Source organism: Bidens hawaiensis, unplaced genomic scaffold (genome assembly GCF_021521415.1).
Source record: "Bidens hawaiensis isolate Kalapana, Puna unplaced genomic scaffold, B.hawaiensis_p1.1 tig00029749_1, whole genome shotgun sequence".
Lineage (NCBI taxonomy): Eukaryota > Viridiplantae > Streptophyta > Magnoliopsida > Asterales > Asteraceae > Bidens > Bidens hawaiensis.
Window position 1 is genome coordinate 128,276 of NW_027494942.1, and position 70,885 is coordinate 199,160.

The 70,885-nt window shown below is 37.2% G+C and overlaps 7 protein-coding genes across 7 annotated transcripts; 2 read left to right on the forward strand and 5 right to left on the reverse strand.

Moving 5' to 3' along the window:
* Nucleotides 1-17,458: 17,458 nt before the first annotated feature.
* LOC143579437 (large ribosomal subunit protein eL34-like) lies at nt 17,459-19,313 on the reverse strand. The gene is made up of 4 exons (XM_077062744.1): nt 19,192-19,313; nt 19,002-19,081; nt 17,716-17,825; nt 17,459-17,611 (listed from the first exon to the last, which is right to left on the reverse strand). Exons 1-4 carry the CDS (start codon nt 19,268-19,270, stop codon nt 17,518-17,520), a joined length of 363 nt encoding a protein of 120 aa, XP_076918859.1. The 5' UTR covers nt 19,271-19,313; the 3' UTR covers nt 17,459-17,517.
* Nucleotides 19,314-20,869: 1,556 nt separating this feature from the next.
* On the reverse strand, nt 20,870-25,796 carry LOC143579425 (uncharacterized). The gene is made up of 8 exons (XM_077062735.1): nt 25,770-25,796; nt 24,530-24,721; nt 23,923-23,994; nt 23,625-23,692; nt 22,743-22,899; nt 22,563-22,643; nt 21,714-21,803; nt 20,870-20,995 (listed from the first exon to the last, which is right to left on the reverse strand). Exons 2-8 carry the CDS (start codon nt 24,689-24,691, stop codon nt 20,870-20,872), a joined length of 756 nt encoding a protein of 251 aa, XP_076918850.1. The 5' UTR covers nt 24,692-24,721; nt 25,770-25,796.
* Nucleotides 25,797-26,955: 1,159 nt separating this feature from the next.
* On the reverse strand, nt 26,956-32,529 carry LOC143579426 (putative apyrase 6). Its single transcript, XM_077062736.1, has 9 exons — nt 32,323-32,529; nt 30,377-30,845; nt 29,337-29,449; nt 29,098-29,205; nt 28,950-29,004; nt 28,489-28,674; nt 27,856-27,953; nt 27,575-27,771; nt 26,956-27,502 (listed from the first exon to the last, which is right to left on the reverse strand). Exons 1-9 carry the CDS (start codon nt 32,527-32,529, stop codon nt 27,229-27,231), a joined length of 1,707 nt encoding a protein of 568 aa, XP_076918851.1. The 3' UTR covers nt 26,956-27,228.
* A 2,532-nt stretch (nt 32,530-35,061) lies between these two features.
* LOC143579432 (protein FAR-RED IMPAIRED RESPONSE 1-like) lies at nt 35,062-39,644 on the reverse strand. The gene is made up of 8 exons (XM_077062742.1): nt 39,565-39,644; nt 36,182-38,262; nt 36,032-36,088; nt 35,874-35,942; nt 35,684-35,746; nt 35,514-35,582; nt 35,342-35,386; nt 35,062-35,234 (listed from the first exon to the last, which is right to left on the reverse strand). The coding sequence occupies exons 2-8, from the start codon at nt 38,252-38,254 to the stop codon at nt 35,178-35,180; spliced, it is 2,433 nt and encodes an 810-aa protein (XP_076918857.1). The 5' UTR covers nt 38,255-38,262; nt 39,565-39,644; the 3' UTR covers nt 35,062-35,177.
* Nucleotides 39,645-42,092: 2,448 nt separating this feature from the next.
* Nucleotides 42,093-48,447, reverse strand: LOC143579427 (putative serine/threonine-protein kinase PBL28). Its single transcript, XM_077062737.1, has 5 exons — nt 47,539-48,447; nt 45,075-45,320; nt 43,222-43,530; nt 42,994-43,122; nt 42,093-42,236 (listed from the first exon to the last, which is right to left on the reverse strand). The coding sequence occupies exons 1-5, from the start codon at nt 48,445-48,447 to the stop codon at nt 42,093-42,095; spliced, it is 1,737 nt and encodes a 578-aa protein (XP_076918852.1).
* A 9,522-nt stretch (nt 48,448-57,969) lies between these two features.
* Nucleotides 57,970-59,725, forward strand: LOC143579438 (intracellular ribonuclease LX-like). Its single transcript, XM_077062745.1, has 4 exons — nt 57,970-58,103; nt 58,220-58,375; nt 58,462-58,660; nt 59,370-59,725. The coding sequence occupies exons 1-4, from the start codon at nt 57,996-57,998 to the stop codon at nt 59,624-59,626; spliced, it is 720 nt and encodes a 239-aa protein (XP_076918860.1). The 5' UTR covers nt 57,970-57,995; the 3' UTR covers nt 59,627-59,725.
* Nucleotides 59,726-67,028: 7,303 nt separating this feature from the next.
* Nucleotides 67,029-67,400, forward strand: LOC143579428 (ethylene-responsive transcription factor ERF122-like). The gene has a single exon (XM_077062738.1). The coding sequence runs from the start codon at nt 67,029-67,031 to the stop codon at nt 67,398-67,400; it is 372 nt and encodes a 123-aa protein (XP_076918853.1).
* The last annotated feature ends 3,485 nt before the right edge of the window (nt 67,401-70,885 follow it).

The following is a 70,885-nucleotide window of genomic DNA, read 5'->3' on the forward strand; positions in this document are numbered from 1 at the left end:
CCGTGGGGATTCTTCCCGCGGTTTTCCTAATGTCACGCAGAAATTCCCGACTTTTCTGCTTGATCTTTGGGTATGAAGCGGGTATGTCTGTAACCTCCTCGCAAGTCAGGAGCGTTGAGTCCCACTTGTGTGGATTCTCCATGAGGTTTTGGTAGTTTTGAACATAGTGATCAATTATGTTAAAACCACCAATTCCATCTTGGAGTTTCAAACAATATAGTTCTCGACGTTCCCGCTATGCGGGGATGTTATTCCCGTTTCCGCAAGCATGGCCCAGAAGATCCTTCTTGGTTTCAATTCCCTGCGGAGCGCTAGGTATGTGAAGGGTTTTGCCTTGACACTGTACCCGCACTCGTCTTACGGTTACTTTACTTCCAAGGTATTCCTGGCGTCAATTCCCTGCGGGTGCTAAGTATGTGAAGGGTTTTGCCTTAACACTGTACTCGCACCTATCTTATAGTTACTTGGTTGCCGAGGTAAGGGGTATTTTCCCGCTTACTTTTGAATCTTTTTGAAATTTTGAAATTCGAAGAGTTGGTGAAAGGATAAGAACAGTCCAAACTGTTGAAACGTCGTCCGACGGTTTCTTCTGACAGTGTCAGGACGTGCAGGAACTTATGGCGACTTGACAGTATATGGTCATTCCAGGCGCTTTTTCAGGCGCGTGGGCGCGATTTCTCGGGCGCGTGGCCGCGAAATTAATGGTACGCGTCCTTTCAACAGCTGTTGCCAGCTTGCTCATTGCCACGTGTCATAGTTTCATTGCACCTGCGATTTCTCTCTCTTCCGCATTAAATTCATCGCATTAATTGCGATGAGTATATAAAGGGGGAGAGGGTCCTTTGCAATCCACACTTTCACTTCTCTTCATCTTCTTAAACGATTTCCGGCGAATACTCACTATTCCGTCGAGCATTCTTCTGAAATCGTTTCTGTACATCCAAACATGTCTTTTGCCGAGGAGTCTGACGTGTTCGTCGAGAATCCGTCGTCCACTTCCGATAAGGACGACAAGAGCACTGCTGGCGAGTGCCAGTGCGCTCTTCCGGCCGACCTCTATCGGTACGTCGTCCGGAAGTTCATGCTCGAGCCGTTCGAGCCTAAGTTTCCAGAGCCACACCAGACGGTGTACGATGCCCCCAAGGGCAAGATAGGGGTGTACGCTGCATTCTTCGTCTATGGGAATCTCAGGTTCCCATTGACGAAGTTTGTATACCGTGTCTTGGAGAGGCACGGTGTGCATCTGACGGAGGTACACCCGATGGCGATCGCCAAGATCCGCCACTTTGAGTGGGTGTGCCTCATTCTGGGCGTGGAGCCCCATGTTGACCGGTTGATGACCTTCTATTCTTGGAGGTGCATCCAGGGGTGGTACACCTTGGTCAATCGGATCAAGGGGTTGAAGATCTGCGCTACCGAGCGCAGTCTTCGGTCGTGGAAGCGTGAGTTTTTTTATATCTCCGCTCGCGTCGTCCCCCTTGCGATGACCTTTAAGAATGGGAGAGCACTCCCCGCCCTTCACGCCCTCAACTATCAGGAGGCGGAGTGGTTCGCCAAGATCTCCCGGGTCCAGACTCCGGTTTACCGCTTTGCGGAGTCTGGGATGGTGATGCTTGGGATGAGCCGGGTGTGGAAGGAGGCGTCACAGGTTCCCATCGTCCTCGAATACGGTTTGAACTCTGTTCCTTACGGTATGCTCTTTCTTCTTTGTTTATATAGGTTTGTCTTCTAACTGTTTGTTTCTTTTATTTCAGAGGGGAACGACTTGCAGTCGCTCCTGCATCCACGGGAGGCTGATAGTCCCGCTCGGATGGGTACTCGTGCTCTATATGAGAACGAGTTGCCCATCCTTGAACAGACGGCGGATCGGTTCGTGGAGGTCTACCCGCCAGGCCACGAGATCCTGAGCGCCAGGCGGCCAGGTAAGGAGTTATTCAACCCTCGACCCCTCAATGCTGAAACCTCTGCTGGAATTCCTCTAATCTTGTGTTCTGATGAGGAATCCGCAGATGGTCCTCCGTTGGTGCGGAAAAAGAAGGCTGCCGGCGGGAAGGGGAAGGCGAAGGTGGCCTCCACTGCCGATCCGGTGCCTCGGTCTGATTCAGAGACCGAGAGCGAGGAGGTGGCGGGGAACCCTGGTGGTGATAAGACCACTGCTCCGGAGGCTGCGACGACTGTCACCTCCGGAGAGCCCTGGATGACGACGGTGAGCGGCGTAAAGAGGCCGGCTCCATCGGGTTCATCCCCGCCTGTTCGCACTTTTAGGCTCAAGAAAACCCGTAAGTACAAACTTCCTTTACTTTTAACTTCATAGCTTTCAATCATTAATACTTATCTTCTTTGTGCAGGCGTGGATGCTACCGCATTCCAGGGTGGAGCGGGGAGGAGCACCTCCGGACCCATGACGGTAGGCTTGGTCAGCCTACCTGAGGCGATGACCCAGGCGGCTGCGCCTGCTTCAGTTGGTTCAGTTGCTCACCCAGTTGAGCCAACTGTTCCAACTGTGATGACATCACCGCCGGCTGTCAGTGCCATATTTACTGAATCTTTCACTGAGCCGGCGGTGACTGTTTCTGCGGACTCCTCCGCAGCGGCGACCACGGTTGTGAGTTCACCTACGGTGAGTTCACCTCTGTTGGTTTCTACTACCGCGGCGGCCTTCACCATGCCTCCTCCGTCATCGGCAACGACGGCCGATCCTTCAGGTATGCTTGGGGCTTCTCGCCAACCTCTGCCTCCTTCCCATCTGCCTGACCTCTTGGATGGATTTCCCTTGGGTTCAGGTGATGGGTTTGGCGGCTATCGGCCTGTTGTCGACCCTACAGGTGCGTAGGGTTCTTTTGGCCTCTTTTTTTTTTATATATCATCTTTTCCTAACTGCTTTTTGTTTTTTGCAGTGTCGGATTCCAATGAAGTGTATGTTCCACGATGGAACATCCGCCGAGGAACAACCCTTCGCACGCCTGTGGAGTGCGTGGAGTGGGCTCGTCACGCAGCTCCCAGTGGTGCGTTGGGGGAAGCCATGGCTAGCTACCAGGAGGGTAGGCTAACCAATGAGCTTCGGATTCTCCTGGCCCGGATGCAGCCGCGCGTCGAGCTGCTTTGTCGTGAAAACGACAAGTTAAAAGCAGCTCGTATCTAAGAAGTAGCTCAGGCGCGGGCTGTCCGAGAGGAGAATAGGAGGCTCTCCGCCGTTGCTGCGAAGAAGGAGAAGGCCTTCAAGGCCCTTGAAGTTGAAGTTCAGGCCCGTCTCGAGGCCCGTTCCAAGGTGACCAAGCTGTTAATGAACAGCTTCGGCTGGCTAAGGAAACTGCTCGGAACGCAACTGAAAGGGCCACCAAGGCTGAAGCTGTTGCTGAGCCTCTACGCCTCGAGAATGAGGAACTTAAAGCCAAACTAGAGGCGTTTCAACAGGCTCATGATGCCTTGGCGATGGAAGACGCCAAGAAGCTCCAAGAGATCTTGGACCAGAGGGGGGTGCTTGACCATACTGAGCGGAAGCTAAAGGGCGTTGAAGAGGCTGCGGCTAAAGAAGTGTTGCTTGCCAACCTCAACAAAAGTGAAGCCGAACGCGCCCGTAACCAAGCTCAAGCTGCCCTCCAGGAAGCTCTGGTTACCAAGGAATGGCTTCTTCGAGAAGCGTTGTCTCAGGTATGCGTAATTTCATATCTTTACACTTTTCTTTGCACATAAAAAGGGTTCTGACACTTGTATTTTTTCTTGTAGGTTGTGCATCGAGTCTTTATGGACACATCATACGACGATGCCATGAGCGCAGCCCTCAACGCTTCTCATGAGGATGGGGAAAAGGCCGGCTTCCTGCTTGGTCTAGGGTTCGTTGAGAAAGGCATCCCGCCTTCCAACTTCCCTTTGTATGATGTGGATACTGAAGCTGTTTATGACCAAGCAGTGAACCAGTATGCCGCCTTCCCGCATCCGGTGGTGGAGAAGGTGAACGAAGTTGCTGCTGCTGATGATGGGCTAGCTATCCTTAAAGCTTTCCTTGAACCGCCACGCTCTACTGATGGTGCGGGTCCAAGTGGAAGTGGTCCTGAAGCTTGATCCTGAAGATCCCTTTCCACCATTAGAGTAGATTTTTATTTTTGTATAGCTTCTTTTGTATGCGGGTATGCACCCAGCAATCTTTGTAATATTTGAATTTTGATGGAATAAAGATTATGTGTTAATTCCTTGCCTTGTTTATTTTACGCATGTTTTGATTTAACTTAGCAATTTCTTTAGTACTTAGATAAGTTAACTTTTTAACGTGGCAAATTATAAGTTTATGTTTCGCTTCCTCTTTCATGATTGTGCGGGTATGACCGTCACTTACACTTAGTAGGATGGCTTAACTTTACTTATATCTGACCTGCGTGGAAGTTTTCCTCATCTTTTCCTTTGAAATTTTCTAAGTGTTTAGAATAAGTTAACCTTTGAACGTGGTAGATAATAGGTTGAAGTTTTGCCTCCTCGTTCGTGATTGTGCGGGTAAGACCGTCACTTGCACTTAGTAGGATGGCTAAACTTTGCCTACATCTGACCTGCGTGGAGGTTTTCCTTATCTTTTCTTTTGATTTTTTTACCGTTTTATGTGTTTATGCGGGTTTTGCCGCCTTCCACACGTAACGACTTACTTCTTCCCATATTTATGCGGTGAATACCGGCATATCAGTGTGGGAAGTTCATAAGTATCAAGGTAAGGCTATCAACACATTGTGAAAGGAGAATCATTTCCATTAGAAGTGGCTCTAGGCCTTTTCTTTACAAGTTTGGAATTGATCTACATGTAACATTTGCGTAATTGAGCTCCATTCCATGTTCTTGGGATGGGAGTGCCATCGAGGCTTTCGAGCCGGTACGCGCCCTTTCCCAGAACTTCTTTGATAATGTATGGCCCTTCCCAGACCGGGGCCAGTTTTCCTGGGCGTTGTTGGTTCGAAGCCTCGTTGTTACGCAGTATGTAGTCTCCTACATTGAAGTTGCAGAGTTTTACCCGCGTGTTGTAGTACTTTTGCATTTGTCGCTTGTAGTTCTCTTCACGCACTGCGGCTAAGTCTCTGCGTTCCTCGGTTAGCATGAGGTCTAACCGTCTTTCCGCATCATTGTCTTCTGGCTGAATCAAGACCCTTGGTGAGGGTAAACCAATTTCGACCGGGACCATGGCTTCAGTGCCATAAATGAGACTGAACGGGGTTTCTCCCGTACTGGCCTTTTTCAGCGTTCTGTTTGCCCAAAGGACGTGCCGAAGCTCGTCCACCCAGCCGGATCTGTGTTCCAAGAGTCTTTTCTTTATGCATTCGACGATGCTCTTATTTGCTCTTTCTACCTCACCATTACCCTGCGGGTGCGCCACTGAGGTAAAAGTGTGGGTGATTTGAAGTTCTTCCAGCCACTTTTGTAGCTTCTTGTCAGCAAAGTTGGTGCCGTTATCGCTCACCAAATTCTGTGGAAGTCCAAAACGACAAATAATAAATTCCCAAATAAATTTTTTGATATGTTTCGCGGTTGTTTGGGCTAAGGGTTTTGCTTCTATCCACTTGGTGAAGTAGTCGATGGCTACCACTAGGAACTGAACATTTCCTGCTGCTGTAGGAAATGGGCCTGTCACATCGATGGCCCACTTCTGAAATGGCCATGAAGAGGTGACTGGAACAAGTTCATTCTTCGGGCGATGCGTGTTGGGTGCGTAGAGCTGACAAGACCTGCACTTTCTGATGTATGCCAGCGCATCCGTATGCATCCCCGGCCAAAAGTATCCCGCGTTGTTTAGCTTAGCTACAACAGCGCGTGGACCTGCGTGTACTCCACAGATGCCTTCGTGTACTTCCCTTATGAGGTAGTCAGCATCTTGGTTGTCCTCACATCTTAAGAGTGGGCCAAGAAAGTTACGTCTGTAAAGGATGTCATCGATGAGTTGATAATTCAGTGCTTTACAGCGTAGTTTTCTTGCCTGTGTTTTTGACTCTGGTAGTGTACCTGCCGCAAGGTAATTTATTATTGGTGTCATCCACGTTTCTGTGCCGGTTTGGATGACACAAATTTCCTTGTGCGGGACTGAAGGTGCCTCGAGGAGTTCAATGCGGATGTCCTTTCCCAAGTGGGTGAAGGCTAATGATGCAAGCTTGCTTAACGCATCCGCAGATTTGTTTTCACTACGCTTGACGTGTATGACTTTGCAATCGTTAAAATCGCGCATAAGGGTTTTTGCTTGTGCGAGGTACAGGGCCATTGTGTCGTTCACGGCCGTGTACGTCCCGTTGATTTGGTTGGCTACTAACATGGAATCCACGTGGGCTTCCAAGTGTTTCACTCCCATCTTACGCGCAATTCTCAGCCCGGCCAAGAATGCTTCATACTCGGCTTCGTTATTCGTACTTGGAAAATCCAGTCGAATAGCGTAAGTGTATTCTTGGCCTGCTGGGTTGGTGAGTTTCAGCCCTGCGCCTGAACCCTCGTTAATGGCTGCTCGATCAGTGTAGAGTCGCCAGACATCATTGATGTCCTGTGCTGGAGAGGGTTGAGCCTCTTCCTGGCACTCTTTTTCCCGCGATGCAGGCACTTCCGCAATAAAGTCGGCCAAAACCTGGCCTTTTATGGTTGGTCTTGGCTTATACTTTATCGCGTATTCCCCCAACTCAATTGCCCATTTGGCTAGGCGTCCCGATAACTCGGGTTTGCGTAGAACGTTTGCAAGTTTGAAGTTGGAGAGAATGGTGATTGGGTGACCCTGGAAATATCGTCTTAACCTGCGTGAAGCGTGTATAAGTGCTAAGACTAATTTTTCGAGGGTAGAGTACCGGGTTTCTACGTCTGTTAGGATACGGCTGACATAATAGATTGGCATCTGGATGCCTTTTCGTTCAACTAGCAGGACCGCCCCGGTTGCTCTATCTGTTGCGGAAAGGTATAGGATTAACTCCTCCCCCGCTTTTGGTGCTGTGAGCGTTGGGAGTTCGATCAAGCGTGACCGAATCTCCTGAAAAGCTGCTTCCGCTTCTGGTGTCCAGCGGAAGTGCGTTTTCTTTAAACAGTTTCTCAACGTTGACACGAAAGGAAACGACTTATCCGCGTGGTTTGCCAAAAAGCGATTAAGTTCGACTAGTCGTCCATTCAGTGTCTGAGCCTGTTTGATGGTAGTAGGTGATTCCATTTTGATAATGGCTTCGACCTTTTCAGGGTTCGCTCTGAAGCCATCTTTAGTGACGATGACCCCCAAGAACTTCCCTTCTTCCATTCCAAAGGCACACTTGCTCGGGTTGAGCTTCATGTTTATCTTCCTGAGCGTGTTGAAAGTTTCTTCGATGTCTTTCAACATCGCTTCTGCGTCAGGGCTTTTGATGACCAAGTCATCCATGTAGACTTCCAAGTTCCTCCCAATTTGGGCATGAAACTGGTTGTCCATCAGGCGTTGGTATGTGGACCCGGCATTCTTAAGTCCAAATGGCATCATTTGATAACAAAATGTGCCATCGGGCGTCCGAAAAGCGGTTTTGTCCTGATCATCAACGGCCATGTGGATTTGATGGTACCCCTTATACGCATCCAGGAAGCATTTAAGGCGAAACGGTGCTAACGAATCCACCTTAAGATCAATTTCGGGTAACGGATAACAATCTTTGGGGCATGCTTTGTTTAAGTCCTTGAAATCTATGCACATGCGCCATTGTTTGTTATTCTTCGGTACCATAACGGGATTTGCAACCCATGTTTGATATCTGCTAACGCGTAAGATGCCTGCGTCAAGGAGTTCCTTGACTTGGGTTCTACACGCGTTAGTTTGTTATGGTTACTCTGCGCTTTTGTACGACTGGCGTAACAGCCGGATTGCACTTGAGCTTATGCTCTGCCTTACTTCGGGGTACACCAGTCATGTCAGCTGGTGTCCACGCGAAGATGTCAGCGTTTTTCTGTAGTAAGCGTTTGAGTAAGGTGCGTGTGGGATCAACAACTGTTGGGCCAATGGTAACGGCCTGGTCAGGGTATTTGCCATTGAAGGCCCATCTTTCCGGTTCGGTGATGGTTGGTTTAGCCATATTTGGTTTGGGTTTAGATGAAACAGATGCGATGCATACCTGGGGAATGCCGGTGATCATCGCTACACCCTCAGCTGTTGGCCATCCCATCATGCCATGGACTGAAGATACCACGGCGTTGAATCTTGCCATCCCGTCTCTTCCGAAGAGAATGTCGTATGTGTGGTGTGGCTTCCTCATCACGACAAAATCCACATCTTCTGTGCGTGAGTGATTCCCGTCCGTAAGAGTGACGGGGAAAGATAGGATACCCAGGGGGTGTTTGTGCTGCCGTCGAACCCTTCCATCGAGGCGTAGACCGTTTCCAGGCGTTCCTTGTCTTCGTCATCTAGCTTGTCGAAGAACTGCCTGTACATCACCGTTTACGAGGCGCCGTTGTCAGCAAGAGTGCGAGAAGTGATGTAGTGCCCCAGCTGGCTTTTGATGACGATAGGGCCTTCTTTGCTGGGTCCTCCTGGCACTCGCGGGAAGCGCACCTCAGCTTCCTTCCACGCGCATGGTTCTGTCGCTCGCCTTTTTCTTCCTCTGATGTTGCCATGAACCATGTTGATGCTGATGTCAACGGGCTTTCGTCCGTTGCCTCTGTACCGGTTATCATTCCTTCCTCCCTTCTTGATTGATGCCACAAGGTGTGCAAGTCTTCCATCCTTGACGAATGTTTCAACAATATCCTTCAAGGATGTACACTCCTCCGTACTATGACTTTTTGTCCCGTGGAAGTCACAGGATTTGCTTTGATCCGCATTAGGTCGCTGCCGGATCATTGGAGCTTTTGGCCATGGTAGTTTTTCGGTGGCAAATATCTCCGTGACGCTTTTGGTGAGTGGCGTCCACCGGTGTTTTCGGCTTGAAGGGTGTGTGTTATCCCTTCCGCCAACAAGAGGGCGAGAGCTGGATGAGGTGTCAAAGTTTACCCTTGACTGCCAAATACCTAGCTTCCTCTTTTTGTTCTGCCGGGCGATCCGAACATTGTTTTCTCTAGTCCTTTGCGTGTAGAGGTGTGTACTCTGGGGAAGATCCCTTCCCAGTTGCTTCTCCGTCTCGGCAAAGCGCTTGGCCGCCGTCATGATGGCATCCCATGTGGAAGGCATGCCGTCCTTACCCGTCAATGTGCGGATAAGCTCTGGGTATTCGGCGCCCTGGATGAAAGCGGCGCGAACAAGATCTTTACTTATGTTGCCCAGACTCAGCTTTTTGGAGTTGAAGCGAGTGATGAAGTCTAGTAAAGATTCATCCTCCTCTCTAACGCAGTTGAGGATCGTCCACTGTTCTTCAGTATATTTCCTCTGTTGGCTGAAGTGTTGGCTGAACTTGTTCTGAAAGTCCGCCCAATCATAGATGTGGTGGACCGGTAAACGATCGAATCATGCCCTGGCCGCTCCAACCAGAGTCATCTAGAACATATAACACCACGTGGGTTCCGTCCAGTTACTGACGGTTGCCCCCGCAATGAATCTGTTCAAGTGTTCGTCTGGGTCGGATAGACCATCATAAGTGCCGATGTTGGATATTTGTTTGGCACTTCTCGGGGCGATTGCTTCCGCAATGTCCCTTGCAAACTTGGACTTTCCTGCATTTGCAGCAGTTGGTCTAAAGGTTTTGGAGAAGTCACGTGGGTTTCTCCCCGCGTTCGTTGGTTTAAAGGTTTCTCCAAAATTCCTTGTCGGTTGGAAGTCCGTTTCCTTACGCTTCCCTTTTGCCTTATGGCGAGGGTTTGCGTCGGTATCGGATTCTTCCCGCTCATCGTCCGAGCACTCGCACTCACTGTTCATGTTGAGATGTTGGCGAGTACTGCCGAATTCGTCAGCCTGTTGAAGTGAACGCAAGCGTTCATCCAACTCAGCTTGGAACTCTTTCTGACGTGCTTCGGCCCACGCCTTAACTTGATCGAGTGTTTGGCGAGGGACCCTCGTCCGTTTCTCCAACTGGGCATCAGTGAACCCCAGTGAAATATTGTTTACTGCACTTGTCCCGGCTTGGGTAACCGGGGTAGTGTTCGTAAAATTTGTATAACCGCCGGTGTTCCCCCCATTTGCTGGGGTTGTGGTTACCGAGGTTTCTTGGTCACTTACTGGCTTTGGGACCGGAGTAACGTTAACCATTTCTTCAGAAATTTTGAAAAAACTAAGAATTAGTTCTAGCTTTTATGCACGGATGGCGCCAATGAAGAAACACTAAGTGACCCCGGGCAGATTACGGATAATCTGGGGGTTAAATAGATGTTTCCCACGAGGATGAGGTCCAGCAAAGAAAGTTGTTCTTCAGGTGACCTGCAAAACAGACACCGTAAGCTCGTCACTGAGAAGGGGGGGTTCCTCCTTGTGACCACCCTCCGGCGTGAGAATCAGACTAGATTGCTCTGAATAGAAGTGTATATTAAGAGATTGCTAGAGAAGATAAGATAATGAGATATCAGATAATGTCCTTACCATTCCAAGGTGTTGGAGTATTTATAGCCGAAGGTAGGTTTCCAAGAAGGTACAGCCGGCTGAATAGTATTCCTGTTCTACCAACAGTGGGCTACGCACAAGCCATGCTGGTTGGTGGATAGGCTGCGGCCGATAGTGACAAGGCCGGCTGTATACTGTTCCTTTACTGCCGGCTATGCACTGTTCCACCAACTGTAGGCTACGCACGTCCCACAGTAAGGGTTGGTGAGTAGGCAGCGGATAATAGTGACAAACAGTACTAGAGGGTGCTCCTCCTCGTACTGTTGTCGGTGAGCTGTCACCCTGTGATTGGTTCATGGGCTGTTTTGGTCAGATCGTCTATTTTGCCCATACCTTGGCAGGTATAGTACAAAAGATCTTCCAGAAGCATACGGACTGGCTCATTTGGGCGGGAGTATTCCCGCCTTGCTCATTCCTTCAGGTGACATTACTGAAGTATCAAGAGTTAGTGCCTTGTGCGTGTAGCCTTGCTATCAGTGCGGGTAGCCTTCCCTGATGGCTTGTATCCGCAACTGCGGGAACAAGCGGGGTACTTCACCATTGGGAGGCTTTCCCTGCGGGAACAGCTGGCGTACTGCGCGTAAGGTCTTCATCTCTGAGCATGGTGGGTCCTGCGGAAGCAGTTGGTCGTTGCGCAGACGTCCCTCTTCAAGGTGAGTCTTGCGGGTCCAACTGGGCTCTGCTGGGACCTACCTCTTCAGTTTCTATGAAACATAAAAAGCTCAAAATCTTAAATTATGAATTGTTGTATATGAAACATCTTACCTCAACCGACATGATCTGAACCTTGGATCTAAAAGTAAATGGTGTAGCAGCCATCAGTGACTTCCCAGCACACATTTAATTTTACTATCCAAAGTTGTCTTACCGACAACCATAACTCTTATTTGTGTCCATAAAAAAAATAAAAAAAGATCACTATTTGGTATTGTTTTATGGTTCTGTTGTCTTACTAGAATTTGTTTTAGATATTACTTTTATTTGGTATCAATGAATTTTATTTTTTTTTGAAAGGCGGTATTGCATTAGACTGCACCAACTGGTAAGCTACTTGCCGAACAAAAAACAGAGAAACTACATGACTAGAAGCGGTTTCTCTTCCACTCTATCCGAGAAGTTTGACACTTTTTTTCCATACACGAGTACCAAAAAGGAGATATAAACATCATCAAAAAATAATGTCTTCATACTATTCTTTGAGAAGACCGTATCATTCCGAAACTTCCAAATAGACAACCACGTAACAAAAATAATTGTGCCCATCAGACCATCATTTCTTTCTTAGCCAAACTTGACGCCGAGCTATCAAGCCAATTCACAAGATCTAAATGGAATCTCAAAACCGAGAAATTCTATACTAACCATTGTTCTTACTCACCATACACATATGAACTTTGTTTCTGACCCATTCAAACACAGGGGACTGTTAGTAGTCAAGACATCAACACCCTTAAGAGCCAAATTCATTATTTGGTATTAAGAAATTAAAGTGGACTTTATCATAAGGGTTTGTACTTTAAAAACTAACGACATATTCTTGCAAAAACACGTGTAAACATTATGTTTGCTTTGTTATGCAATCATTAAAACAAATTGTGTATCTTAAACATTTAAAAGTATTATGATCCAAATTGTCAATCTTAATTATAGTATACCTTTAAGTTTTTATGCTCCAATGGTGGGTACCTTTAAAATGCTCACCATAATAGAAGGGACATGACCTCACAATTTAAAGGTGTATCATACCCCACCTTCTTGTAACATCATTATGAAGTTTATCTTGATGAATTCTCTGTCGTTAAAAATACATTTGATTAATGTAATGTGTATGTATATATCCAGTATTCTAGTTCAATTTAAATTATTATTATTATTATTATTATTATTATTATTATTATTATTTTTGAGAAAAATCTAAAAATAGTTGTTTTAATCTTGAAAGTTATTTTATTTAGATATAATTGGTATAAATTTATTTTTAAAGCTAAGACAGGTACTTGTAAGAGTTTAAGTACCGATCGATATACTTAATTAAGTTTAAAAACCATAAGAAAATGATACAAAGCCTAGAAACTTAATGTCACAAGGAAGTTAATGACTGAAACAAAATTATATCAAAATTCATTCTAAAGCTTTGAAATAAAGAATTATGCTTTACGTAGATTAATGGCTTTTGAGTTCTACAGACGATTGATGCGAACAATAGAGGAATGATGATGTAGGCGTTAGAGTTTTAGACGTCTCAATCCACTTGTTCGATTTCGTAGACTGTATGATTCTATCCACCCCCCCCCCCCCTTGCTATTTTTCGTTTATATATATATATATATATGCATTACACAAATGTACATTGGAGAAGCTTAATGGAAGGTCGGGGTCACAGCCCCCCCCCCCTTCCCAGCACGTTTTCTTCAAGCATATGTAATATAATATTTGTATAATTGTATATACATATGTGCATGTATGTACATATATAGCATATATATAACATGTATAACTTTTCAGCATTCGAAGAAATGTATATGATAAAGAGAGAGGGAACTCAGACCGTAAATGAGAAGAGAGTAAATAAGGAGAGAGAAAAGGGTGACCCGCAGAGGAAAGATGAGCAGTTCACGAACAACGCTCGCATGAAGAAGAAAGAAGGGGTCCACAATGCTCTAAATGGATTCTATATCAAGTTAACATAGTAAGAGAAAATGTCAACTTTGACCAAAAGTAGTGATCAAAATCAAAGTCTCTGTAACCTAAAAGCTAGAAGAAAAGGTTGAGACACTCAATGGTATATTGGGCATAGCCTAGGAGAAGTTTTTGACACAAATTATGAACGGCCCACTAAAATCTAGGTTTTCTACTTTTAAACATGTCATGGGTACATGCATTCAACATGCATACCCAACCTTAGCCATAGAACCGCCCATGTAAGGGCCCAACATAGACTTATTGACCACATTCAAAGAAAACAAGGCATATATGCCATTTATCTTAAACAGTTGCCCTTTTGTGTTTATGTGGATTTTATGTCAATCAACAAGCTTCTTTTACAACAAAGATTTTTGGATGTAAACTAGGGGGTTTTGTTCTTTAGACATGTAACCCCACCCCACCCCACCCCTAAAGACAGTTTAGCACAAAGAGGGACATAAAGATGAGACCATGTTATGTTGCATACCCTTTTAACCGTGAGCTTTGACTTTTGAATTTGTTACTTAACAAGCAAGAATAATATAAAGGGTAACAAGTAATGAGCCAAGAAACTAAAGTGTGAAACTATGAAGTAGTGTGGTGAGACCGGTTCACGGGTGCAAAGTGAAACTAAAATTCTATGCAGTCGATATCGCTGATTCATATATCAGTGATAGTGATATATCGGTTATCGGTCCATTGGTAAAATATCAGTTAGAATATCGTACCGATAATATCAACGATATTGACCGATATTGGGCCAACATTTGACCATTACCCGATATTAGTGTTTTTAAGTCTTAATTGTCAATTTTAGTGTTTTAAGTCTTAATTAGGTCATACTTGCTACGATTGTTAGTGTCTCGCAAGTTGTAAAAGGTAAATATGTTACATGTTATGAGAGTACTATATTGAATTACTAGTGTTAGATTTCTATATTTATGAATTTTACATGATATTAAAATTACCGATATCCCAGTGATGTCTCACCACGATAACCGATATCTTAGATATTAGTACTTGACCGATACCTGATATTTTTCTGCATTAAATGCTTAACTAAAATTTAACTTTTTTATAACCTTCTTTTGTTGCAATCATATGATTGAACAAGTTAAAATTGAAGAAACAAACATAGTGGAGATGAAACATGTGCATGTGGATATGTGTTTTTTCTGTAGGCCCCATAAATCATTCGATTCAAAAATCACTGCGAATATATAAAGCTTTTACTCTCATAAAACCGAAAACAAATTTAGGGGCTCGTAATTTGTAAATGCCTAAAGCGGTCGATTTTCTCTTACACCGTAAGGGTACTATGATTACCAATTTTGTTATGGCGATTGTCTAATCGAGAAACGATAACAAAGAAAAGAGCTTAAATCTTTTCCAGTGATTACCTAGAATAGTTGTAACTAGATGTGATTACAAATGATCATCATATTAGTTGTAACTAAATGTGCATCTATCAACAATATGTCAATATGCACTTTCATGTAAGAGTGTTATGAGAGGTGACACTAGGATGGAGATGATATGTAGACATGTGCCCTTTAGAGATTGAAAAAAAAATGTTAACTTTATAATTGTTAATTGGAATGTTTAAACAACTAAACTTATGTACTAGTGGTTAAGGTGTTATATCTAAATGACATCAGTGTGAACTTGAGTTTTGACTCTTAGCAACCCCTTTTGTTTTCTTTTCTTTTTTTTTAATAGTGTTTTTTTCTTTTTTCTATATATAAAAAGGTTTATTGGATTTTAATAATCTCTATTGAATGGAATTGGCCGATAACAATCTCTATTTATTTTATCATCACCGACAATCCCAGTTTTAAAAAAGTTGGCCCCCAATGGTCCCCATTAAAAATGACTTAACGACATTACACTTTTTCCGAATTTTAAAATAATGTTTTTAGGGTTTTTTATCCGAAGGAGGATACGAGTCGATTGATGTAAAATTTAGTTCGAAGACAAAACAATGCTTCAATTTAGGTTTTTAAACTTACAATTAAAAAAAATCAAGCCGTTTGAAACACCGTTTCGAGCAAAGTTTTACATCAATCGACTCGTATCCTTCTTGCGATCAAAAGTCCTTAAACATTAGTTTGAAATTTAGAAAAAAAAATAACGGCGTTACGTCCTTTTTAACGGGTGACCACTAAGTGCCAACTTTTTTAAATTTGAAACGTCAGTGACGATAAAATGAATAGGGATTATAATAGTTACTTATGAATTATGATACTATAAATAAAATTATAAAAATGCCCATTATCCCAAAAAAGATTCATATTTTAGGACTCAAAATAAGGTGAACTGCATGCTCACTAGTCACTATGAAGTCTTTTTAAGGGATATAGTGCAATAAATAGCTTTTATGATTTATGAATATAGCAACCAAATAGGTGGACACAATTCCACTAAGTTGCTTTAATATATAATAAAAAGTGTTGTCAATGGGTCAAGAATTGATTAAAATTCAATTAATTAAAATATATTAATTTAGTCAAAGCTCACATCCACAACTAATCATTCAAAACCCTCAATAATACTTCCATGAAGTTTGCTTGTCTTCATCTAATTATGATTTAATAAACCAAAACTAAGAGCATTCTCATCCAACCCCTCATTTTATGTGAGGGGTGTTTTTATAATTTAGAGAGTGATTCAGGGTGTTGTGAGTGAAGAGTTTTTATATTTTAGAAAAAGTAGTGATTTTCTGTATATTTGAAAAGTTACTGTTCATCCCATATAATTTTTTAATATATTTTGAAAGTGATTGTGAGTGAAGGAAAAAGAAAAGGTAATGATAAAAGTTATAAGAAGTATTATTTAATTGAAATAGAGAGAGAAAATGTAGTGAATTTTAGTGTAATTTTTGGTTTAGGGATAGGGAGTGGGATGAGAATGCTCTAAGAGCATTCTCATCCAACCCCTCATATTATGTGAGGGGTGTTTTTATAATTTAGAGAGTGATTCAAGGTGTTGTGAGTGAAGAGTTTTTATATTTTAGAAAAAGTAGTGATTTTTCTGTATATTTGAAAAGTTACTGTTCATCCCCTATAATTTTTTAATATATTTTGAAAGTGGTTGTGAGTGAAGGAAAGAGAAAAGGTAATGATAAAAGGTATAAAAAGTATTATTTAATTGAAATGGAGAAAGAAAATAAAGTAAGTTTTAGTGTAATTTTTTGTTTGGAGATAGAGGGTGGGATGAGAATGCTCTAAAAGTTTGCAAAGACAAAATCTAACTGCAATTAAATCTTCTTCTTGTCTTCAAGTAGTATTATTTGCATTAGTTTTTGGTACAAACCTATTGTTTTTGTGATTACCGAATATATTAAAAAATTTATTTTAAATGAATAATACACTATTAGATTGTAAAAACTCAAAATATATAGCATCGAGGGACTCAGCCGTTGACGCAAAATAGAACAAGTTTGAGACAGGAAAACGAAATAGGTGGCCCGACTGGATAAAGGTTATCAACAATAACCTAGAGGCCTAGCATGACATTCCACCATTATCAACAAAGATCAAATGAATATACTAGACCATGTGTAGTCAAAACTCTACACACAATGACGTTGTGTGATATGTGGCGTCTCAGTAAGCAATGAAGAGCTTTGCAAAATAATGGTATAGTAAAAAGCCTCAAAACTCGAAAAATATATGATCAGCAAGAAGGGATGAGGAGAGGCGTTTTGTAGAAAACCCTCAGTGCCAAAACTTAGCTCAAAACTTGGAGGGAGACAGCGTTCGTAGAGTTTTGGGGGGATTTTTGAGGGAGGGGGGGGTGGGGAAACGCCCACTACTGCACTACAGATGGTCTTATACTCCAAGCGTGTAGAAAGCGCCCACGAGCGAGTGATCCCGACATTGGCTCCTAAGTGCGAGAGAACTTTCAACAAGTGATTGATGTTCCTTATTTATCGAACCCTAAATGTGTCAGCAACTCATGTACGGTGTAATGGCTTGGTCGGATCCTCATCTTGTCGAGGCTTAAAAATGTTGAAACAAAGCTTCATCAAAGCCCGGTCATAATGGCTAGGTTAAAAACTAATATTCGGATTCATCATAACAAAATAACAATTTTGACGACCCTTATTTTCTAACAAACATAATGATCCAAAATACTTTCAAAATGAAAATAATAGTTGGAACATGAGTAAATACATCATAAAAAGAATCCAAAAACATAGTTCATAAAGCAATTAAACACCAAACAAAAACCTAACAAGGTAACCAAGTTTTTCGTCGACAAAGTAAAAAACCAGAACATAAAACGGCCCGTTTACCAGATTAAAATCTTGGAAACCTATAATTACCCTCATGAGAAATTGCGGAAACTTAAGCCTTGGAAGCAGTCTTTTCTTTGGCCTTTTGGATCTTTAGCACCTTTTTCACAATCTTTTGTTCTTCAACCAAAAAAGCCCGAATGATCCTGAAATAACACATCCATCAATATATATTCAATAACTAACAAACGCAAAAAAAAATTAAAATTTAAAAAAAATTAAAAATAATAAATTTATATAATTATATTACCTTTCCCTCACGGCACCGGCTGAAAGTACTCCACCATAAGCACGATTAACAGTTCTTCGGTTCCTAGATAATCTTGACCTCTTGTATTCAGCAGGTCTCAAATGTGGAATCTGCATAAACAAGACATTTTTTTACAATTGATTAGTTTAATTACCGTGATAATACAAGTCATACTAAATATAACATAAGAAATCAGATATTTAATGGCATACAAATTCTCCACATTTACAAAAAAAAAATTAATCTTAGAAAAATATATGATCATATTCAACAAAAACAATTGACGATTACTAGATATATCTCAAAAAAATATCCGCAAAGCTTAAATTTATACTATTATTACTATATCGTACTTAAAGTGATACTATAAAGTAATTCAAGAGTGACCATTTGATGATGAGTCTAAACCACAATTAGACTATCCTTAATAAAACTAGCTGAAAAACTTGATTTGAAACGACCTAAGCTCAGCTCGGCTCGGTTTGATGGCTCGACCTTAGGCTCATTTTAACTTCAAGATCGAGCTCGACCTAGCCAAGCTTCTTGAAAAACTTCAAGCTCAAGCTCGAACCCAACCTGGCTCAACTCGGGAACAACCCTAGCCACAAGATTCATATCTCATACATCAAACATCATGATTTTTTTATTATTATTTTTGAATATTTTTTTGAGGGGTTTTTATCTTAATATAAAATCCCTCAAAAAAAATTCAAAAAATTCATAACTCAAAATATAAATAAAAAACAAAGAATAAAGAAAAAACTAAAATGTTTCCGTCGTTATCCTCAATTAAAAAAACTCATTCTGACTCGTTTCGATTCTAACCTGTGTTCTGACCCAAACCAAAACAACCCTTTTTTAATTGACTCGTTTTGACCCTAACCCGTTTCAACCCATGACTATTTTTTTAAAAGTTAGTACTTTTGTATTATTTTTTATTATGGAATCATTTATTTTTGGTTATTTTTGGAGTTCAAGTTGCATTTATAGGTAATTATAAGATAAATTATTCAACCGGTTGAACTCCGCGTATAAACCGATTCAACCGGTTTTACCATTTTTTAGCTCATTCTTAAAACATTGAGAATATCACAAATCAAAATCATAATACTATATATTATAAAATGTAATTCAAAAGTTGATTCTTTTAGCCTTTTTTATCCAATTTGGTATAAAATGTATTATGCAAACAACCAATAAATCCACTTGTAATTGTGCAAACAAGATAAATTTGTGATTATTAAGCTAACAATATGCAAATCTAATATAAAAAAAGACATTTTTACCCCTTGGATCCTCTTGCCAGTAACAGGGCATTTTGGTCCACTAGCTCTCTTCTTAGTAGTCTGATAAACCAACTTCCCACCTATTCAACACAAACCCACAAAAACCCATCAATCTTTTTGCATATCCAATCAATCAAATCCAAAATAAGCTTCAAAATGATGAAATTGGAATGAAGAATAATAAGATTACCTGGGGTTTTAACAACCCGGTGCTGATTGGATTTGGTGGCGTAGCTGTGGCGTTTACGGTATGTCAGCCGTTGAACCATTGTTTCCGGTTGCTGGTGGATGGAGGCTGAGATGATAAGGTGTATGTATATGAAGGTGTGCCCTAATTTGTTAGATTGTTAGTATTGTTGTTGTTGGGCCTTGATGTTATTATTATTAAGTTGGGCTGGAGTTTGGTTTTATTTGTTTTAAGTAAAAGCCCATAAGGCCATAACTGTAATAGTCGGAACTCAGAAGAGGTGGACAAAATCGGTTTTAAACTCAAACTGAACTGGTTTGGTCAACGACTGTTTAAAAATGGTTTGAGTTAAACTGGTTCGGCTTATAAACTGATTTAGAAGCAAGATAGGACGTTTTGGTCCAGGTCGGTTCGGTTTTAAACCGGTGTTCCTTAAACCGGTTTGGTAGATCTTAAGGGGAACCGGTCTTGGAACTGGCGGTTTGGGTCGGTTTGGGTGAAACTGATTCTTTTGTACACCTCAGAGTTAGAGGTGCACAAACCGGGTATTTTTAGGACTGGGTCGGGTAGGAACGCGTTCTGGGTATAGTCGGGTATTGGCAGGGTTTTGACCAGGTTTTCAGGGTTTTGGGTAGGGTCGGGTCAAGTTTGTCCGGGTATTTCCGGGTGCGGATCTGTGGAGAGATCTAATACCAGGTCGTACCCACGGATCATGTACGTGTAGGAATTGGTTTCGGGTCAGGTCCAAAACGGGGTATTTTATGCACCTCTAGTTAGAATAGAGCTTGGCAAGTTGGGTTTTTTCATTACCCGGTTCCGAGTTAGGTCAACATAGTCAATAACCGGTTCGGGTGGGAACCAGTTCCGGGTATGGTCGGGTTTTGACCGGTTTTGTCTGGTTTTGATTGGGTAGAGGTGGAACCGGTTCCACTAAGTCTAGTTTGGTTCCATGTCCTAGTACGGTTTCTTTGAGAATCTGAAACCTAGTTCTTACCCAGAGGTCGGGTATACCGCCATCGGGTCGAGTTTAATCCCACGTCTAAGTCAAATTAGTTACTAATCTATAAATTTGTTAGCAATTATAGTGAAAAGTTTTTGATATAAAGAGAATTGTATATGCTATAATTAGACATGGCGTGAATTTCTGACATTACAAGAAAATATAATATAAAGCGATAGAAAATTCGAGATAGGTGAGTTTAGTATAACGAGCTTGGTCGAATACGTGAACATATTTAGCTGAATAGATCGTGTTTGGTTAACCTGCTTGGTTGGTTGGTTAACCAAATCATTAACCAATCCTTTTTTTTTTAAAGAAAATGCTTTATGTCGTGAATTTAATTAGTTAGGTATTTTATGACAAAATTTAAAATTTAGTGAATTGACGTAAGATTTTATAATTAATTTGTTATATTATTTATGTTGGATCATTTATAACTTTTTAAAACCGAATCGATTATACAGTTCAACGAGGGATGAGGTAACACGCATGATTGTTAGAACATTTTAACAAGAAAAACACATTCAACATGTCAAAAAGATTAATGTGACAAACCAATTTTATACACGCCTCAATACAAGACACTTTTATGAAACGAAAAGAAAAGAGACTTGCAAACACAAAACAAATATACAACAATGTGTTAAAACTCATTTCCCCACCTTTTGTGGCTTTTGATCATCAAACAATGTCCTCATGTGGGGCCACCACAACACCTACTGGTGGCCCAGCTGAGGCTATTGCAAAATGTAGCCCCCGCCTTTGACCCGCTTGCAATACAAAAGCAATTTGTGATGCGGCAGCCTCCTGTTACAGTTTTTTGTCTGACAGGTCAAGCAGATACAACACAAAATTCTAGGCTTGTAAAGGAACCGAACAATCACGAAAGAAGCATGTTTGTTCATTTAACATTAATTGAGCAAACGATTGAACATGAACAGTTATACGAATGGGGGTTTTTTGGTCGTTAAGAAAATGAACATGTTCATGTTCGTTTGTGTTTGCTCTTGAACATTATGAATGAACCGCTCATGATTAATTGAGCTAATATAAACGAACATAACTGAGCAAAATCCAGTTAAAAAGAAACGTGAAGAACAATGTTTTGGGCCGAAAAAGTTATTAAAACCAGAGTAAGTTGTAAGGGCCAAAATATTTTAAATGAATTTATTAATGAACGTAGATGAACGAACTTAAACAAACATAAACGAACGTAAACAAACGAACGCTCATGAACAAATGACGCATGTGTTCATGTTCGTTTGTTTAACTAAATGAACAAAAAATTTGTTCAAGTCCATTCATCTATTAAATAAAAACGGTTCACAAACATTCGGTACGTTTAAAAGCCTACAAAACTCAACTAAAACAAAACAAAAGCCACCCTTAGTGTTCCGAGTTGTATTACATTATAATTTATATTATTACTTTTTATTTAAAGAAAGCAAATAAAAAAAATTGTTTTGGGCTTATCAAGATTGCAGCCTATGGTATATCAGGCTCGGTTCAGGTCAAAAAGTCAAACCTGTCTTTGCCTTCGACGTTGCAAGATGTTGATGGCCCAGGCCATAATGTAGCACGGAAGAAGAAACCCAGCAAGCCGAAGCAAGAAAAGCTATAATAAAACATAAACCAAATATTATATATATATATAGGGGAGATTTCAAATGAGAACCCCTTTGAGTTTTAAGAACTTGAAAGAACTCAGTGTAACGATTTTTTTTTTCGATTTTTTTTACACATGCTTAATATATGTAGGTTACATAGACGTAAAAAAATTACAGAATTTTTTACGCACCGAGTCAACTTTTTACACATGTGTAACGGACGTAAAAGTTAGTGTAATCAGTTACATCTTTATTATCTCTCCTACTTTGACTTTTTTGCCAGATTTAATCTCAACCACATATTCCAATCCATTTAATTAAATGTGTGGTCTAGAATGGAGTTCTTAAGTTCTTAAAACTCAACATGGTTCTTAAAAAATTTCTCTCCTATATATATATATAGGGTTAGGTTAGAATAAAAACTCACTTGAGTTGAGAAAACTCTAGAAACTCATCCTCAATCACATGTTTTTAATTAAAGATTAAATCTTGTGTTCCAATAAAAAATGTTAAAGTTAATTTACACTTTCTCTCTCATGAAAACATAAATAAAAACTAGTAAAAAATGTAAAAAAAATAGCAAAACATTTTTTTTGTATGTTTTCGATGTTTTGTATTAAATGTAACAACATATATTACATGTAACAAAAAAAAACGATGTTACATAGGGTTTTCACAACTCAAGCGGGTTTTCATTTTATACCTTGCCTATATATATATATATATATATATATATATAATTTTAATTAAGAAGTAAACCAACTTACAGTCAAGAAAGTAGTTGTATCTTCATCTCCTTCAGATTCTGGCGCAGTTACTGCATGCCTTACCAGCAGGAGTACCATTAACTACAAAAAAAATATAAAATAAAATAAAATAAAATTATAAAGGTGACACATTTAATTTTTTTTCAGCACTATCATTTTTTTTATATAAATATGGATTACAATTAAAACAGCTGAACGACAAAATGCAGCTCCACTGGCGTTTGATGCATTATAATCTTCAAATTCGGCTTCAAGAAAATGACGTTCGGCTTCAGCAATTGCCAAGAGACGCGGGTCGTTTAAATCCATAGGTGTCCCTGATATTTGCCATCCTCCCCTAATAAAAAAAATAATCCTAATAATTTCAATAATTACTAAAAAGAAACAATAAGTCTATTTTTGATGCACACACCTCCGAAAAATCAAGGATTTAGATTATTAAAATCATTGTAATAATATTTACTTTCTAATCATATAAAAACTAATCACTTATATAAGTCTTAAAATGGACATGTTTCTATATATACCCAAAAAAAAGAAAAAAAACATGTAATCCCAAAGATGTTTCGACCCACTTTCAGCCTGCGTGACTAAGGGGTGTTCAAAGTCAGATATCCGGACTTTCGGATATCCGAAAATATGTAAAAGAAAATAATAATTATAAAAAATTTAAAGGACTACAATTAAAAATATTTCGGATATCCGAAATATCCAAGCAATTATCCAAAGTATCAAAAAATTATCTGAAAAATTATCAGAATCCTGAAATATCCGAAAATTATCCAAATTATCCGAAATGTCCAAAAAATTATCCGAAATTTATAATAATATTTTTTATTTATTAATAATTAAAAAATAAATATTTTGGATAGTTCGGATATCTGAACCATCCGAAAAATTTCAAAATCACCATCCGAATCCGAAAATTTGGATATCCGAATTTTTGGATAATTCGGATATTTTTGAACACACCTGTGGCGTGACCTGGCCATATAATTTCTATCAAGGGCAATAATGACTAAGAAAGTTCATACAAAATTAAAAAACAAAAGAATGTATCACCCGATGTCTATAGTAGTCTCTTCCAAGCGTGATATAGGAGGTGGGGCAATATAACCAGGCTGGTAAGGCTGCATTATAGCAATGATAAGTATATACATAAGAATAGCATATTTAAGATTTATCCTAGAGTTGCATGATTTTTAAAAAACTCGACAGCCATTTTGTAAACTTAACGAAGACGTTTAAACTTGTCGAATTAGCTGACACTGCTATATACTTAAATGGCCATTAGAAATTTAAAAAACTGATGAAAATATTTATAAAAAAATAGTAAAAATCTATTATAATGGCAGCTTACTTGGTGGCATATTTCACAAGTGATGTCACCCTTTTCGTTGCACCAATGCTGAACACACTTTCTATGGGCATACTGCATAAACAAAAATATTAATGAGTATGCTAAATGTCAAATAGAAAGACAAGAACATATGAAAGCTTAATGGTGGACAAAAGGATTTTGAACAATAATCTGGATGGGCCGGACTCAATATATATAATTTTTTTTTATGCTGTTGAACGAAAAAGTTGGGTGCGCCGCGGCCCACCTTGGCCCACCCTAAGATCTGCCAATGGGTCAGGCTGTGCTACATGCAAAATGACCAAACAAGAGAAAGCATGCCTTGGCAACCAGCTCATGTTTATACTATTAGCATTTCATACTTTTGGTTTTTTTGCGTCTGAGTCTGTAGAGTTACTTAGTCGAGTCCAACGGGTCATGCATAGTAATGTTATGACCCCAAAATCAATGAGCGTAGATTTTAGAGGCATCGAGTCCAATGGGTCATGCTGTCTTATTATTATTATTATTATTATTATTATTATTATTATTATTCAAAATCAGATAACTCCTTACAAAATGCACATCTAAAACAACAATACACTAACTAACAAGCAATGCAGATTACCTTAAGACTACCGTTGCAGGAACACGGTATCTCTAAAGTATCAACCGAATCTTCCTCTTGGCAAATACGACACTCGGCTGCGTTTAATAAAGGTGCTTCCTCATCATCGTCTGTGGGCCCGTTTTCATCAACTGCACGAGTTGACTCAGTGGGGCCTGCCATCTCCCCTCTCTTTTTTAGGCTTTCCCTCACCTATCAGTTCATATACATAATCAAAGCTTATAAATTTAAGCGTATTGTAAAGATACACAAAACAAATAAAGCTAGAAACGAGCCAAGCTTTTTCGAGCTTGAGCCTGAACCTCAAATAAAGCCTTGTCTAACGACTCTCGTGTATTATTAAGTTTTACCTCTTTTGGAGGTACTAGACAAGCTAGGCACGCTTCGGTATTTTCTAAAAGTATATAAAGATAGTTAAAAACGTATATAAACTAATTAATAAATAATAAATGAGCCGAACCCCAACTTGAAAAATGCTCTTGAAAAATCGACTCACAAGCTGAGCACAAGCTTTCATAAGTCGGAACAAGCCAAAATCAAGCTCGAGCGTGGCTCGTTTACACCCCTGGTTTGTGTTCATTCATTTAAATGAATGGACATGCACAAGAAATTTCGTCCAATTAACTAAATGAACGAACACAAACAGACGTCATGTTCGTTTCCCTAAGGAATGAACAAGAAATTTTGTTCAGTTAGATGTTCATTAATCATTTGCTCGTCCAATAAAACCTTAGCGGACGAACATGAACAAAGCCTTGTTAAGCATGGCATCGCCTGCTACCATATAATCCAAACATATACAAGGGAAATTGGATTCTAATAATCCAAACTTTGCCCCGTTGGCCGGCGCTAATCCCAACTTAAAAAATACACTACAAAAGTCCCAAGTTTCATCCTGTTGACCAGCAACGAGCTTTTCACTAGCACGGCTATATTCCGTTAGTTTTCGCTTACGTGGACCAGCTTACGTCCATGTAAGCTGGTCCATGTCAGCGAAAACTAATGAAATATAGCCGCGCTAGTGAAAAGCTCGTTGTTGGTCAATAGGTTGAAACTTGGGACTGTTATGGTGTATTTTTTAAGTTGGGATTAGCGCCGGCCAATAAGGCAAAGTTTGACAATTTCCGCAAATATAAAAAGGTAAAAAAAAAAAAAAAAGGTTTTATGAATTTCGTAGGTAATATTATTATTATTATTATTATTATTATTATTATTATTATGAATAATAAAGAAAAGATACCTGAGAATGGAGAAGGAAAATAATGTGAGAGGAGAGAATGAGAATGAGATCGATTTGCTTCCTTCCGGCCAATGGAACGGAGGTTTTGGGGGAAACCACCACCGCGTTGATAATATTATTGTTGTCGCAAAATGGTTGATGAAAGAATTTGGGAGAAAATGATACTTCTTCCCTAAATTCACGGACGCCTTCTGTTTCTTTTTAACGGCTCCAACTTTCTTAGCTTTGTCACCAAAATAATTTTATAACATGTTTGACTTAATTCGAGATCGGCTCGTCTTGACTTACTAGAGGTTGAGCAGGTTTCGAGCTCTTTTTTTAAAGCTCGAACTTTGCTCGTGAATTGTTTTTTCAAGCTCGGGTTCGGCTTGAGCTCAACTTGTTTATATTTTATTTTCTTTATTAAACTATATATATGTTTTTAGTTTATTATTTTTTATTTTTTTAATTAATTTTACATATTTTGAGAAAAAGCTTAAACGAGCCTAAGCTTGGCTCAAGCTCGTTTAGTACTTTAAACAAGCCACAGTTCGACTCGAGCTCATTTGTGCAGTGTAAAATTAATATATCGAAGTCCAAAATAGATAAAACTTAAAAATACACAACGCTTGAGCTCGGTTTCGATAACTAAACGAGCTTTATTTGACGCTTAGGCTCGACTCGAGCTCAAAAAAACTCAGCTCGTTTCGAGCTTTTTGTCGATCCGAGCTCGAGTAGCTCGGGTCGTTTGCATCCCTAGTGGAAAGTATTTCAAATCATGAACTTATGCATATATAAAGTTACGTTTCTGGGTATCATGTTTTTCGTCTCTACTGTTTCGAAAGGTATCATGTTTTTCGTCTTGAGATGAACGTTAGGTTACATGAATAATCACAACCAAGATGTTATATGTTTATGAGTTGGAGAAATCATCCAAAGGGTCCGCTGAGGATTTACTACACAGAACTACAGAAGGCGCAGTATTCTGTTCAGTTTATTCATTTGAAGATTCTTTTAGACCAGAAACCGAAAGCCGAACCAAATTTAGGTTGGGTTTTCGATTTTGACAGAAAAACTGAAAAACCACCATTTTATGACAAATTACAATAAAAATTGTAGCAACAATTGCTTGTGATGAAATTATAAGATAACAAATTACTAGACAATTGTCGAAAAAATTATACGATATAAATGAAACCAAAAGGCGTTTTTGTCATTCCAAGTAGGTTTACAAAGTCGAGACGAATGCGATTTTTCAATCTACCAATGCCAATATAACACAAACAAAATCCCTTTACAAAACTGAAGTAATAACGCTAAATTACATCGGTTTCCCACTAAATATATTAGATAATCCCCGAAAACAAACACTCCTATCACATCACCAAACACGTCTCATTCATATCATCCGTTTAATCCAACAGTAACTCATGATTTCATTACCTTGTTCATTCCATTTCATTTCGTCGAAAGACGGGCACTATGATTGTCTACCTACGCGTGTAACTATATATTTCCCTTTTTCTAGATCAAATATCGTCTTTACACTAGGTTTCCTCCATTTTGACACATAATATGCAACTAATAACAAAAGAATGGCAAAGATTAACCCGCTTAAGATTGAATAGTCCATCGCAAATATGGATTTTTGAGGGTATAATTGTCCAACATCTAATTCACTCATTACCTGAAAGATGAAAGCTCCTAACGCCCAATCAAGTGGAATGTTATTCACTTGATTAGCATATAAGATCCTGTTCAAACCACCATCCAATCAGATAAGTTTAATGAATATAAGTTGGATAATATTGCGGTGAGAAAAGTACCTTTTGTCATCAAAAGCAATTCCGAGGCTGTCATGAAGTAAAGCAATAATGTATGCTGAAGAAAAGCAGTAACGATGCAAATCTTCATCGTTAAGTTTCGGGTACTTTGACTTTAACTTTGACCAATCTTCTTCACAGAATTGTTTTCCGGCCACCATGAGCTCAGAAAGAAAAGTTTTTGGTGATAATCCAAAGAACTACAAAAAAAAAGAGTAAATAAAGGAACCAGAAAGATTTTAAAAAAAAATTAAAATATAATAATATAGGAAAATTAGAATAACCTTAGATGTATGGAAAAAATTCTCGGTTGCCAAAAATTTTCCTTGTAGTTTGGGTATGAAAGTTGACCCGATGTAGCATTCGTTATAGGCACACTCCTCTGTTTTCCAGATAAAAAAAAAAGAAAAAGAAAAACTTTAAATATTTATCATCATCATCATCATCATCATCATCATCATCATCATCATCATCGTACTCAGTGTATCCCATCAATAACAAAGCTATGGTAGGGTCTGAGGAGGGTAAGATGTAGACAGCCTTACCTCTACCCTTTAGGAATAGAGAGGCTGCTTCCGGTGAGACCCCCAGCTCAATAGTAGTTTTGCATCAAGCCTTGGACATAAGACACATAACACTCAATCATCGGGGCACCGCCGATTAGTGCATGCACCCTTGTCTTTCGGCTATCAACGCCACCACATGATGCCTGATTAACCTTCCGCCGCTTTTAACGTTATTTTCATGAGATTAGTAAAATAACGTCAAAATTAGTGCAATTTCACTTTCGCCCACCCGAGGGTTCACACATATATACATTATATGCAAGCACCGCTTTTAACGTTATTTTCATGAGATTAGTAAAACTTTAAATATTTATGAAATTCATAAAATAATAATAACAATAATAATTGCACCTTTGCCTTTCTGCAACAATGTTAAGGAAGCAGATCTGCATTCTGAGAAGTTGCCGCTTGCGTGTAGAATTGATAATTGATCATCATTTTTTATTAAAGAATTAGGAGTTGTATTTCCTGTTATTAAGTTGTGTTTGTATCCTCTTGGCGAGCATGGATCCAGGAGTATTTTGCTGCTAAATGATTCTGTAGAAATATAACCTGAAATTAGTTAGATTTCAAATGGGTCGATTTGGTTGTGTTTTATCTCAAACGGGTCAATAAAAACTCCCCCGTACACCGTTTTATTCAAAGCTTAAGCTTATTACTGTTGTGGTATTACTTTTATGATCATAAGTAATGCAGTGATCAATAATAAACCAATGACATGAATAGCAAATTATTTATATTCGTTTACTGTGTTGTTAATATGTTAGACATAAATGGAGACTAACTATGAGACGGATAGTATATGTACCAACCTGGATTTGGAGCTTTTGCCAAGTTTGACCGACGAACCAAGTCAAATGCAACATTCTGCACACAAAGCAAGTAATAACCAACCAAATAGTCAGTTTGAGACCATTTTACACATAAAAAATAGTGGTTACAAAATGCAAAAGTTTTCACCTGACCATACTCAAGCAAACTGTGGCTGTAAAGACTATAACTGACATTTCCAAACTTAACCATCCGTGAAAATTCAGGAGGTATTAGCTCACTCGAGTAAAAGGTTACCTGAAAATTATGACAGAAGATTCTTAGTCACAAATCACATCTAATAACATTCAGTTTTGAGAATTAAAACTCATAATTGCTGAAATTAATGTTCTTTCTTGATATAAACAAAAAAGAAGAAGAATAAAAACCTGAGCAGAAGCACCACCAAGTTCAATTATCCCTGTTGTTTCATGAGGATCACCTCCAAGAGTCCCGAGAGCATAATTAGCCACAACCCATGCATGCACTCCCTCGTCAGACCCTGCAAATTTGTATTAAAGTGTTTTAAAGTCTGATCATACATTTGAACATACATATATTTTCATCATGTTGCTAGATCACTCAAAACATAAACAAAGAAAAGATCTTTCTATACTTGCAAACATCTTTTTAAAATCGTTTCTAAAAATATGAAGGTTAATTAAAATGCATTTATAAACAACAGAGTCGTTACTTCTGACTTAAGTTATCTCCTCACTATTTGGCTTCTACTTTGGCTGGTTCACACTTTCTAATCTTCTCCACACTCTTACAAGTCCCTTCATACTCATGTTGTGACACCACACAGTTCCTGATGATATCTTATAGTCTACACAAGGAAACTAATAATCACTCCTAATGAAGACAAAGTCATTCCCTAACTAAGGTTGACAACTACCAAGCTTATTTAGGTGCAACGCTAGTTTTTCAAAGTGTGTATAATAACTTCAAGGCATAGAACGCTATAGAAGAATATTTATTCTCATAGATCCCTATTGCCATATCCAAGATAAAAATAAAAAACATTTTCAAAACCTTGCTAATTGGATATAGCACAAAGTTAAGAGCCTTACACCCAAAAAAAAATTTTAAGGTCCCATCTCAAAGTGAATATGGTATCCCACAATTTTCATTTAGCTACTATAATAGTAGTTAATAGTTTACATCGAAATAGAAGGCAAACGGGCAACAAGCTGCGCCACTAGCAAACTACAATCTAGATGAATGACATTGATGTTAAGGATGCATGTGTGTGTGCTACATATCATTCAAGGTTGCAAAACAGGTATGCACTGCATGTTGATCTGACAAATTCAACTTAAAAGAGTTATAGGACACCAAGTATATCTCAAATAATAATGTATACTCTCTAGTCACAGTGACTCCTAACACAACAAAAACAAGTTTGAAACAAAGAAATTCGACATACCTGAAATAACCGAAGCCCAATCATCACGAAAAACAAAACCAGAACTCCTCAAAACCTTCCTACAAGCCTCTAAAATCCTCTCCTGCACACTCAAATCCAACATCCTCAACCCGGCAGTCGCCATTAACCTAACCTCTGTTTTCCCCCAATCCTCCTTCAAAATCCTCTTCCTAGCAAACTCCAAAAGCTCCACCACCGACTCACCCGCCCTATCGGGATCCTCCGCAAATGCCGATAACCCTGGGCTAACTCGCATCGAACCTAACCCACTCTCACCACTAAAATCAAACACAGGACCTACATCTGTAACATAATACTCAAACACATGAATCCGACTCCCTGTACTCCCTCCATCAATCACAATACGACACCGCTTCTCAACCGGAGTACGTGAACTCAGATAAAAATAGCATGACGTCACGAACGCTAGAGTAACGAATCCGATAACGAATATATTCGATTTCGTAACCTGAAATATTACGATAAATTAGGTTAAAATAACATGGCGTCACAAATAGGGCTATAAACGAACAGAATCGGACATGAAGCCTTGTTCATGTACGTTTATTTAGCATTAAACTTGTTCACAAACAGAAAATCTTGTTCGTGTCCGTTCGTTAATGAATTGAACTTGTTCACGAAGACACGAACGCAAACAAACATGTATTATTTATGAAAAACAAAATTAAAAAAAAAGGCAACAATCTTAATCCAAAACATTAGGCGTAATCACTTTAATTAAATATAAAGTTAAGCACTTGAGATAATGATAATCATAAACATAATCATCCCCCAATCATAGTTGTTAATAGCAAATAGCGGTAAATAGTGACAAGCTACCGATCCATTACGTAGCGATAGCGAGTGCTATTTGATGTTTAGCGATAACATTCAGAACTTAAAAAAATCAGGGGTTTATTCATTAATTTAAGGTTTCTGATGCAATTAGTGTAAATTACAGCTGCTTGGTTGATTACAATGCCTGAAAGTTCGGATTCTAGTATTTAAAAAAAAAACTAGTTCACTCTTTCGATGATCCACCACTACGCTATTCGCTATAGCCCTCACTATCATTGCTATTAACAAATATGCCCCCAATCAGCGGTTTTATTGCGACTATGTCAAGGAGGCACAAGTTAGATTTGTTGTTAGTTAAAGCAAGACTTTATAAAACAAACTGAACATAAACAACATAATTTAAATGTTAGGTTGGTTATTAAAAAGAACGGGTTAAAGTTATTCTACACAATCTCCTAAAAATCTAGGAAGTGTACAAAGACACAATGGATCGCAAAATATAACACAATGATGAAAATAAACAAAAAACACAATGATCTAAACAAAAATTCTAAAACCTACAGGCTAAAAATCTAAAAGTGAAAACCTAAAATCTAATATCGTAGAGTTTGACAAGACGGTTCCAATGGCGGTAGTTTTAGTTAAATCGGAGTCCGTACGATGCCCTAAAACTATGTATTTGAACCTAACCATTATAATTATAAAAATATAAAACAAGCCTTTAACTAACAAACATAAACAAATGAATGTAAATGAACAAATCGATAACGAGTAAGAGATTGAAAAGCAAAAACTTAAAATCTAATATCGTAGAGCTCGACGAGATGGTTCCAATGCCAGTAATTGAGTTCAATCGAAGTTCGTATGATGCCCTAAAACTATGCATTTGAGCCTAACCATTATAAAAATATATAAAGCAAACCTTTAACTAACGAACATAAACAAACGAATTCCGAAAGCAATTGAAAAGCAATCCAATTCTAAAATCGAAAAGCAAAAACCTAAAATCTAATGCCCGTAGTTTGAGTTCAATCGGAGTCCGTATTATACCCTAAAACTATGTATTTGAACCTAACCATTACTATAAAATATAAAGCAAACCTTTAACTAATGAAACGAACTTAAACGTAAACGAACAAATCGATAACCTGAGATTGAGGTTTTGGAGTCCTGGAGAAGAGATTGGTAGATCGGAGTGATGAATTAGGTCGAAACTTAGCCGCCTTCATTGAATTATTATTATTATTATTATTATTATTATTATTATTATTATTATTATTATTATTATTATTATTATTATCTATTTCAGGAGGACTGTCCACTGATGATGCCTTAGGAGCATTCGATCTTCGCATCCAAATCAATTATAATAATAATAATAATAATAATAATAATAAAAGAATCATGTGATCTCAGTAGTAGTTAGTTAAGTGTGTGTGTGTGTGTGTGTGTAGGTTAGAAGAAGTGAGATGAGAAAGTGTGATCGGCGACGGAGATTGGCCGGTTCTCTCGATCTCCGGTGAGTGATCGACGGTGGATTGGTGGGTGAATCGAATCGAGGGTTTGATAATTGATTGATTATTGAACCCTTGTTTAGTTGGTGTTCTCTTTTGACGATAGTAGAGGTGCGCTAACCGGTTTTGGATGAAAAACCAAATCTCGTTCGGTTTGATCAACAAAAGTCAAAACCGGTATATTTTCTTTCGGTTCGGGTTGTAATCGGTTTCTTGACCAAGTTACAATCGGTTTCGGTCTAGGTTTTGATCGGTTTCGGTTCGGGTTTTGACCGGTTTCGGTTCAGTTCGGTTTCGGTTCAATTTTCGGGTTGGTTTGGTTAACCGACTTACTTGCCCACCTCTAGCACCCACACCACAACGCAAGGGTTGTAGAAAGGTTGTGGGTCTCGTGACTCCCGTTCGTCTTATAAGGCAGACAACAAACGAGGAGGTGAAGGATGGGATGAATTGTGGCGGTGTGTCTGGTGAGGAGGGTTCGACACTGCAAACGTGAGAGGAAGGACGAGAACCCCCCCCCCCTCTCTCACACACACACATATATACACACACGCATACAGACACATACATTATATGTACGATTTGATAGGGTTTATGGAGGTTTGGTGATGTAGAAGAAATTGAGGTTTATGGACGTCTAGCGTGAGCGTTGTGGATGCTCTTACTTGGTTTAGTGTTAAAAGCTATAAAATAATTTAAAAAAAAATAATAAATGTTAAAACCAACTATATTTGAGTTTGGGGTGTGTGTGGGTCAAGGATCGTTTCAGTTTTACATTTGGGTGTTAAATGTTTGGGTTTGAAAAAATTAACCGAAAACAAGGAAAAATTTTCACCTAATTTTTTTTAACTACTTACTAATAAATGCTTAAATTGATAATTTTGGTTTTGTTTTATCAAAGAATTTGGTTTCAGTTTATTCTGAAATTGTAGCCGAGTGAAAGACATTCTCTTGAACACTCAAAGATCCTCGAGCCCCATGGAGTCATCAAACCTTTTATTTTGTTCATTCCGTTTTATGTTAGCCTTAAAGAAAGTTCGGATAATCAATAGTAAAATATTCAAATATAACGCATAAGACGCTCAATATATAAAATATAACGCAAACTTTTTTACTTTGAATGAGCATAAAAAAGCATATTAAAAGATCCGGTCTTGACCTTTTCATAGCTAATAGACCGGGCATAATCGAATAACCAGTTAAACCAGCAAACCGCTAGAACACTTAATGTTTAAACCAAAGGAAATCAAAATAATAGTGGAAAAGTACTATCATTCATATTGAACCATCTCAATAATACAACAAATCAATCAAATATGTTAAAGAGCAAAACATGCATTCTCCTTGTCTTTCAACATATCCAATTTAGGTCATTCCTACAAACTCAGAGATTACTACAAAACTCTAAGGTCCTGTTCGTTTCAAGGATTTAAAAGGAATTCTAAGGAATGTGATTTTAAATCCCATGAATTGATATGTTCGTTTCATTAAATGAAAGAATGGGAATGGAAACTAAATCCCATCAAATCCCACATTTCGTGGGATTTTAAAATCCCACCTATTTTATAAGGATTGTTATGAAAAATAAAAACCCCTCAAAAAAAATTCAAAAAAATTATTAAAAAATCATAACTCAAAATATAAATAAAAAACAAAAAAATGTAAAAAACGTTTCCGCCGTTTCCCTGGTTCTTCAAAAAAAAAAACGGAGAATGAAGAAGATTCCAATTCCAATACATATTAACCAACCAAACACATGATAGGGATTATCAAACATTCCAATTCCAATTCCAAATCCAAATCCAATTCTAATTCCAAATCCTTTAAAAAATGTCCGTGAAACGAATACGCCCTAAAAGTACAACATGGGAAAGATTCCAACAAACATAATATGTTTGGCATTTATAACTCGAGATTTAGGGCACGTTTGGGATAGAGTTTGAAAACAACTTATTGGCTTATCGGTTTTTTCAAAAAGCCAATACGTTTTAAAAATGTTTAGCATTCACAAAAGTCTTTTTTACTCTGGGAAAAGAAGTTCACGACCCGACTTTCATCTTTGTAGTTAGGCTATACTTCTTGGAAATGGAAAGTCGGGGGCCCGGGGGGGTTCCATACAATTCGAGCCTTTTTTTTTTCACGGCCCGGCCTTCATCCCTGTAGTCAGGCCAGACTTCTTGGAAATGGAAAGTCGGGGGGGGGGGGGGGGGTTCATACCATTCGAGCCTTTTTGCCCATTCCAATCTTGTCTAATTTTGGTAACTCCCCCTTCACCACGAGCATACCAATCTTATTGGAACTTGAAAGAGAAGTGAATTTGTGCTGCTTGATAAGGTTAAAAAGATACTTTCTAAAAGCTAAACGTTGGCTTTTTGAAAAAACCAATAAGTTAATAAGTTGTTTTCAAACTCAATCTCAAACATGCCCTTAGTCCGACATCATAGTTTGTACATACCAACAAAAGTTATCTACATTCCCAAGTGATTATGTCATGAATGTCTAGAAGGGTTGTTTTGCATATGATTGATCCTCAAACTAGGTTCATCCTGCAAATAATATTATCAATATCAAGATTAAAAATTTAGACAAAACTTTATTAATAAATTATAAAAACCAACTTTTGACCGTTTTTCGTGTATTTCTAGTCACTAACCTGCAAACTATAACTGAAACTTGACGGTCTAAAATCCAAATGCCCCTACATAGATACAAATGAATATTTCATATTATAGGATAACAAAACAATGATCTCAACAATAATAAAGTTTATATATATATATATATATATATATATATATGTTTCTAAGTAGTTAACATTTACATACCAGACCATGTATGCTTTGTTGAGCCTCAAAAAAACCATCATGAGTTGGTGCTAATGAATTTAACTGGCCCTATATAAAAAATTAAAAAAAATTAAAAATCAAAATAAAATAAAAACTAATAAGTACAAAATAAAATATGCCAATTTTGATCAATTTACATTATTACATACCAGTCCCTGCATGCTTTGTTGATTAACATAATAACCATCATGAGGCGGTTCCATCAAGTTTAACTGCAGTTAAACACATATTTTAAAATATTACAATTTCAACTAAAACCTATTTAACTGACAATAATAATAATAATAATAATAATCATAATAATCATAATCATCATCATCATAATAATAATAATAATACCAGTCCTTGCACATTTGGTTGTGTCCCATAATATCCATGAAGAGTTATTCCATCTGAGCTCATACTTTCCTATAAGCAAAGACAATTTAGGTTAAAGATTTAATTAATTTAAACATAAAACCTATAAAAACAGGATTAAAATTAGCAACAAAACTAACCATTTGCTGCAAGCTGTCTCGAGCTTCAAGCATTACAGGTTCAGGTTCTAATTGTGCCTATGCAATTTAAAAAAAAAAACGTTATTAAAAATATATAAATTATACACGAAAAACATGCATACATTAGCGAAAAAGATTCCCGACGCTAACCTTTCTTTTCTTAGTAGCACTCTTTCTTTTACTCGTTTTTATGGAAATGCCTCCTAAATTCTCATCTTCCACGTCGCGGAACGAAATTGCATTGTTACTAGATTCTTTATTATTCACATTTACACATGTTTTCAAAGCTTCAACAAGTGTACGAAACGCGATATCATAACTTTCTTCAGATAAAGATCCTTCTTCACCTAACTGAATCGCGTGTTTGCATAAATCGTTGTATAGTTGCACGCGCGTTTGCAGCCGTTCATCTAACTCACCATCGGTTTGATTACTGTTCTTTGCATCTTTAGTCCACCGTTTCAAAATATAACGAGACGGAATATTCGGAAGCCCGCACATTTGCAACACGATTAACGCGTGTCTGCAAAGAAAACCTTTGTATTCAAACAGAAGACACGAACACCAAATCTCGGACCTTGTCTTGTGCCATGTCACCATAAAGCTTTCGGCTTTATCAGAGTCTTTGACCGTGCAGACCGTGGTCAACTCGTCTTCCCGTTCTGGTTTAGGAAAACATCCACTCATCCCCAATGTCTCAATTTGGAATTTCTTGAAAATCGTGTGCGTGTAAACCGATGACATTTGTTTTTCCCACGGTGATGGGGCTTTCAAAGCCGGTTGTTTATGCCACGTGTCAAAGTCGGCAATAGCTTCTTCTTGATAACGGTTTTCAAGAATCGACCCGTATAGTCTAACAAACTCTTTAAGAGTAACTTTCTTGTGAATATACTTATCAAAGAACGAATTTACACTTTCGGCCCGTTGGGTAGTAGACATTCCCGCCAAAAAGGCATCTTTCATAAAAGCCGGGACCCATTTTTCTCTATCTTCATATAAAGAACGAAACCACTCGTTTTCGTGAAGCTCGAATTGACCAACCAACTTAAACCACTTCAAATCGAATTGCTCGTCAGTCAGTGATTTGAATATAACCTTATTAAACTTAGACATGAACTTATCGTTCCGTCTGAAAATATGCGCAAGATTCTCGGGAATCTTTTCAAGAATACTCCAAAGAGAGAAACAATGTCGGGAATTTGGAAACACTTCAACTGTGGCCATTTCTAAAGCTTTCCCTTGATCGGTTATTATCAAGTCCGGAGCTTTTTCAATCCCGCCCATTGCTCTAAGCCACATTTTCATTAACCAAACATATGTTGACTTTGACTCGTCTGCAATCAACCCGCACCCGAGTAATATAGCTTGAAAATGATGATTGACACCGACAAACAAAGCAAACGGCATCTTATCATTGCTTCTAACATAACTTATATCAAAAGAAACCACGTCGTTAAAGTAAATGTAATCTTTTTGGCTTTTGGCATCGACCCAAAACAAATTTCTTAACCGTTGATCTTCGTTTAAATCAATCGCGTAAAAAAAGTCAGGGTTTTCTTTCTTGAAATGCATTAAATGCTCGAGTATAACTTGACCATCACCTTCTTCAAGCGACAAGTAACGCCCTTGGTCAAAGTTGTAGTTTACGTCTTCCCTTAAAAAGTCAACACTATTATTCCCGAGCGATTGTCTCGACATCTGCACATACATTTTCTTCGTTCTTTCGCTAACCGCATATAGAATATTGATATTGTTCTTCTCGGCTAACTTTATATTCTTATGAATTCTAAAATGATACGCTAAAGCCGGTAAAAGCTCGTGATTATGATCTTTTATAAATTCATGAATATACCATTTCCCGTCTTTTCTCCTTTTAACATGCATGCTTGCTTTACAGTTGGTTTTCTTGACACTCGGGCGTCTGTGGGTCCCGCCATCAGATTCCGGTGTGACGCCGTATCTTGAACACGCGAATTTAGCATCGATGAATTCTTTTGACTTTTTGGACCGGCGGCTGTTTTTTATCGACGTCGTGAATCCCATAGATTTTGCATATTCTTGGTAAAATGAATATGCGGCTTCATGAGATTCAAACTCAATACCATCATGTAACTCGTAATCTTTATCTCCTTCAACATTAGCCACGTTTCTTGCGGGTGAGGTAACAATTTGACCATCTTTGTCACTTCCTTCATCAACTGTATCAGGTATGTTTGTACTCATAGCTTCACCTGTTTATTATATCAAACTGTAAATCTGACATGTGCACTGGAATCAAGTTTTTCATGATATATATAAAAAGCTCGGCTTGTTTAGAGCTTTTTATCGATACGATCTCGAGTAGCTCGGTAGTGATTTGGCTCGTTTGCACCCTTAGTGGAACTTAAGTGTGCAGACCCAACTTCCAAGCTGACACCTCTCAGAGGACATGTTAAAAGTGTTGATTAGAATGATATTATAGCATCTTTTTTAATTTATATATATATTAGAATGATATTATAGCATCTTTTTTAATTATATATATAAATTAAAAAAGATGCTATAATATCATTCTAATCAACACTTTTAACATGTCCTCTGAGAGGTGTCAGCTTGGAAGTTGGGTCTGCACACTTAAGTTCCACTAAGGGTGCAAACGAGCCAAATCACTACCGAGCTACTCGAGATCGTATCGATAAAAAGCTCTAAACAAGCCGAGCTTTTCCGAGCTCGAATCGAGCCCGAGCCTCAAATAAAGCACGCTTGGTTATCGAGCATTGTCCAGATCCTTGTATGGGAAGCTCGTTTAGGCTCATTGAGCCTTCACGAGCCTTTTGTATGTTAAAGTTTTACCTCATTTGGACTTCTATGCATTAAATTCACACTGCACAACCATGCTTAGGGTTGTTTAAGGTTTTCCTCAAAATATATAAAAACAATTTTAAACATGTATATTTAGCGTATTAAATAACAAACAAGCCGATCTCGAGCTTTAGAAAAAGAGCTCGAAACAAGCCGAGCTCAAGCTCTTTTAAGTAAAAACGAGCCAAGCTCAGTCTCAGCACTCATTTATGCCCCTAGTTTCCACTAGGGATGAGCGTTTTTGGTACTGATTCGGTACCAAGTTTTGAGTTTTCGGTACCGGTACGGGTATGGCTCAGTATGGTACCAGTATTTCCTGAATTTTGCACAAAATACTGGTACCCTACCGGTACCAAACCGAACATTTCAGTACTTGTACCGATACCAAATATTTACAAATTTTGGGATCGGGATCAGTACCTGTCGGTCCCGAGCTCATCCTATTCCCATATTCATGGTTAACCAGCCATAACCGACACACCACAACCTTCAAAACCGATTAACCGAAACCACCACACCATAACCAATCAGTTATAATTATGGTTTTGGGCAAAACCCGACCCAAAACCGACCCATGCACACCTCTAAACTCAAGCATTTTAAAACTAACAAATCCCTAATTCAAATTCATACATCTTTCAAGATTAACAAAAACCCATAAGCACCAAGAAAATTAAACACAATAAAGATACCTTTTTTGGCCACAAGAAACAGTTAAAGCACCAAGCTTTCAACCTGCAATGACCTCAGATCAAATACCCAATTGCCCATTAGCAAACCCTAATGAACGATTGTGTTTTTATGATTGAATGATTAGCAAATTGATGATGTGGGTTTATCGGATTCGGTGTTGATCGGTAAGAAAGTTAGAGAATTTATGGGTGGAGGATGAAATTGGTTGTAACCAAGTCGAGCCCGAGTTCGAGTAGGCGTGAGTTTGGGTTGTTTTAACTTACGATAGCTTAAACTCGACCTTTTTACGTTTTTTTTTCTAAAGCTTGAGTCTGACTAGTTTGAAACCTTTTTTCTCCTAACGCTTGAGTTTGACTAATGAGTCGTATTTTAAAGCCTGAGTTCCTTTGCTTCTTAAAAAATTATAAACAAATTATTTTTTTTCAAGAATTTGTAAAGTAATGTTTTTTGTTATTTTATATGATCATAGCTAAAAGGGCTTTTGCTTTCAAATTTAGCATGCTAAAACGAATTTTGTTAGGGATGAGCTTGGTATTATAGAAGTGTGGTTCAAATTTTTTTGATCTAAATTTTCTCAAACTTGATACCAATGTCGGTGCCCTAAATGCTCGTTCGGTACCATTACCATAGGCAAAAGTTCTACTGATACTCATCTTGGTTCAGTACCATCTCTTTATATGCAACATTTGTTGTTTTATCACAAGTATTTTCATTGTCATCCAATGTTAACAGTTTTAAACCACGTATGCTGGCTACCCTGAATAATACAATATATAGTGTCAATGGAAAAAAGCAGAACATCGAATGAACAAATCAACTTTGGAAAAATATTGTTTTTGGTTATTTTATACTTGTTAAGTTTCATATTTATAGTCAATTGATCTTCAATCAATATTTTAGTTTTAATTTTCTGACTATTTTATAGCCAAATTGTTAAAATGGTTTTGACACATAATTCATAGATAACTAGGATGAATGAAATGAGAGATTAGAAGATTATGAAGGAAAACTGACTATTTTATAACACAATTGTCAAAATGATTTTGACACATGACTCGTGGATAGTTAGGATAAATGAGATGAGTGCTTAGAAGATTATGAAGAAAAATTGACTATTTTATAACTTAATTGTCAAAATGGTTTTGACACGTGACCTGTAGATAGCTAGGATGAATGAGATGAGAGATTAAAATATTATGAAAGAAATTTATGATATAATTGAATGTGATATTGACACGTAAGTTTTATTATTTTTCTTTATTACCAGAGTAATATAAGATAAGATGTGGTTTTATTAACTCGAATACCCTATAATCTCTTTTGACCTTTTATGGCTTGTAATTAAGTATTTTTGAAAATTAATTTTATAACTTATAATTAAATGCAAAATTGGAATTAAACAATCTTAATTTAAGAGTATTAACAAATAACAATCTCAACTAACGAGTTGATTGCTAATGGTTTTATCTTTTAACATATTTGTTCCCAACAAACCACGATTAACGGAAGCTTAACTCTGTTAATATGATGATGACGTGTCATGTTCCGTCCATCCTTGTAGATGCATATCTTAGGATGTGTTCTTTTTAGAGCTACTTTATACTGAAAACTAATTGATGATTTAATAAGATATCAGATAGGTGATTGTGCAAATGTTTTTATACAGATACAAATGCATTATGTGGTTATAACAATTATTAACATATTGCATTACGTGTTACCACAATTATTAACATATTTCTTGATTCTGATTTGAGCACTTCCCTATCTTTTAAAAATAAATTTATAGTGATTTCTAATATAGCTTTTTAGAGAAGATAAAATACTTCACACTTTTGACTTGTATAAATAAATTTCAAACACAATTTTTAATTTAGTTTTTATTAGCTGTGATTTTGTATTTTACTTGTTATATACAAATATTTGAACAACTTATACTTTGGTATTGTTGACTATCATTATGTTGATTAATATTTTTTGAAAAAGAAATCACAAGTTAATAAAATTATTTTGTAACTCATTTACTACAATACAATGTGTACAAACATCATTATGTTAATTAATATATAAAAATAAATTATAAGCTATTAAAGTAATCTTATTTTCAAGTAACTCATTTACTACCATAAACTTGCATGTCTAGCTAGCTTGTGAACCCTTGTAAAACCAATGGAGTTTGTTTGCCACGCCAACAAACTTGCATGTCTGGCTAGCTCGTTTGCCACCATGACAAACTTGTCGAATTCACTTGCCACACCATCAAACTTGTCGAGTTCGTTTGTCACACTATCAACTCTAAAACTCTCATTAGAATCCGCATAGAAGTTCAACTAGCTAGTTTCAGAAAACCTGTAGAAGTACTGGTTTTCTTCACAAACAACCTAGTAATACAAAAACTCGGGTATGCTTGTCATGTGGGTTCATCGCAAACCTACTAATACAAAGGTTGATAGCCGGTGGCTCAATGCAAACCTACTTGACAGGTAGCAGTAGCCATCATTTACTTCACATAACCGCGGTAATCTAGCTAGTCAGAGGTTCTCCATTGCAACTCCACCAGAAGTTCACCATCAGTTTCATACCCACTATCCCAAAGAACACAATACTTAAAGATGCGTCTTTTCTTCACAACATCAGCTAAGCTTATAGTAGTATAGCCCAAACATTCTTCCTGACCAAACAGACATTAACATATTAATATCAAATACTAGACAGAATATATTACTTAGGGTGTTTTATAATCATCTATATCATAATTGGAAGGCAATTTAATTATGTTTCATTTGTACTTATCCTCGTATTTTGTATACATATCTACATTTTTTCTTCTCTTGCGCCATATGACGCAATACATCATCTCAAGCGCCAACATCAGTCTAAGACAAGAATATCCTACCCAACCTTAAACTCCTATGCCACCATTTTTCCATTCTTTGTCCTCTCACACCCAAAAGATTAAGTGATAATTTCACAAATTCCATGGCTATTTTGGTAATTTTTTTAGTCAACATTGCTAATACGGTGTTTGTTAGGATTAATGCACACACGAAACTGAACACACACACGGAAGCAATAAACGAATACGAGGATTTAACGTGATTCGGTCTAAACTGACCTACGTCAATGGGTGTCAACTGGGTATTCTTTATTGAGTGACAAATGATTACAAGTACATAGCATGACATATATAGAGAAACAACTACTAGGTTTGCATCTTATTAAACAATAAATCTAAACCGGGCCGGGCTTAGGTCTGGCCACCCTACACCCATCTGTTCTTTGAACTTCAAATAATAAACCGGGCCTAAACAAAAGGCCTATGAACCCAACAGTGTTATTCCTAATAATAAATTATAGCTTATGAGGTTTTCATTATCTTATATCAAAAACCTAATTTTTCATGACAGAAGTTAATGGATCCGTCATACCTTTGGATGAACCAGTTCGTCCAACGGAGTACTAATTACCGTCAAATGTATTTTGTCGTTCCTTGGTGGCTTTTCTACCATAAATACGAACTCTTCTCCCCATATCGGATCACAAGTATTCCTTATCAACTGTAAAAAAAAAAAGAAAAACAAACTCAAACCCAAAAATGTAAAATAACGAACGAATTTGATTTAACAGTACCAAACTTGATTAATGAGACGACGAACCATGCCTTTCCTTAGATCTCCTTGAAAAAGAAGTGAAACATATGGATTGTTGTGATGTTTTCTTTCTAGAGATGTGCCTTCATGGATTATAACGACAAGCAATCCTACAACCCCAACAGGAGCCTTTTGTAGTGGACACACATCATCAAAAGTAGTGTAATATTCGAACGGTTTGTATACCAACTCAACCATTATCTTGCCTTGTGACTGACCCATATGTTGGATATAATGAGTTTGAACGCGTAGCTTATCTGGAGTAAGACGACTCAAATCCACGTCGGTCATCCCCACAATATCATGCAACTTTTCCTACAAATCAAGCGTGTAACTTCTCATGTCATCCTAAATAACAATCCAAATCAAAGGGATTTCAACGTCCATACTATCGTTTATCGCCGTATAAAGTTCTTTATATGGCTATAAATAAACCCCTTTGATCCACAATCAACAACATTCTCATATTGTTATATTGCATATGACATATGTAAACATATATATAATGTTCATTTATAATCAACTAGGTTATTACTCGGCGCGTTGCGCCGGGGCGCTGGGCAGTTCTGTGTTGGTTGCACTCGAGCATCGTTTCCGTAAGTTGACGTGAATTCGGTTGGTATCGGCAACGTTCTTTACGGTATCAAAACTAAACCAAAAAAACAATTCCTCAAACTAATGTATTTAAAACAAATTAAAAACCAAAACACCACACCACGTTACTTTTTCATCGCTTGATTAAGTATGAAATCTATAAATACAAAGATCCATTTCTATTTAAAAAATTAAAAAAAAATAGCTTCAAGAAGGTTTGAACTCAGAACTTGCAAGTTGCAACAAAACAACACCACAACAGCATCTTCCTTTTTTGTTACATTAATTTCTTTCAAATGAACAAATCCTAAAAAAAAAAATCTTTCTTTTTTGTTACATTAATTTCTTTCAAATGAACAAATCCTAAAAAAAAAAAAAACCAAACCCTTGCAAAGACTTGAACTCAAGTCCTGTAACTTAGAAAGTTGGAGCCATAAACAAAACCAACCCACCAGCCTTTGCTTTTGAAACCTCTTTTAGTTCTAAATCAATAAATTGTAAAATAGATTTAGAAAATTAAAAAAAAAAACTTAGTGGCTGCTATTGGACCACAATCTTTGTTACTGTAGCTATAGGTTTCCATTTATTTATATATAGTATAATAATATATTGGACACTCAGAAAATAAAAATCATATAAAGCCATCTGCTAATAAAGGAATGAGAGAGAGAAAATGTGATGGTTACGTAATCACATTCATAGGACTAAATACAAGTGTATTATACACGCCATCACACTTGTTATCGTTTGTGAAATGAACACCCAAGGGGTATTCATTTCATAACCAAATTAAATATATGTTGAGAGTGCGAAAACCAAATAACGTTATGTACGTAGTGCTTTGAATGTGATACATAGAATATCTTTTATGCATTATCTGCAAATGCCGGTGCAATTGCTGATATGATACGTTAGAATATATAATTTAGAATCAAGCAACATAAAATTCAAAGACATCAAGATAATAACTAGAAGTTGAGTTGAAGTTTAAGTCTGACTTTTGGATTTAAACTATAATAAGTTTATTGGTTGGTTTACTTAAATATAAGTTTATTAATATTTGTATAGAGTTAAGACTAGTTATGTCTAGTACTAGTATAATAAAGTGTTACATTTATAGTTATACTTATACTTGTCCAGTCGAGTTTAATCAATAAAGAAAATAATCAAAGTATCTTCCTTCAAATTTGAGTGTTTTCATATATTTTCAGTTCGATAACACAAGACACGATTACTTGTTTAAATCCCAGAACAGAAAAACATACCGATGCAATATTCTGAACCCAGATCTCTAGAAATTGAGCTTTAGGATCCTCAACGTGAAGAGTGAATTCTTCATTCCAATCAGGATTCATGTTCATGTGCTTCACGCTCGTTTTCTTCATGGATGTAACAGTACCTGTGTTAAGTTTTAGTATCACGTAAGGATTAATATTATTTGTCTTTTTAAGATTCCTTCCTCGTAGAACTTTAACATACAGCATTCCACCACCACCACGACCATCTGCACCCTATATTAATTAATCAATACTTATTGTATACAACTTTGAATATGCACAAAATGGTCATTGTCACATCAAAACTCACAGATTTTCAGTTTTATTTAAAATAGTTACAACTTTTTCCACTCAATTATGATCAGCTTTTGTAAATTTTAAAAATAGTTACAATTATTACCCTTAATCTTTTAGTCACATATTACTTATATTTTCACTTTTAACCCCCCCCCCGATTTTTAAACGTTAACAACTCTTTCATATGTTAATATATACATATAAATGAAACCCCTAAAATCCTACGTATCGCGATGTGATCGCTTCCCCCTTTTATGGAAGCCACCAGATTACTTGATTTTTAAATAGAGGTCTCTAATTGATTTAACTCAAATTCATGGGTATGGGTATGGGTCTTACCAAAACCAGATAGCTCTTAAACGGGTTATAACATCTCATTAAATTAAAAATTAATCTTACCAATTATTTGATATGAAAAATCCTATAAAATAGGGATATACTAAAATATAATATCCAATTTAAAAAGAAAAAGATATTATTTATAATTAATAAACAATTTTATAGTAAAAAACATAAGCGGGTCATGGCGTCACCAAATCCAGATAGCTTTTGAACGAGTTATAACATATCATTTATTTATGAAACTCTTTCGTTATCAAACCCTAAGTATATTATTAACTTTCTTACAATAAAGAAAATTAAAATCTAAAAAATAAATATTGAAAAACAAAAAATGTAAAACAACCATTTTCTCAAGCCATCAGATTGCTTTATTTGTAAATGAAGGCTTCTCACCCATTTGACCTGAATTCACGGGTAAAGGTCTCACCAAACTCAGATAGCTCTTAAACGGATTATAACATCTCATTATATTAAAAATTAATCTCATCAAATATTTGATATGAAAATCCTATAAAATAGGGATATACTAAAAATTAATATCCTATTTTATTTAAAAAAAGATATTATTTATAATTAAGAAACAATTTTATAATAAAGAAAATAAACGGGTAATGGGTATCACCAAACCCAGATAGCTTTTAAACCGGATTATAACATATCATTCATTTGTGAAACCATTTTATCATCAAACCTCAAGTATATTAATTATTAACTTTCTTACAATAAATAAAATTAAAATCCACACACACACACACACACACATATATATATATATATATTAAAAACGAATAATGTAAAACAACCCCCGTAATACAGGGGATAAAATCTAGTGTGTGTGTATATTAAAGTTGTAACATAAAAACGAGCATATTTTTCTCTTTAATTTGAGTATGGACTGCTATAGTTTTTTTTACTTAAAAAAACATTTTACGTAGGTTGTTTGCGGTACGGTTTTGATAGTTTTCAAATTAAACTGAGAACCAAACTGTTAGCATCGATTTTATGTCGTTGGAAACCAAAACCGTACCTTTGAAAATTGAAAACGATAGGCTAAAAGCTAGAGAAAAAAATCAATCGTGAAATCAAACCAATGACCGGTTTGAAAGGTTTTACGGTTTCAAACCAAATAATGAACACCCATAAATTTGTTACGTGATTACCAAGTCTGTGTTTCCCGCTGCATCATGGGGCATCCGTGTAGTATATACGTAATGCATGTATTAAAACAATAAGAGGTTAACTGAAAGTATTAATATAAGTCCATTTCACAATGGACCTTAAAAAAAATTTTTAAGTAACTTAAGCCTAATTGGTTTCAGACTTCAAGTCATAAGTCAATGAACTTGAGGGATCAATATTTACAATAGGTATTGTCTTTGCTCGCAGATTAGGCTAGTCTATATAAACCAAGTCATAGTTACGTATTATAGAACGTGTGAAATGCAACCGAGTTAGGGTTCATAAAAAAGGAACACGAGAGACGCAGCCGAGTTAGGGTTCATCAAAAGCAAAACCAAATTAGGGTTTGAGAGTTGTAATCAGTTTTTTGAGTTGTATTTTCTGATTAGTATAAACAAGAGTTGGTCTATTAGTTCTTGTTTGTTTATCGACCAGGACTTGATAATATATATTTAATTCATTATTTGAGGTCTGAATTAAGCTAAGTCTTAAGCCCAAAACAAATATTATTTATAAGGGTCAACCTTTTGTTACTCCTGTGGGATATCCGAAATCTTGAAGACGACCCTGTTTATCGTAACAATTTTATATTCGTGCATCTAATCCACTTTAATTCATGAAACACACAACTTACTTGATATTTAAATGTAGTTTCAAGTGCTGTAACGACCTCGATCATCGATGGACGATCTTCACGGGCTTTGCTTAGGCATTGATAAGCTATTTTGATAAACTCCTTCAACGAATAAGGATTTATTTCATCCTTCATATCATTGCAAATAATATCACTAATAGTGTTCAATCTGTAGCATTCTCGTACCAATCCTACTAAAGGCCTCTCGTCTTTGTTATTGGTGATACACAACCTCCCGCACAAAACTTCAAACAATACAACACCGAAAGAATAGACATCTGACTCTTTGGTTAACAGCCCGGTCTCTACATAAAGTGGGTCACAATACCCAAATGTGCCAACCGCGTTGGAGATAAGAAAAGTAAACTTCTTATTGGCAGGACCAAATTTAGAGAGTCCAAAATCTGAGATCTTAGCGTTCCAATTTTCATCTAATAGGATGTTGGAACTTTTAATATCTCGGTGCAATACTCTAAGTTGAATGTCTGTGATGCTCTGAAGGTATGCTAGTCCACGAGCCACGCCTATACATATCTTAAGACGTCGAACCCATGACAGATCTTTGCTATTAAGATACAAGTCAAGACTTCTTTTAGATACATACTCATAAACGAGGATCTTCTCGTCACGATCATCACAATATCCTAAAAGAGAGACTATATTATCATGCGTATACAAGGAAAGGACCATGATCTCCTTCCAAAACTCAGGATCTCCTTGCCCACATGAGCGATTCAAACGCTTCAAAGCAACCATAGTCTCCCCCTTGGAATCAAGGAAAAGTTTTCCGTAATAAACTTTCCCGAATCCTCCTCTACCAATGCAATTTTCATCAGCAAAGTTGTTGGTTGCTATTTTTAGAGCCTCTAACCGTAGTTTGAGATGCTCAAATTGTTTCATGTGAGCCATTATTTTGATGGTAGAATGGAAAACTATGAGCTCCAAGACAGTTTTAGCTTGAAGGGGTAATTAATTAGTTAAATTGGCCGGCCATAGCTAGACAAATCTTATATCTTATATTCCAAAATATATAATAATCCATCGTTCACCTGAATGATTTCTCCGAACCGGTCCATATGATTGCAATGTTTTCTTTATTTTATTTAATGTGTCACTTATTTTCCTTTTGTAGTTAGTGTATAACATGGTTTCTCTATACTTTCTTATAAAGTTTTAATAAACTTATAAACCCAATCGTAAATCTTAATCTTAAATATATAAAAACGAACTTTTAATAGTTTTTTGGTTGCTCTCTATATTTTTTCGAGCCACTTGATTGCTTTATTTGTAAATGGAGGCTTTTCATGCATTTGACTCGAATTTACGGGTATGGGTCTCACTAAACCTAGATAATCCTTAAATGGGTTATAACATCTCATAATTAAATTATAAATTAGTATCACCAAATATTATATATGAAAATCCTATAAAATATGGATACGCTAAAAGTTAATATCAGATTTAAAAAAAGATATTATTTATAATTAAGAAACAATTTTATAGTAAAAAAATAAGCGGTTCATGGGTCTCACCAAATCCAGATAGCTTTTAAACCGGGCTATAACATCTCGTTTATTTGTGAAACTCTTTCGTCATCAATTAATAAAATTAAAATTCAAAAAAATATATAAATATTAAAAACGAATAATGTAAAACACCTCCATAATACGAGGAAAAAAAGAAAAAAAAGCTGGTATAAAAAAAGCTGCACTTGGAATTGGTCTATGACATGTTTAATGTAGTTGAATGGAAGGATATTAAGTTAAAACACAAGCAGATTTTCATTCCCTATCTACCCTATGATTTGTTAATATCTAGTTTTGTCATCCGAAACGATTTTATTTGAGAGTAACTCGAATTCTTGATAATCACAAGCAGAGTTTCATTCCCTATCTACCCTATGATTGTTAATATCTAGTTTTGTCATCAATTTTATTTGAAAGTAACTCGAATTCTTGATAATATCTCTACTACTTTCAATTACATGCTACTTTTTTTAGTTACTGATAACTTAACCCGCATTTAAATTTTTATGGTTTGTTTAGATGCTTTCGAAAATTAAAGTTTATTCGAAACCTAAATCATGGATCAACTAAGTGTTAGGTCCCTTTTTGGTTATTTTAGTTTTTTGTATGTAATGGGCCATTTTGTTTATTTTGTATATTTTAAGCCCAACAGAAAAGGCGTGAAGAAGCCCATTGGACATTTGATGTATCTCACTTCTTATGCATGCTTCCCTATAAATAGGAAACATGCTATAAGAAGTAAGGTTGGTTGTTAACATTAAAAGAGAAAAACCTTTTGTTATAACACTCTCTCTTTTCTCTCGGCTCTTTTTCTTTCTCTTAAAACACCCGAAAATAATATCTCAAGATCCGAGACCGCTTAGGTGGCTTAGTGTGATTTCCGCTAGCACTAAGCTCGGTTGATCCAAGAATATTGTTAGATCCACCCACATCGGGACCTACAATTGGTATCAGAGCGGGTCAAATCTTATGATTCAACTTTGTTTTTGATATTCGGATTCTATTTACGCTATTACCCGATGTGAGACGTTAAAGACCCATTGAAGTTTGAAAATAAAGTGGGAAATAAGCGTGTTTGAAGCTTCTCCTTGTAGATCGGGATGTTCGGGATCTACAAGTGCCAGATCTGGGCGTTTCGGGAACCGTTCCGCCATACGCCGAAATTCCGGCGAACCGGGTTCTTCTCTGGCGACGAATCTAGAGATTGAAGATGTACATCAAACTCCGACATGAGTGTCGGTTATCTCTTGCTCAAAGGAGGTTGGTATTTCGGTATTTCGTTAAGGGTTGGTGGCCGGGTGGTTATGAATGGCGACCGGTGCGACTTTCCGGCGAACCACCTTTTCGGCGATGTGGTCGGCGGCGGTGATGGGATTCGGATTTCCGGCAACAGTTGACCGGTGACTGTAAGTGGCGGTGGTGTTTGAGGAGTGACTGCTTGGAGCTCGTTTTTCCGGTAGTGGAGACCGCGACGGTTGGCATTTTTCGGTAGGTTGGTCTCCGGATACGTAGTGTCGAAGCATGAAATGAATCTGACCTGATCCATGACGATGTTTCCACGGATTTTCGAGATGAACGAACCACGTCTTGATCTTCTTCTCCAGCTGCGCCTGAGACCTGCAATGGTTTTCGGGGGTGTGGAGGTGACTGCTAAGAAATCCTGAGGAATCTCTTGTTCACAGACACAAAAAAGTGGTGGTGGCTCTTATTGAGCATGGCCACTAATAAGGAGGTGGAGACATCCTTATATAGAGAGTCTCATAGCCACCATCATGGTACCCTAATGGGCCTAGCCCAATTAGGGTTACCTCCACAAAACCCCCTCAGCCCAATAACATTGTATTAGTCCATGTAATAAAATAAGCCAAACATAATAGATTTAGGGTCGTAGAACCGGGTTTTAGTACCATACCCCTACAAGCCCCCCAAGTCCAGTGTTGCTCCTGGGCGCGCAAGCGTCTAGGTGGAGCGCTGGACTTTATAAGGTGTGAGGCGGTTTTTTCCCTTTTCTTTGGCCTTGTCTTTATTGTCTGAGTTTTGGGAGGTTTCCCCCATGATGGTGACGAGCTGTAAAAATATTGAAGCTTGCGCGTGAGGCGGCTTACGAGCTATAATAATAGAGCCTGCGCGAGAGAGGCGACTTACGAGCTAAGAATAATAAAGCCTGCGTGCGAGGGGCGTCTTACGAGTTGTAGCATAATAAAGCCTGCGCGTGAGGTGTCTTATGAGCTAAGAATAATAAAGCCTGCGTTCGAGAGGCGACTTACGAGCTAAGAATAATAAAGCTTGCGCGCGAGAGGCGTCATATGAGCTTTGAGAATAATAATTGAGCTGGCGCGTGAGGCGACTTACGAGCTAAGAATAATAAAGCTTGCGCGCGAGAGGCGTTTTATGAGCTTTGAGAATAATAATTGAGCTGGCGCGTGAGGCGGCTTACGAGCTGTGAGTAACAAAGCTTGCGCGCGAGAGGCGTCTTATGAGCTTTGAGAATAATAATTGAGCTGGCGCGTGAGGCGGCTTACTAGCTGTGAGAGTAATAAAGCTTGCGCGCGAGAGGCGTCTTATAAGCTTTGAGAATAATAATTGAGCTGGCGCGTGAGGCGGCTTACGAGCTATAAGAATAGAGCTTGCGCGCGAGGCGTCTTACGAGCTAAAAGAATAATAAAGCTTGCGCGCGAGAGGCGTCTTATGAGCTTTGAGAATAATAATTGAGCTGGCGCGTGAGGCGGCTTACGAGCTGTGAGTAACAAAGCTTGCGCGCGAGAGGCGTCTTATGAGCTTTGAGAATAATAATTGAGCTGGCGCGTGAGGCGGCTTACGAGCTGTGAGAGTAATAAAGCTTGCGCGCGAGAGGCGTCTTATGAGCTTTGAGAATAATAATTGAGCTGGCGCGTGAGGCGGCTTACGAGCTATAAGAATAGAGCTTGCGCGCGAGGCGTCTTACGAGCTAAAAGAATAATAAAGCTTGCGCGCGAGAGGCGTCTTATGAGCTTTGAGAATAATAATTGAGCTGGCGCGTGAGGCGGCTTACGAGCTGTGAGAGTAATAAAGCTTGCGCGCGAGAGGCGTCTTATGAGCTTTGAGAATAATAATTGAGCTGGCGCGTGAGGCGGCTTACGAGCTATAAGAATAGAGCTTGCGCGCGAGGCGTCTTACGAGCTAAAAGAATAATAAAGCTTGCGCGCGAGAGGCGTCTTATGAGCTGTATGAATAATAAAGCCTGCGCGTAAGGCGACTTACGGGTTGTAAGAATAATGAAGCTTGCGCGTGAAGCGGCTTACGAGCTATAATAATAGAGCTTGCGCGCGAGGCGTCTTACGAGCTAAAAGAATAATGACAGCTTGCGCGCGAGGCGTCTTATGAGCTGTATGAATAATAACAGCTTACGCGCGAGGCGGCTTACGAGCTGTAATAATAGTGGAGCTTGCGCGTGAGGCGGCTTACGAGCTACTTTATGTCCCGCGCCACGCGCAGATGTTGCATGCGTGTGCGCGTAGACTTTGGTTTTGTGTTATGCGCCACGCGCAGATGTTGCATGCGCGTGCGCGTAGACTGTGATATGTGTGAGCATGTGATGCGTAAGCATGTGTGATATGCGTGAGCATATGTGATGCGTGAGCATGTGGTATGAGGATTCACATCCTTTAAGTTTGGCGCGTAGCCATATGGGATATTATGAGGATTCCCATCCTTTAAGTTTGGCGCGTAGCCATGTGGGATATTATGAGGATTCCCATCCTTTAAGTTTGGCGCGTAGCCATACGGGACATTATGAGGATTCCCAACCTTGAAGTTTGGCGCGTAGCCATACGGGATATTATGAGGATTCCCAACCTTGAAGTTTGGCGCGTAGCCATACGGGATATTATGAGGATTCCCAACCTTGAAGTTTGGCGCGTAGCCATACGGGATATTATGAGGATTCCCAACCTTGAAGTTTGGCGCGTAGCCATACGGGATATTATGAGGATTCCCAACCTTGAAGTTTGGCGCGTAGCCATACGGGATATTATGAGGATTCCCAACCTTGAAGTTTGGCGCGTAGCCATATGGGATATTATGAGGATTCCCAACCTTGAAGTTTGGCGCGTAGCCATATGGGATATTATGAGGATTCCCAACCTTGAAGTTTGGCGCGAGGCCTGATGCGCACATGCATGGCGATGGAGTGGTGATTTGTGTGTGCGCGTGCATGGCGGAGGTCTCATGCGCAAAGCCCAGATGGTGGTTTCCGCGGCGGCACATGCACGGCTGTGGAGTGAGAATCCGCGGGCGCGCGTACATGGCGGCGGAAGTCTGGTACTTTCTGGATCTGCAATTTTAGAGTCAGATCTGCAACTTTAGACCTAAAATCCAGGTCTGTAAATCAGACCTAGATCTGTAAATCAGATCTGGACAGATCTGAAGCCCGGAGCAGATTTAAAACCATCACAGATCCGGAGACCTGATCATTCGAATCAGGCCGTTTCTTTTTGCACAGATCTGGAAGCCTCTTTTAGATCTATGGATCTTTTTGAGCTTTAATAGAACAAGCCTTGAAGCCTTTTTCTATAAAACTTCCAGATCTGGGTTTTTCCTGGGAGAGATCTGACAGCCGAGATGAAGATCGAAGGGTAGTTCGTTGCCGTCCCACGGATGGCGCCAATGTCGAAGCATGAAATGAATCTGACCTGATCCACGACGATGTTTCCACGGATTTTCGAGATGAACGAACCACGTCTTGATCTTCTTCTCCAGCTGCGCCTGAGACCTGCAATGGTTTTCGGGGGTGTGGAGGTGACTGCTAAGAAATCCTGAGGAATCTCTTGTTCACAGACACAAAAAAATGGTGGTGGCTCTTATTGAGCATGGCCACTAATAAGGAGGTGGAGACCTCCTTATATAGAGAGTCTCATGGCCACCATCATGGTACCCTAATGGGCCTAGCCCAATTAGGGTTACCTCCACAAAACCCCCTCAGCCCAATAACATTGTATTAGTCCATGTAATAAAATAAGCCAAACATAATAGATTTAGGGTCGTAGAACCGGGTTTTAGTACCATACCCCTACACGTAGTGATGATGATGATGTTTGATTGTTACCCGTTGTAGCATGTTTTTCGGTGGTGAAGGATGACAGCTTCGTCGAAATACAGCTGGTCGGTCAGATGATTTTCCGGTATAGTGGTTACTGGTTGAATGTTGTGAACATGGTGGCTGCTGAGACTTGATGATGGCTAGGGTATTACGTGCATCACATAATTTTTCTTGATGGGCCTACTTTACATGAATGTGAGTTTTGAGCTTAACATTTGGTGTAATGGAGCATGAGTTTTGGGCTGTTAATGTTAATTGGGCTCAGATAATATTTCTTTTAATTCCACTCATGCTTAACTAATTTACATTACATTCAAGCCATTTCAGCCTTCCGGGTATGTTTTAAGGTTGAATATTGGTCCAAATTTATGATGAAAGTTGGGTTAGGCCTATTTTTAGTTATGGGATATGGGCTTAGTTGAATTTGGGTTACTTACTAATCTAATTGGGCTTATGAGTTGAAAGTTGGGCCAGCTATGAGAATTTTTTTTAGGGTGAGAAAGTATTATTTTTCGTGTTGACCAATCTGAAGAAAGTCAAACTAGTTTGGCTTTTTCGTCATTATTTGACCGTGTTCAAAGCATATTATTTATATATTATTTTCAAAGCGTTTGAGAATTGGATCCTGAAAAACGTGGGCTACGAGCATCCGAGATGCTTATTTATTAAGGTGATAATTTTTGAACAAGTTGGATTTAATAGGGAATTAAATTGTTTAAGTTCTCACCCTGAAAATGTGGGATACCAGTATCTGGGAAACTTATTTATTAGGGGTGAGTTACTTAAATAATTTCATTCACGGAAATAATAAGCTTTGCCATTTGATCGTTGTCCCCGGTATTTCGTCAAGCTCTTCTAAACCTATATTGCTTAAAATCCGATATGGATAAAGAAGCGGGAACGTCTTTATGAATGAATTAGGTGGATCATACCTTGAGGGGATGATTGAAGAAGCTTCGGTTATTGGGTTGATTTGCGAAAATGAGAGACACGGTTCGACGATTTTTTGAGATCATAAGTCAAGGGGGTGATTGTAAGGCCAAAAATGTGACTTGCGATATCAAAGTATGAAATCTGTTATATATTTATGGCCAAGAAAATAATGTCGACGAGAGGTCCGGACACGAGACGAGATCTTCGGGACACGCGTTTAACTTCAACGGGAGAATGTTTCTAGAATGTTTTTTATTTTGCTATATACAGGACATTTGTATATTCTTATGAGTGTGTGTTTTGTATGGTATAAACCACCCAAGGGGAGCTCACCTTGGGTGGGATCGGTTCGTTAAATATTATGAATCTTTTGTACCGGTTACGGAGTCATTCAATATTATCTTTATATATTTGTTCGATCGTTTGTTTATACCGCACCCGTCTCGAGAGTTTAACAAGAAAAAAGCCGTTCGTTGTCGGATCCGGTTTCGGGACCTACACTAAGCCTTCTCGTAGACTTTATTAAGAATAAGAAAGAAGAACCTATAAGGTTTAATCCTATTCATGAGATTCCATAAATATTCCATTCCGAAAATAGAAACAATCGGGATTTTTTAGAAATTAGATACAGTTACTAATTCATGATCTGGTATGTACAAAATGAAAACTTCATTCTCGGTTCTACGAGAATTTTTATGAAAGCCTTTCATTTGCTTCTCTTTGATGGAAGTTTGATTTTCCCATAATGTATCCTAATTTTTGGCCTATTTCTTCTTCTGTTGAAAGTTTTTTATAATTATCTTTATTATACTCATATAAATAACTGGTAATTGCTAATATATATAAAAAAGAAGTTTGGCGACGCTGAACTATGATTGGTTCATTTGGCAAGATTTCATTGGACCAAGTTTTGTTTTGTTTTTTTTTTTCTGGTTTGTCTTTTGTTTTAACTTTGATAATTATATTTCTAATTATCTTTGTTATGTTTGTTTTTTATTAGTTTAGTTCCAATACCAATATACCGTAACGGATGTGATAAAAACTGACATAATTTGCGTGGTTTTAGCGCATTTTGTTTTAGTTATAGTACCGTAATGAAACTGACCGAATGACAATTCTTTTTTTTAGTTTGATTTTATAACGAACGTGAAAAACCCAACCAAATTTGCATAGACTCACCGCCAGGGACCAACAACGCTCGGGTTTTATCAACGCTCGAGTTTCACCGACCATCGTTATCCCAATGTTCCATCTCAATTTTTATAACTTTTTTTTGTTTTAGTTTTCATACAATAACACATGTAACAGAAACTGACCGAATTCACGTCAACTTACCGCCTCAACACTTAGGACTGGTAATGCTTGTGTTTTACCAACGTTCGGATTTACCAACCTGCTCGGCGCAAAGCGTTGAGTTAAAAACTAGTTACAATACAAAATACCTTATATGGTTTTCATTACTTTATACACGTGGGTGAATATTTCATACATGGAATCCGCATATGCGCGGACCAACCGGCACATGATCGATTGTGGTAATATTCTTGTAGCACTTTAAATGAAACAAGTTGTCATGCAATCTAATTTTAGCTACAAATGGAATGGCAAAGAAATAATACATGTCACGTACGTAAGATACTTTTGAGTTAGACTATTTGGGACGTAATGTTTTTTTTATGGTTCTTAGAAGTAAGATTTTAATAATCATTGGTATATATTCAATTATTGCCAAATTTAGAAGACGTCTATTTCATGTAACTAATAATTTTAATTGAGTGTACGCAAGCTCAACATTTATCAACATAAAAACATTTAAGGGTGCCTACACCTTGCTCTTTATGGCTATCATTTACTTGATGTAAAAGAAATTAATTAATATAATTAATTAAAGAATTTAAAGTATGATTATATAAATAGCATATATATGTGTATTATCAAAGGGGAATTCTAGAGACACCACCACATTTTGCTAAAAAACCCATCAATACGTCCCGTATAGGGCTATACAGAGCGTATAGGGCCCGTATAACCCCCCGTATAGCCCTATAAGGGGCGTATTGAGGGGTGTTTGGGTGTTCCTAGCAGGACCCTTATCAAATAAGTATTTCTCTGGAAGCTTCAGAACAATATGGTTTTCTCGAAGAATTGTTTTTTTAACAAAGTTGTTTATTTTTCATTTTGTTGGTATTCGAGTATGAAAAAAAGGAGTGTAGTTTATCTTGGACTGAGTGGTTGAAAACCCTACTTTAATTTTTCTGTTTTCGCACGTCAAGTATCTTACTATTCAATGCTTTCCTATATATTTATGCCGGCCGTTATAAAAAAAAAGAGGTTAGAAAGTTATTTTATGTTTGAAGGTATAGGAAAAAGGAAATCCAGTCTGTACGTAATATAACCTATAACATACATGCATGTATGTAAATTATGTACATAAACAAAGTTTATGCATGTTTGATTTGGTTTTCAAAAAGATGAATAAACATTTTATATAATTATAACCTATAACATACTTGCATGTATGTAAATTATGTACATAAACAAAGTTTATGCATGTTTGTTTTAGTTTTCAGAAAGATGAATAAACATTTTATATAATTATATCTTCCATCTTCTTGTTTTCAAAAAGTTATTAAAATTGGACATATAAATAAATAAATCTTTTATGCGTGTTCTCGTAATATTTACTGTTTTGTATAGAGCTCTTATATGTGTATATGTGCATGCATAATAATAATAATAATAACAGTTGAGGCATATTGGCATAAACGTGAAGCAATAGTTAATTTGTACAAGCAAGGTTAGGATAGAATAATACTTCAAAGGCATATTCTGTTGTTTGTGTGTATATACATACCCATCAATAAGCAACATGTCTTTTACATCTAAACATGCTTTCAAACACAACTAAATCTAGAGACAAAATGACGAAGTCCAACCGGAGAGCATTGCTTGCCATATTTTTGGTCACACAAAGTGTTGCGATTCTAACCGCCGCTAAAGACTTTGATTTCTTTTACTTTGTTCAACAGGTTTGTTCATTGTTTACTTTCGATATTTTAAGCGTAACAAAAGCATCATTTCTATGAACAACCTTTCAATGATATGAAAATAATGTTATGATTTTATTATTAATGGTGATTCACAGTGGCCAGCATCATACTGTGACTCAAGGCGAGGTTGCTGCTACCCGAAAACAGGGAAGCCAGCTGAAGATTTTAGCATCCATGGGCTTTGGCCTAATTATGATGACGGCACATATCCGTCTAATTGTGACTCCTCCAACCCGTTTGATGACTCAAAGGTACTAACACAAAACTCGAGAGGTATTTAAAATAAATAATTGATGTTATGTTACTATATATAACATATACTATGTTATGCATTTAGGTTTCAAGCCTTGAAAGTGTCTTACAAGAGCATTGGCCAACACTTGCATGCCCAAGTGGTGACGGTTTGAAGTTTTGGCGACACGAATGGGAAAAACATGGTACTTGTGCAGAATCGGGTTTTGACGAGCGAGGTTATTTTGAGGCTGCGCTTTTGCTCAAGAAAAAGGCAAACCTTATACAAGCTCTCAAGAATGCAGGTAGAACTATTTATGCAGAAATTACAATTTTTTTTAATTGTGAAATATGTTGGAGTTAAACCAAAAGAATAAAAAATAAGAAAAAATTAATTGACTAAATTGATTTTTGCATCAGCATTGACTTTTATGGTTTTATCATATATAAGATAATAATCACACATGAGATGTTAGGTACAATAGATTAATTTTGCAAATAAAATAATCACACATGACGTATATAGGTGCAACTTGTGAAAATTGCGTATATGAATTGAATGGATCTGATTATTCTTCCAAGTCTTACGTCCTTTTAACTAACTGAGTTATACGACGGAGACAACAGATCTAATTATGACATGTAGCCTCATGTGATGGACAAAAAATACACCTAATGATAATTCACGGTTGAAATAATGTTTGAATGCAACTCATTGGGTGGAAATTACATTTGATGGTGACCCACGATATAAATCATCATCAAACGTAATGTTCACCCACTTTACAGACGTTTACCTATTATTTTAAAAGATGTCACGTGTAGTTATTTACTGGTTAAAAAGGTCAATGTCTATATTTATATATAAAGTCATCATTATTTTTTTTATGGATGATCAACTTGTAGATTTCAAAGTGAATTACACCTTATATATTATCACAACATGAATATGATTATTATTGAAATAGTACAAGGAATACCTGAGAACCAATATTGTCTGCAATTGGAGTGCAGGAATTAGACCTGCTGATGGGGTGTTCCACACAATGAGCCAAATCAAAGATGCAATAACAAAGGGTGTAGGTTATGAACCTTTTATTGAGTGCAATGTGGACTCCTCAGGGAACCACCAAATATTCCAAGTGTACCAATGTGTCGATGCATCGGCTACTAACTTCATCAAATGCCCGGTTTTACCTCATGGACGAGCCTGCAGGAATAAAGTTGAATTTCCATCGTTTTCGACTGCGTCAAGCCGTGACGAACTCTAGATCATTCGTTAAGTTGATTCTTTATCGGATACTTTGAATTCTGTTATACATTTGATAATTGATTGTTGTATAATTCAAGATATATAATTTTAGTTGCGTTGCGTAAATCTCGAGTATAGGTGTTAGTTTTTGTCACTATATTATTATATCTAAAAATAAAAGTCTAGTTAGTGATTTTTGTCATAAAATAACTCATTTTTGTAAGTAGGTTATAAACCCGTGTACTACACGGGATTACAAAAATGCTAAAATTAAGAAAATTTAATAGTAAATAATGCATACTGTATTTGAATACTTGCATTTACAATTCATGTATTAATATTACATTTACAAATTATAAACATATAGTATCCTAAACTGTTCAAAAATCTTTTTGATTTCGATTGGAATAGGTTACTCAAAGAAAATCTCGCTACCAGTTGCGATATCATCCTTGAACATGAAAACACTCTCGCATCACATTATGAACCACTTCAACTGTTTTGATTTTTACCTCATCTCCATATGAAACCGAAATGTAGAACATGCTCATTGCCAATCCTTCAAATGACACAAATATATCAATGACCAGATTAGGTTTGAATTTCTGAGACGACAAACTAACACAACATTCTATATTTTGGGTTCAGTCTAAAGGGGTCGGGTCAATTTTGGATCAAAACATAAACATGTTTAGCAAAAAGGTGGTTTTCGTGCCAACTTGACAGCTTCATGGATTGACCCATTTATTTATTATTTATTTTAAAATGTGTGTATATGAAAAATATTGAACCGTGAGTATTTTTTTTCCAACATTTAAAACTTTAAATTTAAATTGTCATATTTTAAACGCAATTGTTGAACAAAAATAAAATTAATAAATTAATACCTTTAAGTATTAATATAAAAAGGTTAGATACCTTTTCTTTGGAAAAATAATGCAATGGCTATATAAATTTGTTTTTCATGGATGAATCTTGTAAATTTGTTACAACACACTAATCTACCAAAAATTTATATCTGTTTTAGTAACCAAACTTATCATATGAATTCACTATTCTTGACAGTTGACATACCTTAATAGCGCGCAATCGAAAGTAGGGCAGGATTGTCGCACAACATCTTTTGTGAACATCTTCAAGTCTTTCCAGCAGATCTACAAATGTCACAACAACTACAATCAGATGATGCTATGCGGTTGTTCGCTTGTGCCATTCACTGTTCATACAACTTCAACAATTAGTGTTACAAACAAAATTTAATAAACAAACGAAAAGGTAAATGGCACAATGGTCACTGTTAATCGCTTTTGTTTCCAAATATTTGAGGTTGCTTTTTCCAATAAACGTTGATTACATTTCTTTTTGTTATTTGTACCGGTAACTGGTTTATGGATGAATGCTCTTGGAGTAGTCGGTCGCGCCTTGAACCTACGTGCCTATGACTTAGTTTCTCAAGAAATTCGTGCGACGGAAGATCCTGAATTTGAGACTTTCTACACCAAAAATATTCTCTTAAACGAAAGTATTCGTGCTTGGATGGCGGCTCAAGGTCAGCCTCATGAAAACCTTATATTCCCTTAGGAGGTTCTACCCTGTGAAAACGATCTTTAATGGAACTTTAGCTTTAGCTGGTTCCTGGAACACATGTTTTAATCATCGATATGCTCAACATCAAGACCAATAAACCAAGAACCAAGTGACACTTTCTTCATTTGGAAGTTGGATATTAAATAATTCAAAGAATGTTAGGAGTTTAGTGACTAGTGCTCCATGCTTGACTTTTAAAAGTCTAACAAACTTAAGAACTTCATATTTTCATATAAATGTACTTGCAGACTTACTGATTGGTGATGTATTATGTATGCAACTACATCTTTTGAAATTCTGTAACCTAATAACGTCATTCGAGTTCGAGGGATTTCACATTGTCACATGCAACAATATAAGAGAAAAAAGGGTATTAAGATAGGATTGGTGATGCTAAAGGAATGATATAATGAAATGCAAGTGTTTTGTATATATTTAATTGGTTAAAGAATATAACTATATAAAACTGTAAGAGTGCAAGGATAACATACAGCAGGTATATATTTTGTTATGCTGAACCAAAAATAATCAGATTTCTTCATGGTTGATGATGTATATGAACTTCTGAGCTTATTATTATTTCAAAGTAATATATAACTTTGCATTTGAAAGTACCCTATACAAATAAATATCATCTAGCAGAAAACTATTATTGTACAACTTCATGAAACTATTGTATAAATTGCAAGGTCCCAGATTAATTAATGATCTGTACTATGTTACTATGGTGAAGCCACGTGTCTGGATTACAGGCAGTGGAAATAGAATGGGTGCTGGTGTGTATGAGTGACCCGCACACAAAACCTTTTGTTTTATTATAATGAAGATGACATACCACACTTTTAGTTGCCTAACTCTTAAAAGTAAACCTATACCTAGCTTTGCGCATAAAACCTGGTTTCAGTTCTGATCTGGAACCGGATCTGTGTGTACAAACTAGGTTTTAGTTTCTGAAAGAAATTGTACCCAAATCCAGAACCGAACCAGATCCATTGGAACCGATTCCACATCTACCTAGTCAAGACCTGGACTCACCAGGCTAAAAACCGATAAAAACCGGTCAAAAACCTGATCATATCCGGAGCCGGTTCTTACCTGACTTGGTCTTTACTTTGTTGACCAAACCGAAACCTGATGATCTAACTTTGACTTTAAAGCCCCTTCACAACGGGTAGTCTAAGTGACAATGAAGTTTGCATTCAGGTCATGTTCATTTGTGTTATAACGTACAAAATGTGATGTAATCATATATGTCACAAATATTTTCAAGAGGTACTGTTTTGGAAGACTTTGAAAGCAATTATTTGGCTGACCCATTTAGTCATCCTTATATACATACACACATACATATGAACTTCCTTAAAACAGCGGTCGGTGGATGAGTTGGAAGCAATGCTCGTCTTGGTTTTGACCCAAATCTTGGGGGTCTTGGCTGAAGTGGGTACTATATTTGGTCATGTTTGGTGGGTAAATAACTAAATATTTATATTAATCTATTAATATAAAATAAAAAAACTGTTGAGTCTAGACTCTCCACATAATTTTTCTGTTTTATTTAACGACAACATATTTTTTGCGTGTTAGCCATCGTACTCTCTAAATTTATAGAGTCTGCTACACCACTCTGACCAGATTATGCTGTCTTAACTAGGACCACACGGACTTTCAGAGTTTGACTTGTGCGATTCCCCGAGAAACCATGCCTCTGCTTATGTGAAACTCAACTTTCTCTTCCACATAAAAAATACATGCCTCCAACGCCATCACTTCCTTTCTCTTCCACATAAAACCCTAACTTTCACACCACCACCTAACCAGCCAATGGTCATCACCGGTCAAACTCCACCATCGGCCGCCATCTACAACCACTCACATCATCTTCCTAGAGGGAAGGGGACACTTAGACTCTTTGCTATGAGGCGTTTAAGGGGGTGGCCTTAGAGCATCCACACCCATAAACCAATTCAAACCTTCACCTCATCGTCATATCATACTCTAATCATTTCTTTAAAAAACCCCACTTTTTTACTCCACCCATAAACCAATAAAAACTTCCACATTATCTTCCATATCATTACCTACTTTACTATTATTTAATATTTAATAAGTTACTTTTATAATACATTAATTTTATAATATTATTATTTAAAATTACTTTAAAAATATTTAATATTACCAGAAAATACTTAATAAAAAAACATTATATAAATTAAAAAACATAATACTAAAATATAAACATATTATTATATTATTTAACATACTAAAATACAAGAATACTTGTTTTATCATATCAATTATTTGAGGCATATGGATGTAAATACAAGCAGGGAAGCTATCCCATATCTTTATGAAACTCTTCACAGAACCACCAACCCACCGCCTCCTTCTTCCTCAAATCAACGGTTCCCCACAGTCAAAAACCCACCTACCCACTGCCTCCGTCTTCCGCAAATCCCCCACAACCCCTATCAGTTTGTCACCACCAGTCCTCCACCATCACATCATAGTCTCACCTATCAGTTTTGATTGCCGCCGGCTGGGTGACCCCAACAACGCCCGGGGCGGTGATTGCCGCCGGCACCGCCCGCCCGCCATGTCATCAATTTATTATATTTTACTTGATGGTGGGCCCATTTCAAACTCCATCACAAACGTTTGTGATCTCAAACAAACATCCAACCCTCCGCTTTCCTCCACCGGTAAAAACCGCCGCTCGTTCGTTTGCTCCTGTCCACGTCAACACAAACCTTTCCACGTCATGCCAATGGAGATGCTCTTAGGCGCGCACACCGCCGAGGGGCACCGTAGGTGGGGGTGCGGATGGAACGACCGGCGCAGAAGTGGTTTATCTCTCTCTCTTCCTCTCATACATACACATACACATACATATATATTTATATATATAATGGGGCGCCCAGGGACTTTAAACCATAGCGGGATATTATGAAGAAGGGCTTCGAAGCCTCCAGTGACCATGTGGCTCTGACGTGGCACTGTGGAGGGGCTTCGATGCCCCCCACCATAGAGAACAGCCTTATGGGTACTACCCATGCACCGCCCATTCCTGCTGATCGATGTCGAAAGGTCAATCAATAACATTTATAAAATACCTTTACTAGCAAGGCAAATAAGGTGTCAAATCCACAAGGAATCAGTGGAAAGTGCTAATCAAGTTTAATTCTAAACAACTAATTATAATAAACGGACAAACGATGTCAAGCGGTTTCAAAGATTTGTTAAATAAAAACACCATTAACTTGATTTGCAAACAATTATGAAAAGGTAACCGATCTCCAGGTTTTAGTTTTGAAGTAAATTGGATAGATTATTAAACCTATTGAATTATAATATTTGTTTGAATCAATAAACCAAAAGACTAAATGTTTGACTATGTTGATCGATAGAACTTAATCCAAATGATTGACACGACTAAACAATAATCTAATTGATTGTTAATCTTAGGTAATGATGAATCAACTCAGTATTATGGTTAAAGATAACTAGGCCAATGATAATAAGAACTCAATCCTAATTGTTGATGACCAAAATCATTAACTGATAAACTTCAAATCTCATTGATTACCCAAAAGCACTTTCAAGAACCCAAACAAAATCCAAAAGTTAGGTTTAGAATACCAATAATCCAATAAACAACTTAACCTTACACCTAGAGATGGTCACTAACGGATTAGCCTTGCATAGTCATCTTCATAAGCTCTCTTGATTCTTCAATGGATGATGGCATGGATGATTATGATGATTGGAAGGTGTTAGGATGGTGGAATGAGGCCCCAAAATCGTCCAAGTATGTTAGGATATCAAAGATAGCCGAAATAAGGTTGAAACCGGGCTTAAATAGGCAGCCAAAAACCTAAAATCGCGTTTCCCCCGTTCAAACGACCGTAGGCTACGATTGCCCACCGTAGGCTACGGTTACGGTCTACCATCACTGCCTTACGGTGGCAGTCCCCGCCGTAGGCTACGGTGGTCATGCCACCCTCCGTAGTCGTTTACCCATAACTTTCTTGTCCGAACTCCGATTTATGTTCCGTTTTCGGCCACGTCTTCGTCTTCAAATTCTCTATCATTTCATGCAGTAAAATCTCTATTTCCATTCCATCTCACATGTTCTAATTTAGCTTCTTTAAGCTCCGCTCACCTATAATCATAAAACTACTCAAAGTAATCGTGTTTCCGGCATATAAACACACAAAACACACGCCATGACTCATTTAACACACGATATTTTATCCCATACATCACCTGAATTGCCACCTCATTTATACCCTTAAGTACACGCAAACCACAAAATCATTGGTAACACTTACCCACAAGAACCGTAAAACTTTTTATTTGTTATTTAGTTATCTAAGTACAACAAATGTAAAAAATGAATCAACTTTATGCGGCAAACATTTTCCATGGAATAAAGTCATGCACCTTACCCACATAGGGTAACGACAGTGTTGCCTTATGGTTTGGAAGCCACTCACCATACCCATATTGGTGCCCGACATCTCACAACCCTCGTTGCCATCTTTCTTTTGCATTGCCTGCAACCACCTCGATTAAGTTTTTTTGGAGAAGAAATAGGAAGTTGCATTGTGGAACCCATAATTTATTTTATTTTTCCATCATTAAAAAATATCACGTCAGCAATAATACTAACGAAGTTAAGGTCTGGTTAGTTTAGGAGTGTTAAAAGAAAATTAATTGAAAGCTAACGTTATGGTAAACATTTTGTTGGTTGAGAGTGTTCTCGACCAACAAGTGAAAGTTGAGATTATTTAAATCCAATTAGGGTTGGCAATTTATACCTAATACACGAATACACGACAAGCACCTACACGACTTTAGCAGGTACCAGGTAAGCTTTTAACAGGTTTCGTGTACTAAACAGGTAGACACGAGTCTACCTGTTAATCTTCGTGTCTAAACAGTTAAAATATCTATTTACCTGTTAAGTATATGTTAAGTACCCGATCAGATTTTTATAACTAAATTTGTAAAGTTATCCTAAACCCTAAATTCCTAAAGTATTCTCACTTTCTCTCAGCCGTCACATTCTCACAACATTCCCAGTTCCCTCTCTGGCCATCAACTCCGCCTCAGAACTCCGGCCATGTGCCCGCAACCGCCGGTGCTTCCTCCGGTCTCCACTCTCCACGCCGTCACAGTCTTGTACTGCAAATACCACCAAAAATCATCACTCATCCACTCTTATTGTGCATTATCGTGTCTTATCGTGCATACTAGGAATTAACAGGTTCGTGTTCGTGATTTGAATATAGGTACACGATAAATTTTCGTGTCGTGTACAGGTATATATATTTCGTGTTCGTGCCTTATCGTGTACGAAAATACATGATATGCCAGCCCTAAATCCAATAACCCCTTGAAATAAAAAAATAAAAACAATATAAGTTTTTTTTTTGTTGGTAGTAAACTTTGTTAGTCAATCATTATTCTTGGATACGGGGGCCTCTCCACCTATTGCTTTCAAAATATATCCATGCAACTACTGACTTTCTTTTTTTTTAAATATGAATTGAACCTTAAGTATTCTAGTACAAAACATTAATAAACGCGGCGACATTTTGTAAAATAGCTGGCCACACATGCATTATTATCATGCTCTTGTGAATTGTTACTCGTGACTAAAATCGAACCCACATGTGACAAACAAAACTATATAAGCTCTTTAGAAACTCATTCTCACAGTTTTGACTTTTGAGCTATATATCTCTCTCCAAAGAAAAAAAAATGAACAACATCAACAATAATAATGACGATGATGATGATGTAATAATAATAATAACTTCGAGCATTTAGCGATGGTTTCGGCACTCAGCCATGTCATACGAGGAGGTAATGACCCTAGTGGTGTAGTTGTGTTCGTAGCGAGTCTGCAAGAACAAGAAACATGTGACGTTTGTGGACTGACGGTCCCAGACGAGTGTTTGGGGTGTGAACTATTCGATACCCGACAGGAGACAAGGATGAAAAAATATAGAGGGGTAAGTTTAAAGGCGTCGGGGAATTGGGGTGCGGAGATTATGATTCCAGGGAAAGTGAGGAAGTGGCTGGGGACGTTCAAGACCGCGGAGGAGGCGGCTAGAGCTTATGATAGGGCTAACATTTACTATAGAGGAAAGAACAAGAACGCTAAGACGAATTTTCCAGTGGAGGACTATCCGGATATCTGACCAGAAGATCCGCTATAGGAGGCATGTGCATGTACCAAGTAGGCATGCATTGCTCGTAGTGTAAATTAACTCTTCAAGAATATTAATTGGTATATATATAATTTATGTACCAATGGTAAATTGTGTTAATTACAACATGAAGATGTGATTTTATCTTATTTGCGTGAATGCATGCAAGTGTATGATGTTTTTTAAATGAGAAATGACCATTTAAAAGATTAAGTAAAAAATTTAAAAGATGTACAAAAGCTACATGATAAAATCTTCGGTTTTATATTGGGGGGCTTTAAATATACCAAAAGTTTTTATTTGGTATACCAAGTCAACCCTATTAATCAACTACTAATCATTCAATCAACTACTAATCATATCAATCATCATTTTTATTCTATTTTATTTAAATATAACTACTAATCATTACATAATAATTATTTAAACTACTAATATCTATTTTTTAATTAGGTTTTTTAAAGACTATTGTAATTAGTTTTTTGCAATACTAGTATTAATAATAGTATATTAAATATTTTATTATACAATTATGAATTATTACTAGTCTTCTATTGAATATTTCCCTTCTAATTCGAATGGGCAGTCAGTTTTTTTTTGTGCCAGAAACTTTACTTGAATCCTTAAATTTATATTTTCCGCCACGATCACACATGATTACAACTTTATACACGAACCCATTAGGATATTTGTTCGATCTTTTAGTGACGACGACAACACCAAGAGAGCGTGCCAAGTTTTGTACCCAATTCATCAATTCTTCATGGGACCCGAACACCTAAAAATTAATAAAAAGTTAATAAAAAGAATAGATAATACACTTAATAATAAAAAGTTAATAAAAAATGTGTATATATAAGTTAATAAAAAAGAATAAATGATACACCTAATAATAAAAAAGTTAATAAAAACATGTATATATAAGTTAATAATAAAAAGTTAATAAAAACATGTGTACATAAGTTAATAATAATAAGAATAAATTATGCACCTAATAATAAAAAGTTAATAAAAAACTTAATAATAAAAAGTTAATAATATATTAGTTAATAAAAAAATAAATAATACACTTAATAATTAAAAGTTGAATTTTTGGGAGATGTGTTCATGATTGGTTCACCAAAGTTATGTCATTGAATTTTGTGAAATTTGGAAATTGAGCAAAAAAGCTTCTTGGAATCAAACATCATTAATGACTTTGGTATACTTTTGGTATATTTAACAGAACCCTTTATATTTTATATTGTCACTGCAAGAAAAGTCAAAATGGATTATTAAGTAGTCAACAAAAGTCATAATCAAATGACGTAACTGAAACCTATAAAGCTACAGCTATAGATGTTCCTCTTGGTAGCCCAATATGGCCCAATGGTAGTTATACTAGTATACTGCTAATCCAATCTTTGCTTCATTATTTGGGCCTGACATTATTTAACCAATTAACCAACAAATAAATTGTTAATATATATTTGGATGAATAAGTACATCACATGGAACTAAAAAATACATATAATTTATAATGTTAAAAGCATTACGTATATTCAATTTGGTTTCGGCGGGCATAGGAACTTTGTTAACCTTAACCGATTTACTATTGCCAGTTTTCAGAAAATTAATAAATTGACCAATTGGTTTTTGGTATGATTCGATTATATTGATCTGGTTCCATCGGCTAATTTGGTTACGGGTTGATATACGGTAAATTCGATTTTCTACCACCCCTATTTATAATAATAAAATCCAGTTCAACACATAACACATGATCAAAATGGGTCCTACACCACATGCAAATTCATAACTAAATTCATATGCAACTTGTATATTTATATAAGTTATTGTGTAATTAAAGTCGTTGTTGCATCTAGCCCGTCCTCTAGGCACCATTGCACATTTTTTTTGTTTGATCGGCTTATCTTCCTCCTTGTTCAACTAGCGATTCCCAAGAACCTGAAATTATTTTCAAACTTGTCACTAACTCGAGCCGGTAGTCATCTTGTTACACCACGAGTGATCTCATTTTTTCCTTTTGATTTTGATCATTTTATAAGTGTTTTAAAGTCATTAATTAAGCAGTTAAAAATCTCAAAATATACAAGTTTAAAATAACATATTACTTGAGCCGTTGAGCCAAATCAGCTCAAGTTTTATACAAGCGAGCTATCTTACACTGAAAAAACGACCCTTAACAGTTAAAGAAGTCTGCAAACTCTAGCTAAATTATTTTAAATTTTTAAGATACTACTTGAAATGAGCCAACAAGAGAGTCGCATAGATTAATTTAAAAAAACTCTATATGTAATGAGTTTAGGAGAGGGAGGTGGAAACTAGGAATATAATGTTTAGGGAGTGATTAGTAATATGCTTGGAAGATTAGGGGTTAGTAAAAAACTTGTTGAACATCTTTTCCTTTTACTTAAGTGATGACCGATGAAGGAAAGAACACAATAGAGGCAAACGATTGATTTCTTTTGTAAAATTCTACGTTATTGTATACTAGGTTTTGACTTTATCCCCCGATTACGGATTGTTTTCATTTTTCTTTTCTAATATTTACATATTTTTTGGATTTTAATTTTATTTATAATAAGAAAATTAATAATATACTTAAGTTTGATGATAAAAGTGTTTCATAAATAAATGAGATGCTATAACCAATTTAAAAGTTATCTGGGTTTGATGAGACCCATGACCCTTTTATTTCTTTTACTATAAAATTGTCTCTTAATTATAAATAACTAGCTTTTGAACCCGTGTATTACACGGGTTTTGTCAAATGATAAATATAAATAAGGTCTGTTATTTCAGTTGTGATTCTCAAAATACTTGTGAATTAATTTAATGCAGACTTAATAAAAAAAACAAACATGCTTAACAAAAAGTACTAAAATAACATGATTTTGGAAACACCAGGTGTTGATTTGCAAGAAATTTAAAAAAAGTGACTAAAGTTGTTTAGTTGGTCAAACCTTAAGTATGAAAATGACACTTGATTCAATAATGAATATAATCCACACTATGTTATAACCCAATTGACAAAATAGTTTTAACCCATGACCCATGAATAGCTAGAATGAATGAGATGAGAGATAAGGAATTAGGTGAAATGTGAACTTGACACCTAATCTTCAACATTTTCTTTTATTAGTATTGTAAGATATCTGTTTTTTATAAATCTGATATTAATTTTTAGTATATCCATATTTTATAGGATTCTCATATCAAATATTTGGTGAGATTAAATTTTAATTTAATGAGATGTTGTAACCCGTTTAAGGGCTATCTGGGTTTGGTGAGACCCATACCATGAATTCGGGTCAAATGCATGAGAAGACTTTATTTACAAATAAAACAATCTGATGACTTAACAAAATGTAGGAATCAGCCAGAAAGATTTTAAAGGTTTCGTTTATATATATCTATTTAAGATTAAGATGTACAAATTATATTTATCATTCACATATATAAAAGATTAAGAT

What these genes read in the sequence shown, in the direction of transcription:
- LOC143579428 (XM_077062738.1), top strand. Translation starts at nt 67,029, where the DNA reads ATGGTTTCGGCACTCAGCCATGTCATACGAGGAGGTAATGACCCTAGT.
- LOC143579426 (XM_077062736.1), bottom strand. Translation starts at nt 32,529, where the DNA reads ATGCGAAGATCGAATGCTCCTAAGGCATCATCAGTGGACAGTCCTCCT. An exon ending in ATTGTTGCAGAAAGGCAAAG is followed by an intron (nt 27,954 to 28,488) that starts GTGCAATTATTA and finishes TCTGGAAAACAG; the next exon opens with AGGAGTGTGCCTATAACGAA. An exon ending in ATTTTTTCCATACATCTAAG is followed by an intron (nt 27,772 to 27,855) that starts GTTATTCTAATT and finishes TTTTTTTTGTAG; the next exon opens with TTCTTTGGATTATCACCAAA.
- LOC143579432 (XM_077062742.1), bottom strand. Translation starts at nt 38,254, where the DNA reads ATGAGTACAAACATACCTGATACAGTTGATGAAGGAAGTGACAAAGAT. An exon ending in GTGCTACTAAGAAAAGAAAG is followed by an intron (nt 36,089 to 36,181) that starts GTTAGCGTCGGG and finishes TAAATTGCATAG; the next exon opens with GCACAATTAGAACCTGAACC. An exon ending in GAGACAGCTTGCAGCAAATG is followed by an intron (nt 35,943 to 36,031) that starts GTTAGTTTTGTT and finishes CTTTGCTTATAG; the next exon opens with GAAAGTATGAGCTCAGATGG.
- LOC143579427 (XM_077062737.1), bottom strand. Translation starts at nt 48,447, where the DNA reads ATGGCTCACATGAAACAATTTGAGCATCTCAAACTACGGTTAGAGGCT. An exon ending in GGGTTCAGAATATTGCATCG is followed by an intron (nt 43,531 to 45,074) that starts GTATGTTTTTCT and finishes CTTGATTTGTAG; the next exon opens with GAAAAGTTGCATGATATTGT. An exon ending in GAGATCTAAGGAAAGGCATG is followed by an intron (nt 43,123 to 43,221) that starts GTTCGTCGTCTC and finishes TTTTTTTTACAG; the next exon opens with TTGATAAGGAATACTTGTGA.
- LOC143579425 (XM_077062735.1), bottom strand. Translation starts at nt 24,691, where the DNA reads ATGGCAGGCCCCACTGAGTCAACTCGTGCAGTTGATGAAAACGGGCCC. An exon ending in GTCGTTCAGCTGTTTTAATT is followed by an intron (nt 22,644 to 22,742) that starts GTAATCCATATT and finishes TTTTTTTTGTAG; the next exon opens with TTAATGGTACTCCTGCTGGT. An exon ending in AACGTCGAAGGCAAAGACAG is followed by an intron (nt 20,996 to 21,713) that starts GTTTGACTTTTT and finishes AAACTGTAACAG; the next exon opens with GAGGCTGCCGCATCACAAAT.
- LOC143579437 (XM_077062744.1), bottom strand. Translation starts at nt 19,270, where the DNA reads ATGGTTCAACGGCTGACATACCGTAAACGCCACAGCTACGCCACCAAA. An exon ending in CTGGCAAGAGGATCCAAGGG is followed by an intron (nt 17,826 to 19,001) that starts GTAAAAATGTCT and finishes TTGTTTATGCAG; the next exon opens with ATTCCACATTTGAGACCTGC. An exon ending in GCCGGTGCCGTGAGGGAAAG is followed by an intron (nt 17,612 to 17,715) that starts GTAATATAATTA and finishes GTGTTATTTCAG; the next exon opens with GATCATTCGGGCTTTTTTGG.
- LOC143579438 (XM_077062745.1), top strand. Translation starts at nt 57,996, where the DNA reads ATGACGAAGTCCAACCGGAGAGCATTGCTTGCCATATTTTTGGTCACA. An exon ending in TCTTTTACTTTGTTCAACAG is followed by an intron (nt 58,104 to 58,219) that starts GTTTGTTCATTG and finishes GGTGATTCACAG; the next exon opens with TGGCCAGCATCATACTGTGA. An exon ending in ACAAGCTCTCAAGAATGCAG is followed by an intron (nt 58,661 to 59,369) that starts GTAGAACTATTT and finishes ATTGGAGTGCAG; the next exon opens with GAATTAGACCTGCTGATGGG.